General features: G+C 43.3%; 1 protein-coding gene across 7 annotated transcripts; it reads right to left on the reverse strand.

The window, feature by feature from the left end:
* Positions 1–21,597: 21,597 nt before the first annotated feature.
* ST3GAL5 (ST3 beta-galactoside alpha-2,3-sialyltransferase 5) lies at positions 21,598–46,254 on the reverse strand. Of its 7 annotated transcripts, none has more exons than XM_071556999.1 (7): positions 46,184–46,254; positions 34,845–34,966; positions 33,043–33,157; positions 29,929–30,272; positions 28,241–28,427; positions 25,509–25,667; positions 21,598–24,253 (listed from the first exon to the last, which is right to left on the reverse strand). In XM_071556999.1, the coding sequence occupies exons 2-7, from the start codon at positions 34,886–34,888 to the stop codon at positions 23,987–23,989; spliced, it is 1,116 nt and encodes a 371-aa protein (XP_071413100.1). In that variant the 5' UTR covers positions 34,889–34,966; positions 46,184–46,254; the 3' UTR covers positions 21,598–23,986. The 7 variants fall into 7 exon arrangements, with proteins under 7 accessions (XP_071413100.1, XP_071413094.1, XP_071413097.1 ...); XM_071556993.1 differs by having other exon boundaries at positions 34,855–34,966; positions 46,184–46,248; XM_071556996.1 differs by lacking the exon at positions 46,184–46,254 and adding an exon at positions 46,100–46,183 and having other exon boundaries at positions 34,855–34,966.
* Positions 46,255–60,948: the final 14,694 nt, after the last annotated feature.

Consider the following 60,948-nt stretch of genomic DNA (forward strand, 5'->3'; position numbering starts at 1 on the left):
GATATTTCTTAGAGCTGTTTGTGAGCACCTCACCTTAATTCTCCAATACCTTCTGAAATAAAGCAAATGCAGTTACTGCCTTTGTGTTGGGCTGCAGGCAGAGCTCAAATCAGCACATCACATGCAAAGTGGTTGCATCCAATACTCCTAGAACATGGCAGCAAACAATGGGTGCACATAACTAGGGTGGATTATCTTGTCCATGTATGGTCATATTTCCATTGATGTTTTAACCTTCCCTCAAAATGAGCAATTTTTATAATGGAAATTTTTTTGACCACAGGAAAACCATCAGACCTAAAATGCTTTATGGGGGCTTTAGTTTTCTCCTGGGGTTTCCGTTTTCTGCAGAGGCAGGAGGTGCAGTCAGACCACACTGAAAGAACAGTTTGCAACCAAAAAGGAGACACCAGGATGGACAACCAGGTGGCTGAAACAAACTGCATCAGGAAAAACAAATTACTGCTGTCACTCTCAGCTGCAGCATATTCAGTTCCGTTTTGACAGAGTCGAGAAGATTTCTGTTTTCATCAAAAGTGTCTGCAAAAGAAAAATCACTTTCAGGCCAGGACTCATTGTTTCCTTCCTTTTTGCTGAGTGATGACAGACCTCGCAGAAGCCCTAAGTGTAGGTAAAGTAGGAGAACCACATAAATATAAGCTAAAATGCAGCTTTACTTCCTTCCCATGGAATACCATCAGCCCTTGTAAATTCTGCAAAGTGAGCAGCCGGTTCAGAGGTGGAGGGGAACAATAAACAACTCAGGAAGTGATTGCTGGCATCGCTGAAGAAGGTCCTGGAAACCCCAAAAGCAAGGCCCCTGCAGTGCTGTGGTCTGTGTGATGAGTGTATGTGGTCCTCAGGGGGGCTGCAGGTAAGAGAGAAGATGAGAAAGCAAAGGGAGGTAGAATTGCAGCCAGGGGGTCACCTAATTCATCCATGGCAAAGCTGTGCTCTCCATCCCTTCACACTCTGTGTGTAGACACCAGAATAAGGCAGATGGGCAGCAACCTCTCACTTCCACAGTTTGTGCCTCTTTTTTCCATCCACGTAGTCCACAAAAGTTGGAGAGAGTAGGACAGGCTTTGGTACAATTTTTAAAACCATCCCAATGTAGAGAGTGTACCACCTCTTCAGCTGAGTGATGTGGTAGAAAGAGCCATCTCTGAGTGGAAAAGTTGTGGTTTGGGCTCATGTTTGCACCACTTCTTAAACTCCTTTGTTGGGACTGAACAGCCCACCCTGCCCTGACCCCCTCGGAATGCCATTGGTGCCAGGCACTGCCTGGCCCACTGAGATGTGTCCACACATCTCTGCTCCCTAGGTAGTCATCTGCTAAAAAAACCTCTTTTAGGCCACAGAATGAAAGCTGAGAGGAGACAGGGTTGCTGTCTATAAATACATTGGGGCAAGCATCAGGGAGGCAATTGAGCTATTGAAGCTAGAAGACAATGTTGGCACAGGAACAAACGGGCATGAAGAGGCCAGGAATAAATTAGGCAAAAGAGAGAGAAGACAACCCTCTGAGAAACTCTTGCCTGGAACAGACTTCCAATAAGGACTATATGGCATAAAATAGTTTTCAGTCAGATGGATCTGACTAAATTACTGAAGATGTGGGGTGGATGTTGGGGGGCCTGCATATCACTGCTGCCTGAAAAACAAAAGGTCACAGCACGCATTGAGGTAATCCTTCCTAGTTCCACATCCCACATTCCTATGAATGAGTAGGTACCACTATGCTGGACACACAGGATAATACAGAGATATAGCTAAAAATGGTAGATTTGAATTAAGCTGCCTCAATGTCATCCTAGAATCATAGAATAGTTTGGAAGGGGGATCTTGAAGATCATCCAGTTTCACCCCCCTGCCATCGGCAGGGACACCCTCCACTAGCCCAGGTTGCTCCAAGCCCCTTGGACACCTCCAGGGATGGGGCAGCCACAACTTCTTGGGGCAACCTGTTCCAGCACCTCACCACCCTCACAATATAGAATTTTTTCCACATATCTAATCTAACCTATGCTCTTTCAATTTGAACCCTTTCTCCCTTGTCCTGTAAATATGCCCTTGTAAATAGTCTTGCCACCTCTTTCCTGTAAGTTCCCTTCAGGTACTGGAAGACCACAATTAGGTTAACCCAAAGCTTTATTTTTCCAGGCTGAACAATCCCAATTCTCTCAGCCTTTCTTCATAGGAAAGGTGCTCCATCCCTCTGATCAACTTGGTGGCCTCTCTGGTCTCACTCCAACAGGTCCATGTCCTTTCTGTTCTGGGGACCCCAGAGCTGGAGGCAGCTCTGCAGGTGGGGTTTCAGGAAAGCAGAGTAGAGGGGGAGAATCTCCACCCTGACCTGCTGCCCACACTGCTCTGGATGCAGCCCAGGACACAGTTGGTTTCTGGGCTGTGAGCACTCACAGTCAGATCACGTCCAGTTTCTCATCCACCAACACCCCCAAGAGCAGGGCTGCTCTTGGTCTGTTCATCCCCTGGCCTGGATTGATACTGGGGATTAAAAAAATACATCTAGAAAGCCAATTCAGGGCAAACAGACAGGTGAAAGGTCTAATTACTAAACTTACAATTCACATACAGCTCTCAATTCCTCCATACATTTACATTCTATTTTGAGAAAGCTGTTGTCAAACATTGCACTCATTACATATATTTTAAAAAAAACAATCAATGGCTGTTCTCAAAGGCACAGAATCATTTTACAAAAAGACCCACAATATCTTCTATCCCATGATCTTCAAGTCTTTTTAGGATCTTTCTGACCATTGGAGACTGAAATGTGAGCAATTATATCAGAGTTAGGAGATGTTGGAGAAGGGACTGTTAGAGAGAAGCTGCTTTGTGTAACTCTCCTGATTCCGAGAGAGCCACAGAAGGCTCCTCCACATCTTCAAGTTCATCTAGAGGAAAGCAACTGAATTATATTCACTTTAACAACAGAGAGAAATGCACTCTTGCAGCTGTGCAATAATCCACCACGCGGTAGCCCATGTATGACAAGCTTAATATTTATTCCATGACCACTTTGCCTCAGATGCACTTCAGGAACATGCTCCCACTCCTCTCAAGGAAGATGAAGGCAGGGAACCTTTGAAAATCCTTTCCATTCTCCATTGCCCAAAGACATTCTCCTCTTCACTGCATGCCCTGAAGGAGCATATTGTGAGCCCAGGAGCTAACCCCACACTTGTGAATTGAGACCATCTTCCCATTCCAGCACACGGCTCTTGCACATTTTTGTTTCAGAATGAAATGGTGTTAAGGAGACCTTTGGGAAATGAAACAAAAATGGTGCTTTATTTATTTAATTTTTTTTGCCCTATCCATCACTGCTTCTCAAGACCTCAAGTCCCAGGACATCCTGCCTGACACAATCCAGAGCTGGCCCCTTCAGACTCTAAATGAAGTCACAGCTTCAGGGTTTCCATGCAGAAAGTTCACTGGAAGGGCCATGGGAGGGGTTTTATCCTTCCTAAGGAGGATAAGAAGTTGCAAGAGAAACCTGGATGCTGATTGCAAAGGTAAGAACTAAACTCTTTGAGGAGCAGGACAAACCTAGGAATAATTTTTCTTCTTGTGCCCATACTGATGGCATTTTAACAAAGTATAATTTAATGTAAGTTTGTTCACAGCAGTTCACAATAGTGACAAAAATAAATGAGCCATGACATTTCACTCTAAGAGCAGTAGGTGGAGAATTCATAGATGGGATATTGTGAAAACTATGAGTTCCCTCCAGCCCTCTCCTCTCTCCATATTCATCTGAAACACTCATCTTTTTCAGTTCCCTGTCCTTACTCACCAGGGAGCCACAAGAACATGAGATCCTTAAATATCGCTGTATGGGAACATCTTCTGTGTACCCAAAGAACATCCCTTCCTCCATACCCTCCCACAGAGGATAACAAACCCCAGATCTGCCTGAGTAACTGTGTCAAGGAGGGAAGGAGGTGATCCCTCCATGCTTTTCATACCCTGTAAGTGAAGCAGCGTAGGAGGAGCACACACTGCAGCTAAATGTGCTTCTATTTCTGGAGGTATTTCTCCTCTTTATGGTCATGTGTCACTTTGCTGTCACTGGGCAGGCACCTCAATAGTTGTATCTGCTGTGTCTTCAAGCAAAACTCTTTGAAGCCGTATGAAGACTCACAAGTCCCTCAATTTCAGCTTCAATTTCTTTGCTTTGTTTATCTTTCAGATGCAGTGAGAAAGTGGGACCCACCTTGAAACCCAGTGACTGCAAATTGGCCAATTCAGCCTCACTCCAGTCAGGCTGGAAATGCAACCTGGAAATCATCATCACCTTATAAAAGTGGTCACTTACTTTGAGGACCCAGTAAGTCAAGTTTTCTTCATACATGGAGCCTGGAGCAGCTTTCCTCCCAACTTTCCTATATGAAATTTTAGGCTTAACACCTTTTTTCTGCATAATTTGCTTTTGAGTGTTGAACTATTTTCCTGCTAAAGTGTGCCTCATGCTGAGATTTGAAAAGCAGAGATTTTTGGCTAAAAATGAATCACTGAGGTCAGAAAGTTTCTACAGACCTCATAAACTTCATAGTCCTAAGTGATTTAAGGCTACAACACTAGGTTTGCTTTTGGACTGAACCAGGAATCTGGTTGACCACTGTTCAGTTCCCTGTGGAGACTGTCACTTTCAGAGGTATTTTACAAATTGAGGTGTATTTCAAGATGGTGGCTCTGACAGAAGCATCTATTATGTTGCATGGACTGTTGAGACAAAGGTGGCTGCAGCAACAGAGTGCTGACTGCCATCCATACAATGAAGCAGTGCAAGAAGGGAGGAGAGATTCCTCCTTGGGCCCCTCTCCTCCATCTCTGGTTCTCAGCGTTGTAAGCCACTGCCTTCCCATGCCAAGCTCATATTGCTCTATTCCAGAGCACTGCAAGCTCATTTTTACAAATATTTCACTATTTACCTCTAAATCCCCCTCCTCTGCCAGCTGAAAGGTGAATTCCTTGCCTCCCACATTAGGATGCAGAGGGGCACCCGCCCCAGAGCAGCCACCTGGGAGCCAGGCAGCCACTCAGGATGCCAGGACTGTGGTTTCCAGCGCAACATAAATAACATCAAGGCTATCAACCTATTTCAGGACCGTTCCCTCATGCAGGGCTATCCAGCCAAACTATTCCAGGCTGCTACTGTACTGGCTGGTGGATACTGTGTGTGCCCAGCATACTGTACATTCCCTTGTAAGGGCTTGCCCCATTCCCTGCTATGCTCTGAGGTGTCATCTGGCCTTTTGCCCCACACCTGCTGACAGAAAGGTCCCCACAACACCCACTCTTGAAAACCCACTCCCAAGGATTTCCTGGGAGCTCCCTGGCAGGATACAATGGCTTTGAACGGAAGGAGGTGCTGCCAGGGCAGAGCTGAGATGCTGTATCATGACCCTGTGGTACAGGGACACGGTTCCCTGGTCATGCAGCATCCCATGCAGCTCACATGCTGCTCTTTAGAACACTGCTTTAAGCCCCCCCCTCCGCCCCCCCCCCCTTGTTGACTAGATCCTCTGTACTGAGCTAGGGCCTGAGACTAGGGTGTGGGAGGAGTGAGGGTCACATGGGAGCTGGGTCCAGCATGGGACCCCCAAATCAGGTCTACATCAGAGATCCTGGGGCTGGAGCTCCACTCAGGCTTTGTCATCACTAATGTCAGCAATTCATAACAGCAAACCAGAAGTTCTACAAGGTTGAAGGGGGCACCTTGTGAAATGGGATTCTGGGCCACACCGAGGTCTGCAGGGAGGAGCATTATTAATGATGCAGTCTTGGAAGACAAATAGGTACAAGCTGGTGGATAGTGGGCTTTACAAGAGTCAAAATATTTTGGATCATCTTAGCCAAGAGTGCAAAGGACAGGGAACTGGATTCATCCTATCCCTCTGTAATTTTAGTGAGATATCTCACTGCTCTGTGTTTTCTTTACAGCCTGTGAAGACATTTCAAACCTTAGCTCCAGGGCAACTCATTTCTGTTGATTTCAGAGAGCTTGGGCCAGATGTTACTTCAAAGTTAAGGACCTGAGCTAGTGAGTGAACTTAAGCTGAAACCTTCAGTTTGTCACCAAAGTGAATAGAGAGATCAGTGCTTGCCCCTCCCCTTCCTCTCATGAGGAAGTTGTAACTGCAATGAGGTCTCCCCTCAGTCTCCTCTTCTCCAGGCTGAATAGACCAAGGAAAGTCAGCTGCTTCCCCTCTAGACCCTTCACTGTCTCTGTGACACTCCTATTGCTTTATATCCTTGGCAAAAAACATCCAGAGATGAGCAATTCCCCAATGGAAGTTGGCTCTGAACTGCCCTTGGGTAACAGAGCAGTCTCCTCTGAAATCACACATTTCACCTCAGTAAAACAGAAGTGGTTTTCTTTTCTCACCTACCTTTTTGTCCTATTGAAAACATAGAAGACATGGTGTTTAAATAGTATTTAATCTGTCCTTCTCTTCCTCCCTATGCTCCCTTCAAAACTCCCTAGGTTACAAGCTCCTCTCTCCCTCTTGAGTTTTTCAAAGGAACATCTCCCTCAGTCTGCATCTACCAAAGACACTGGGCACGTGATAGACACATAGTAGGAACTTTCAGTGCCTAGTTCAAAATCCACATCCCTAAAATCTGTACAGCTGCTGTTTACTCCTGAAAATACGTGATGGGACCATGGCTCCCACCTGCAGGTGCCTACCTGCCTACAAGTGGCCACTGCCTTTCTCTGTGGCACTGTTTTTTTACTCCCATTTTAACTCTTTTCCTTACAATAAAATGTTTAAGTATCCAATTTAAAAATCACAATGATTATTACCATGCAAGGCACATCAAGCTAAAGAGGAGCCTGAGCAGAGAGAGAAGCACTCTAGAAATATCTAGTTTGCCTGTCCACAGCCACAGTCCTTGCAAAAGACTCAAGACACATTTTGGCCTTGCTCATTTTAGCATTGCTAATTTCTCATGCTTCTCAAAGACAGTCATGGGGCTTGCAAGTGCTTGGACTTTGCTCTGGAAATGGCACAGCAGCAGTGACAACTCATGTCCCAGGAGGCACTAAACACCTGCCAAGAGCCATGGAAGCAGATGGAGCCATGCACAGAGGTAACTTTGCAGCAGGAGTTGCTGCCTGCTGCTCCAGCAACCCACAGTCATCTTGCACACATATCTGTGGCACTGACAGTGTGAGTAACCAACAAAGCAGCATGAGATTTTGCTTCTGAGGAGCACCATTTACTACAGAACCTCCTTCCCATTTTCCATAGAATCATAGAATGTCTTGAGTTGAGGGACCTTGAAGGTCATTAAGTTCCAACCCTCCTACCAGAGGCAGGGATGCCACCCACTAAACCAGGTTGCTCAAAGCCCTGTTCAACCTGTCCTTGAACACTTCCAGGGATGGGTATCCACAACTTATCTGGGCAACCTGTCCCAATACCTCACTACTCCCATCCCTGGGTTATAGTTAAGCTTTGAAAACCAGCAGAAACTCCACAGCTTTTAAGAAGTGATGTGTCTCTTCTGTCTCTACAGTGTTGCTTCCAGACATGCACAATCTTTCGTCAAAAGCACTGCTTGACACTGAGGACCTTCAAAAGCTCACACAGCAATCCTGAGCCACCTCCCTGCCCCACTGCCTCACACTGAGAGGAAAACCACTTCACAAAATCCGGAAGCCGTTCCCTTGACCCATCAGATAAGTCTGCTGCAGGATCTAATTTCCCAGCAATGCTCCTGGCCAGCAGCTGAAGTAATTTCTGCAGTAGCCCAGCCTGATAAAACTGCTGCTAGATTCCTCCCTTTTTGGCTGAAGATTTAATTTGAGATCTAGTATCCCACTGTGCACTCCCCCAGACTTCCAAAACGTTCTTCTCTAAACAGCCTTCCTGTCTCGCGCTGCCAGGCTTTGCACATCTGGAGTCCAGACCTCATTGTCACTGACCCAGGACTCACCATAGTTCTCCTCCTCCAGCTCAAAATTAAACACATACAGTCATCCTGATCTGAGCACAACCCTTCTGCCAGGTGGTGTCAGCATCCCACAGCTCCAGATCCAATGGCTCACGTTCGCTTTTAAAACAAAGCAGCCCCAGCTCAAGGCACCCACGCTGAATTTCTAGGAACCTCACAAAACATCAGCTGTGTCCTTAGTAATCAATACAGGCTCTCCACCCACATCAGTCTGAGGATGAAATCAGGCAAAATCTGTTATTTGACTTCTTATTGCTCCTAGAGGTGAAAAACTCAGAAGGTATCCTGTGGAAATGGTCTATAATGGTACCCTACAGAAGCACTGGCAGTCACTGGTTAAGTCCTCAATGGTGAGAAGCCTCTGCAAGCAAACATGAGTGTAATTTCTGGCAATGCACCACTTTGGAGTCACAGAGCAGTTGGGATCAGCCCATGGAGGCCAGGCTGTTCCCAGCCCTGTAGGAAGTGCAAGAATCACCCTCTCCTCTCCTCTCCTCTCCTCTCCTCTCCTCTGCTTTATGTGTTTCAAAGAAAGGTTCCCAGCTTCATACCTGCCCTGTGTGGGGTGTATTCTGCCTGTATCTCACCCTGCCCAGAGCCATCACACAGACTTCTTGGAGCTGTAGTCCATTTCAATGGCACAAGACCACAGAAAGACAAAAAGAAAGATTGTATTATGTAACTGTTTTGCTCTAACATAAAAACCTTCCCCAGCTCCATATTCTACCTTGCAACCAGTTTTGAATTTGTCTGCAGCCTCTGGTGACCTTCAGGGCAGTAAACTTTTGCCTCACCAAAATGAAACCCTTCACTTGTGGAGCTTGGCCCCCTCAAGACATACAGCTTATTCCAGCAAATAAACTCACAAGGTGCGGTCTGTCCTGCTCTTGTTTGAGAAGAACACCCCCATCTTCTCCATCTTCTGCTCTGAATCACCAGGTGTAAGTCAACAGTAATGTTTTCCACCAGGAGGAGTCTGGAGGAAACACAGAGTGGACAGATGTTCTCCTTTCAGAAGACAATGAATGATATATATCCAAGTGCAATGGATGCTGTGAGAGGAGTGAGACTGCTATTAACAAAGGAGGAAAGGGTCAGAAACAGACACTGTCAGCTTGATGCTATCAAGCAAAACAGAAATACACAGAGAGATCTGAATCACTCCTTCAAAAACTCCTTCCTCCAGTATCACCTAACCTGACCTTTGCTGTATTAAAAATATTATCATTTTTGCTCAGTACTTGAATTCCAAAGTCTCATCCATTGCTGAGCACTGTGATGGGTGCCAGGACCATGTCCTGCACATGTGTCTCTCCTCTTTAACAAACACCCAGAGTAACTCAGTGCATCTGGTGTTGACAAGACGGGCTTTAACTTTGGAGAGCTCTTGGGTGCCAGAATGACAGCACTGAAGAATGAGATCTTCTGCTGCTGGAATGGGCACGTGTTCAACACTGACTCAGGACAGGAAAATGCCATTTACTAAACCTCCAATACTTGTTTCTCAACCAGCCAAAGCTCTTGGAGGTCTCTCTTCTAAATGCTAGCCAGGCCTGGAGCTGCATGTTTTTTGAGACCTCACAAGAGCAGGCACAGTATAAGGAGGACTCATAGAAAGACCCTCCTGGATTTTAAATAGATTAATATTGAAATCTTTATTTTAGCTCTCTGGCTTCAAATTTCATTGATCAGTGCGTTGATGCATAAAACAGTTTTGTTTGTGTGTATTGGTGTCATGAGTGCAACACTTGGAGCCACAGAGTTTGTGACCACAAAATCAAAAGGGATGAGGAGGTGACTAGTCAAAGAAGAAAAGATATTATTACACTTAAGCATATTTTAGGGTGGCGGTTTTCTCATGGCATCACCTCCCAAGGTCTCAGCCTGCTATCTGCTCTCAGTGTACTTGCTCAGGCAAAAATCTATGGTCAGAATTTGGGATTCCAGCTGTGTTCTCCCCCAACCCAGGCTGAAACTATGCCAAAATAAACTATGCCAAAAAGAGAAATCCTCCCTAAGACATATGCAAGGTTTAGCATCATGCAGGGACCTTTTCAACACGCTCCCCATCCTACCAAAGACTCACACCTAGCTCAGGGTTTATGGACTGGAGCCGCAGGCACTATCGCCAGCTGGGAAAACGGGAGATGGAGCGCTGCTCCTGCCGGTTCCTGCGCAGCCTGGCCTCCTCCCGCTAAGCAGTTTAGTAGGGGGCTTATGCTGCAGCTTGACAGGCCCGGGATCACAACTAAAGGGTCCCAGAGAAGAGCAGAGCAGCGCTTGGCGTAGGCTGTGCATCCATTCATTCATCCATCCGTCGGTCCGTCCGTCCGTCTGTCCGCCACTGCCCTCTGCCGGGGAGCGTAGCGGCCCCGGGACCCCGTGTGTCCGGCCTGGTTACACAGACGGGCTGCGATGCTGAGGATGCAGAAAGGAGCTTTCATCTGGAAAGTCCCAGCTTTCAGGCAGGCTTTGGCTCCCACCTGCACCACGCAGAGATGATGAAACCCAAACCGGAGCTGCAATGCCGATGCACCCACACACGAGAGCCCACTCAGATGATGTGGGCACCTATGGCGCCAATAAATCACAAACACACTCACCAGTCTAAAATTAATAATGACTTCCCTTGAACCACAGCATAAGCTTACTTAAACAGCATAACGAGTAAGAGCATGTGAGTGCTTTCCAGCGCTAACAGCACTGCCAGACACAGTTTCACACATATATGTCAGCGCTGTGATCACCAAAAGGGCACACAGAGATGGTGTGGGTGCACGTAGAAGGCATCCCGGTAACAAAAGTTGCCAGAGGGAGGCCAAGATAAATACAAGGGACTGCAAAAAAGGCAGAGCATCCCCCCAGTGCACAAGGAGGATGGCCGGTAAGACAATGAAAATTAGGTAAGGGGTATCAGAAGCAGAGGAACACATCACCATCATCACCTTTCCCCTTTTGAAGCCTGGGAATTAGCAAAAAAAATTCGTGAATAAATGAGGGGAAATGAAGGAGAAAAGAAAACAAGCAGATTGGTTCCGATTTGTTCTCTCAAGCCTGATCACCTTGACCTGGGTAAGTGGGAGCCACCGAGCCTGCAACCACCAGCACTCGCTGTCAGCACTCGCTGGCTGTGTGTTTTCAAAGCTAATGTAATGGAATCGCTGCACTGACGCTGTGGAAGAACTGACCATCAGCAAGAAGCCTGTGGTGAATGCAGCAAAGTTTAGTTCTGCGGTTCAAAACTGGCCTGATGTGCCTGTCTTTTAAATACTACCTTTGCAGCCATTCTTAATTCTATGGTGGATGGATGGATGGATGGATGGATGGATGGATGGATGGATGGATAGATGAATGGATGGACGGACTGATTCATATGCAACACAAGGCTCTGCTGGAGAAGGACTACAGCCTCAGCAGTGTTTCAATTCCATGTCACCTTTTTTAGGTACCAAAAAATACCTCCCCTCTCCCCAAGGCAAAGTAACCACCCCAGGACCTAGGGAGAGGATGACAGCTGGGAGCTGTACCCTTATCCACTGCCTGTGTTGTCTGCAGACCCCTCCTGTCCCCTTTGGTGGCTTTATTTGTACCAGAGACTGTGAGGACCACAATTAATGACAGGGGCCCAAAAGTACATGGTGTTCATCGGAGGCAGTTGTCAATCATGTGCCCTGTGGATCAAGGACCCTCAACCCCTGTACAGGTACCTTATTCTGCTCCTTGTTCATGACAGGTTTGGACCCTCACACTCCCCCTTTCTTAACCCTGTTATAACAAGTTTGGGAGAAGAGAATGAAAATTGCCCCCCAGATGAAATTAAAAAACACCCCAGCATCCATCCTGTCCTGGCTTCTCCTTCAGTCTGAAAGTTGGGACAAGCACAACATTTTCCTGCAGCATCTTGCTTGTGATCCTTCAGTTAATCTGTACACACTGCGAGTGGACAGCCACAGCAAAGGAAATGTGGATCAGAGCCATGTTTTCTCCAGCACACAGCAACAGGAAGGTACAAGAAGACATCAAGGAGGCAGATGTTTGGGAGTCTCTCAAACATGAGTGTCTCCTCCTAAGCTCTAAACACAAGAGAACATCTAAGGCCTGACAGCACTATTCAGATCTGTTCCAAAACTTGTTAGCATAGTCCCTTATGGGTCCAGACTAGTGTTGTGATCCATACAAATATCTGACCTCCCTTTGAATTTTGCTAAGAGCTTGGATTCAGCAATACTCCACAGCAACACATTCCAGAAAATGATTGCACTTTCCATGAGAAAACTGTGTGCAGATGCCCCTTGAATGAGGTGTGTGACATAAAAAATCCCCAATACAATCACATAAAACAGTGGGAGATTCTTACTTTGGAGAGCACAGCAATAGTTAGCTTATCTCAGAAAGGAAATCCTGGATGCTGAGGCCAGGTCCTCAGCCTGGATTTTTCCTAAGCTCTGCACTTCTCTAACCACATAGCCCAAGAAGCACTGTGATTGATAAAGAAGTGAAACCCTCTGCTTTTTAGCTCTTCATCCCTCCTTTTCATCTGGAAGGAGGATATTTCAGCCCTGAGCTCTGGGATCCAAAGGCCCCAGATTTGGGCAGCGATCAATGGAAAGTCTGTCTGAGGGTGTGAAGGAAAAGAAATGCATTCATACAGGGAATTCTGGCATCAGTAGAAGCAGCAAATGAGACAGAGAAAAAGGTTTCCCTTTCTTAGAGAGGAAAGCACTAGAACTATCCCAACAACTTTTATGTACTACAGTCTTGTAGCCAAACCTGGAATTTTCTGGCTGTTTTGAAGGACTTTATGAAATTCCCCCAATACATGCACTAAAGTAGCCCATTTCCTACACTACATTTCCCTTTTGATTTATGTCCATCAAGCTTTGTCTGCTGGGACAAAAACAGAGCCAATGGCAAGCAAAGTACTCCAAGGAGTGTGTGACTGTCCACAGGACTGCCTTTTTGGAAGGACTTTGGAGGAGCAGCAGCACAAGTTGGATAATCACAGCAGTGAGAGCATTAGACAGCCATTCCCTTCTGCTTCTCCTTCCATTCCCTTCCAGCTCAACCTAGTGATGAAGCTACATTGTCTTGACCCTAACACTATTCCCTGCTCCTTGTTACCAAAGAAGCCATCAGATCCATGGTTCCATCCAGTGAGGATGAAACTCCTGCCTGCAAAGACACCCTGTTGAAATGTCAAGCATCATCTTTTCTAGCAAAATGAAAAACCCCATGGTTGTGCTTCTGCAACCCTAAACTCACTCCTAAAATTGCACCTGCAAAAGCAAGAGTCAGAAGGCCTGTGAGCAGCAGGATTAAGCCTGGATTTCCACCAGGTATTGCAGCCAGAGCTGGCTGGCTGAAACAGGGTGGGAAATTACTTACCTTTTTACTCCCTTACCCAGGCACAGATTTTTAGATTATTTATGAACTTGTAATACCTTTAACAACTCTCCCCATATGTAAAGTTGATACAAAATAGGCCATGAGCTACTTGGGGGACCAGCAGGAAGAGGTGACACTGTGTAACTTTTATTTCTTAAGTAAACATAATGAAAATATATAAATAAATACTTGCCATTCAACATATGAACAATGACTTGTTCAAGACCAAAGTGAAAGCTAGATGCAGGCTCCAGCAAAGGCAATGTGCTGAGTGGCAGCTGCATCCCCTCTAACCTGCCCTACCTGCTCTGGGCATCTCTGCCTGCAGGCACATCAGCAAACTGCTCATATTGGAACTGGGACCCAACCCAAGGAGTCTCAACTCAACCCAGGCTCACAGAGATCACACAAAACCAAATTTCACCTGGTAAAAGATCAACCAGTTTAAAACTTCCCTGAGGGCTCTCCAAAGGTAGGTGGATGTATTCTATGGTTCTCCTATGGGAACCCACTGCTGGAACTGCAGATCCTCCTGGAGAGAAGTCTGTATGTGTAAGGTGGATGAGGGGCCTCAATACTCAGTTACCTCCTTGTTTCTGTATAAGAACTCACTTCCATGTCCTCCCTCTTCCCAAGCAACTGGTAACACAAGAGGGGACTGCAGGCTTGGTGTTTCAGCTGCTGGGGTAACCATGTGCCATGGACAGCACATTATGCCTCCCTGTGGTGTTCCTATTCCTTTCTTCCACACTGCCCTTTTATGAGATGATGAATTGAGCATCATTCAGATCTTGCCAAACAGCTAGTGCAGATGGGAAGAAAAGTCAGAGCCAGAATCAAACCTCTCCAGGTGTGTTTGCTTCATTTTTGCAGCAGTGTTCCTAGCACCACTGGTTGAGAAATTATGTGGTTTTGGCTTACACTTTTCATGGCAGCTTTACAGTGGAAAACATCTCTGACAAAGGATCGAAAGCTGCACATGAATGTATTTCATTTGGAGCTCTGCTCCAATTCACGTTGGTGATTGCCAGTTGCTGGGTCAAACATCAGGATCTCTTCAGATACATCAGGAAGTTGTTGTACTACTAGGTGTGATAATTTTATGGCAGCTCTGTCTTTTGTGAACTTCAGAGAGAAATGACAGCAGTCTGATCTGGGAAGCGCTGGAAGGAGAGCAGTGGTATTCTCCCTGTCTGGCCCACATAAGCTCAGGGTTACAAAGGATGAGACCTCCAAGCAATGTCAGCTGGAGCAAGGGCTGAAAAGATGTCATTGCATTGCCATAATCCACTGCAGACATCACCAGCAGCCAGCAAACCAGTCCAGAATGGGGGAGAACACTTCAGGGTCACATGTGCTAGATCAGGGACAGGCTACAACCCCTAATAAGAGTCAGAACAGGCTCATGGGACCAGCTAAGGGCAAGCACAGATGCCAAGAACAAGTAATAAAGGCTCACGCTTGCAAGTGTATCCCAAAACAAGAATAAGAGTGGTATGCATGCAATCCCTTTATAGTTCAGAATTGGGCTGAGGGTCAGAGATAAACAGAGCTTGGGGAAAAATGCTTGAGTTTTCCAGGCCAGTGACTGAACCAGTTATGTTTTAGTTCTATTTATCTCTTCACTGATACAGTGATCAGAAAACAAGAGTAGAGACAAAGCAAAAGTCCTTCAAACACAAGGAAGAGATTCTCCAAGGCCATCAGACATGGCAGCAGCAACTGCAGAGGATATCAGTGGACGAGTTCACACCTTGATGGGGCATCAGTCAGTGCAGCTCCCAGTTGTGCAGGTTTGTGCCCACAAAAAACCCACCCCTCACCTCACTTTGATGGCTTCCTATGCAGTGAGGGGTATGTTGTACACAGACTGAAACACATCTCCCCTGTGTCTCCCCACCTCACCTGCACTGCAGGTTTCACAGAGTGGCTCCTCCCATTGCCAGAGCACTGCAGGTGCGAGGAGCAGCTGAAGCAAAATGCCAGCTAAAAGGGCAAGGAGCCATGGAGCAAATCCTCCCTGGACAGGCTGCAGGCAAGATTTCACAGGGAAGCGTTTTACAGTGTCAGGGTCCATTACATCCTTTGGCTCCAAGAAGCTTCTCCAGGTTTCACACATTGTTTTCACAGGAGGAGAGAGAAACTAAATGGAAGTGCAGAGAGCAGGTTTCCTGTAATTTTTGAGCCTTCCCTTCACGAGGAACATCTGCACAATGAGGAACCTCTTGTGTTCCCAGATCTCCTCTCCTAAGATGACATTCCCAATCACTACTCAGTAAGAGAGGTAAGTTCCAGCCAGTGTCCAAACATGCAACCTCTGCAAGCTGATAAGGTGCTGTTTCTATTATTGTACATTTTAAATCAGTCTAGGGAATGCTCTAATTGTAGCCATGGTGGGGTCCAACTTGCAGCTCCTCCTGAAGCACAGACTTGCAATTCCCTCGCCTCTGCCTTCAGCATCAGCTTTAGCTACAGGGAAGAATCTATGCCAAGTTTTATGACTTTTTCTCTATAAAGAGAACTAAAAATGCTTCAAGAGCAAGGGCAAGTGACCACAACCCCAGCATCAGTGTCTAATATCGTGCATCAAGTCAAAAGGGCAAAAAGAGAAAGACTGGAAAGAACAATCCCTTCCTTCCTCTGGGGCAACTAAATCCATCCCCTCTTCACGGTGGGATGAGCTGCAGCTGAAACAGTCCTGGCTGGAGCTTATCCAATCCAGTCTTCAAACTTTCCAATGCTGGAAGATCTCCCAGCACAATTACGCCAATGCTTCTCTAATCTCATGTTAGAAAAATCTCCTTACTGAACCTAAACCACCCAGCATGTTATTTGTGTCCATTACATTTAGTCCTTTCCCCAGGATGATGCAGAGGGAAGAAGGGAATTACTCTCTTATTGATTCTCTGCATCATCTTCTCTGGACTAGATGGTCTCTGTTTGCTCAAGTATCCTTGCCAGCCATGTTTTCGGAGCTCTCAGGATTTTTGTTGCACTCCAAGTCTCTCTGGTGCCATAGAGGATTAAATCAGGCTGGATAGACCTCCATGCATTAATCCAGCTGCCTTGGAAATGGAGCAACCAACAACATATGTCGCAATTCTCCCTCTGGAGCTGGAGACTGCTCCCCTCCACAAACCTGTACAAGCCGTGGGATGAGAGTCCTCATCTTGAGCTCTGCTTCTGTGTTGACCAAGGAAAGCGGCTCATTCTCATATCGTTCACTTCAGGCCCACATTCCAGCACCCAGCCTACACGTGTCGCGTTTGTGGTTAAGGATTTTTCCTGTTTTGATCCTTCGAATGCGTGTGCATTGCAGCTGGAGAACCTCGGACGCAGTCTGTGCACATCCCGGCTCGGCAGCGCGACTCCCGCACAGCACTAGATGGGGCTGCGCGCCCGCTCCTCATTCCCAGTCCCCCTGCAGATGGGAAATGCCTCCCAGAGCTTCAGCTGGAAGCAGAGCCCAAGCTGCATTTACTAACAGCTGGGAGCCCTCCTTGGCGCTACTTTCATGGACATTTCACCGAATTTGTTTTTATATTTCAGCACCTTTTATTTTTGAGCCTCCAGGTCAGCTGTCAGGCTCGGGGACAGCTCTTTTGGTACCCAGGTATTTAAAATCATTGACATTTCTAATGCAGCTTGAGCTGTTTTAAGCAATGGCTGGGGGTGTCCCTTTGCAGCAGGAGGCTCTAGCCCAAGCCACCCCCAAGTGTGTCCCGAGGCTGCAGAGCTACAAATTCACACTCAGTTTCTTTCATCTGGGTAGGCATGTACATAGAAAACCTGTATGTAATAATATTTCTGAATTTTCCTTCCTCTGAGAGAAAGTCTCCATTGATGCTCTCAGAGCTTGACCAAAGTATGGGTACCTGAGAGCTGCTAAGGGACATGAGTGTCTGACTCCACACCTGTGACCCTTGCCTACCACAAATCAGCCTAAATGAGGCTTTCAAGGAGAGCCAGGAGCACAGGGTAGGTGCTAGATGGGTCATAGAGTAGACTTAGAAAATAAGCCTGATAAAACCAGACTGCAGAAGCAGTAACAGGCTTCAGACTCTCCTGATCATGCAGAGAAAAACCCTCTGTGTTTTTGAGCAAAGCCATGATCTGACCCAATTACCTGCCTCTGTAAATAGGAAAGGACTTGCTTAAAAATAACCCCAGACCTCTGTTCCAGCCATAAAACTGAAAATGCCACGGTGATCTTGATACTCAACTGCTAGAACAAAACAACCCTTCTTTCTTTTTAAATACTTTGCATTTTAAAAAGATATGATATGAACAACTATGGTAATCTGTACATTTCTTTCTTGGACAGAGTGGGACACAGGGGTCATAAACCTGCCCAGAACCCACATCCTGATCTTTCCCTATATGCACAGCAACACCAAGCCCTGAAAAACCACACCAGATGCTTTTCATGACCATCTGCTCTCCTCAGCCGAAAGGAGAAGTTTGCCAAAAATTTTTGTTGAGATATTTTGTGGTCATTTTTATTACAGCAGCATGAAAATCCCAGGCACACAGTGACATAGAGGTTTGATCCTGGCAGCTGTGGTCCTGCTGCAGGCATTCCTAAGGCTGCACTCACATATTCAAATGAAACGTGTATATTCTTGCTTTTTCCAGCACACCACCAAGGTTCTGATTCCACACCTCTCCAGACCTGCTTGTCCCAAACCTCTTCCCCACCATATCTCTTGTTTCCCCAGGTCCTTTTCTTGGGTTTCTCTGCTGCAGGCACTTAACTCTGTGTCAATACCTTCACACCACTTGGGCAAAAGCCATTTCCACCTGAAATTCTCCAGCTGGTCAGCTTTCAGAAGAGGCCAGAGAGACACCACAGCCCTGTGCAGCATCCAGGAGTACACAAAGTGGCAAATAAAAGAGTGAAACAGCACTAAAAATGCAAAACATATGGACAGTCAAAAATGAAAGAAGCAGAACTGAAAGGAATACAAAGCAAAAAAGACTAACAATCCAGCTCTTAGAGAATTCTTTGCAGTTTCTCTATCTGCTCCATCAGGTTCTCACATCTCCTCATCCTTAACTCTTTCTGAGGTGATGGGGAAGTAACTCCAGCTTGTGCACAATGTTTGTTGGCATTTTGGGTTTTTTTAAGCTGAGATCAAGTAGAAAAAGGTTGGAGAAAATGAGAAATTTGCAAGTAACCTTGTTTCTGCTTACCTCTGGAGTGGCTTACGTGGGTAAGACCCAAGCTGATGGCTCAAGACTTCTATCAGCTACAGAATGATTATTTTCTCTACACAGCAGGAAAGCAAAGATCACTGAGAAAGAAGCATGCAATGCTCAGCGCTGCAGCAGCTGACTGGGTTTCTAATTTTCCTTTGTCAGAGAGATGGGGGCGGAAAGGTTATTTTTCTGCAATTTGCCCACCACATCCCAGCTGAGCCTTGGCAGCCCCTTCCAAGAAGCAGCTCCAGTGCCTGACCACTGCCCAAGTCATGCCACGCAACTGGAAATACCTCCTTCCAAAGGCCAGGGCTCCACACTGCCCACGAGGGGGGGGCAGGAGTGGCTGCCCTGAACAAGAAGGCTTTGTTCTCCTCTTTGGCATATGTAGGAGCTCCGGAAGAAGTTGCTTTTGGCCCAAGCATGGGAGAGGGAGGCTGTGCAAACAAATGACCAGGCGGATGACCCCAAAGGGAGGTAAACTGCCTACATTCAGCCCTGCTCAACCCTCCAAGCATGAGCAGCTCTAATTCCAGCTCACAGGCTGGAAAATCCAAGTGTTAACAGGCATCGGAATTTCAATCAACAGTCAGTCACAGGTGTGCTTTTTTGTTAAACCACAAAGAGGTGATGCACAAGTGGCTGGACAAGAAGAAAAGAGTAAATCAGCTGGAACAAGCAGGCAGCTGAAGAGAATAACAAAATTTATGGGCCCAGCTTCTCCACTCCATCACCTGCAAACTCAGTCCTGTCAATTCCTGGCTTTGCACATCTATCTAAACCACAGGAGCAGTTGATTTACCCTCTTTCTTTGACCACCAGAGCAGCCAGTGATGTTGCCATGTCCTTGAGAGAGTCAGTCACATGTGACAGTGTGAACTCCTGCTTGTGAGGAACACATACCAGGTTCCCACCAAAAGCTCCCTTGATAACCTACCTTCAAGGTAGGCATTTTATTGTATTCTTTCTAATGAAGAGAGTCTTGTTGCTTTTAGCACATGGGTGGAGTAAGCTGTACATGAGAGGAGCAAGGAATACAGGCAGAACTTGAGCAAAAGGATTCCCTCATGGCAATGTACAGATCCATCACCATCACAGAGCTATGAGCCACTGCAGCTCCTTCCCAGAGAAGGGGGGGGAGGACTATGTATGTAAAAATGAAGGAAGATTTGCAGCTTAGATTTCAGCTGGGGACATGCCGAAATCCAACACTTGATACCCATTTGTAATTCACACCACCACATGGGTTGGTGCTTCAGGGTTTGTTTCAGGGAAGTTAAAATGGTCAAAGAAGCAGAGAATGCTGGAGATGGCTTATGGCAAGAAAAGCACTGTTTGTGTGCCTTGGAAACACACAAAAGGCTTTAGGCATGGTGAGACCAAGCCCTTCAGGGACTCAGTAAGTGGGTGGCTTGTGTTTCAACACCTCAGGAGACCTGCAACAAGGCTCATGCCAAATGCCTCAAAACTGTTTATTTGTCTACAAACATAACCCCAAGAACTTCAGGAACTTTCAGGTCAGGACCTGTGCTACTGCAAGTAAGTAAACACTTCCACAGTCAGGTGGCTGCAGAACCAAAGGGGTTGCATTTCACAGTGGAGCTCACCTGTTACCTCTTCACACACCTTCATCCCTTAATTCATATTTTAATTTGATCATATGTCACTTCACGCAATGGTTTCTTCAGCACTGCCTAACCCTTCAACAGCATTTTAAAATATCATCATATTCTTCAGTTTTCCTGGAGGTGGGAATTAACTCCAACAGGCAGGATTTTGCTGTTGGGCTTTTCATTTTTAAAACACAAGCAAGGTTGTTCTTTTCCAGAAAACAAAGAGCCTTCATTTTAGATGACAGAAACAAAAATCTTAGTTTGTCAGCAGGTATATCCCAGATTTATTTATTAACTAATAAAAGATCTATGTGGAATACCCACACCTTAAGTATGTTAGAACCTAGGAAAAGCAAGACCTTTCCCAGGTCACAGAAATTTCAGAGAGCAAAATCCAGGTGCTGGTAAGATGAAGGATTTGTATACAACCTTGCTGCTGGCACGATGGAGGGATGATGTTACAGCATTGCATCTGAACTGTCCTTAACAGGTGTGTGAGCTCTCCCTGCATCTGCCCTTGGCACAGGCAAAGGGGTCACACTCACAATACACATCTGCATCCTCTGGTGCACTCCTATTTCCTGCTGGAGCTCCAACTGCAGCAGGAGAGCTGAAGCTATCAGCACACAGCCACCCATTGGAGAGGCTGAACTGCTCTTCTGCTCATCAGCATCTCAACAGATCCTACAAGCTCAGCTCCCAGTTCTAATGCCAGCTGGTGACAGACTGCAACCACTCTGTCTGGCACAGCCCCACTCCACAGTCCAGCAGCTCTACATGGCTCCTCACGTAATTCCCTGCACAGAAACCATGAAAAAAATTCAGCATCAGAACAGGCCAGGCACATCCATGACTGTGATACCTCCTAAGCAGAGAGTTACAAAGAAGAATTCCAAGTGAAACACAATGGTTTTATCACAGGTCCCAAGCTCTTTGTTGACTTGTTAACCAAACACCATTAAGGGACATCTACAAGGGATGATGCAGACTCTTTGCATCATCAGATCTGTGACACAGCCACAGAGACACACAGTTTTGGTTCTTACCTCACCTCCAGCAAGGCTGAGGCACAGACCAGAGGCTGCAGTCTGTTTCCACCATTGAGGGAGACACATCCCTGAACTTAAAGTCACTGCTGTAACCCAGTCAGAAATACTTTCATCCACATTAACTTCAAAATCTGGGAAGCCTGTGATATGATCAGTGTTGAGATGGATTCTCTCTTCCAGGCACCAGACAGATAATTCCACTGACAGGTAATAAAAAGTATAAATGAACTTAGAAAGAGTTACCAGCTACTACATTCCCTTGAGTGCCTGGGATTACATCAAGACTTTCAACTGGACTTGTAAGACATGTAAAGTCCTTAATAAAGGAGAGAGAATAAATGGCAAACTGAGCGACAAATACATAAATAGAAAGTGGTTTCATCAGTTTATTGCTTTTGGCTGCCATTTCACAGAGGGCTGAGTCTCTGCAGGGATGTTCAATGCAGTACACACACCACGGAGAACAAGGTTCCATCACAAGCCATAAAACTGGTAGGAAAATAATCTAATCCTACATCAACATGATCTGAGAATCTGACAGTAAGTACAGCATCTACAAAAAGCCATTGGCGTTTACATTCATCAACCTGATTATTTTTAATTTGCTGAATAAAGCAATGGTGAGGGACCAAGCACTCAGTAACACATACTTTGGGTGTATTCAGGATATCCCCCCAGTGCACACGTTCTGAATCTTCCAAAATATCACTAATACTAAATTAAATTAGGATATTTTGCTTCCAGTTTAAATATCAGGAGAAAATAATTAGTGTATTTTAATATATTAACTAAAAGAATATTTGTATAAAACTCTTCACACATGAAATACTTTTAAATTAAACAATATACTATACTTACAAGAAAAACACAGACTAGAAATTTATTGCAAGTATAAAAATGAATGTTTTTCATGGAGGAGGAGGCTAGATTTATATGATTGTTTTGAACACAGACAGTGCCAAAGATAAGAATTTCTGATTTTCAAATTGGCTCACCACCCACAGCTGGCTTTCAAGGACATGCAGGTGCATGGGATTTATGAAAGATAAGGTCCACAACTTTCTCCAGAATTATGATTTATTACCTGAAGTCATTTTATTGTCTTTTAGAATAACAATTAGAACCAGCTCCCTGCTCCTGTGCTCTAACATTATCATTTATTGGACCTTCTTTCCAAGGGAAAAAAACCCAAAACACAACCACACTAAGCTTGCATTTCCCCATTAGTATTTTGAAACTTCAAAACTACAACTACATTCATATCTTTGCCTGTACCAGAAGAAAAAAGGTGGGAACATTCACATATGAAGAGTCCACGACTACAAACAAAGTTTCTATGCTGACCTTTGATCAATTTGCTAACGAGCTTTCATTTCCAAAGAAATCGTTTTTCACATACCATACATTGAGCAACACTAGTCAGTGCAAACAGTCATATCTACTGCTCTAGTAGTTACAAAATAAAATGAACATCAAAACTTGCTTACAGATCTGCACAGCCCAGTGCTATGGCTTTCCAGGGCACTGGTTTCCAGTCAAAAAAACATGTATCTATAGCTTTATTTATTATTTTTGCCTTTTTAAATATGCTGGTTTCAGCTGTTACATAGTTGTTACTAAATTATACTATTTTCTCAAAGTTATTTTCTTCTTAACTTATACACACCCATCCAACTGCTGACTTAAAAGTTCATAGGAGAAGACCAACAATCTACCTCTGTGTCAACACTAGAGTTCATAAGGGTTATCAGCATTGCAACCTATTAAGGTGATGATATCTATAATTAATTAAAGACCATAAAATTAACCAATGGAAATGTTAACCTAGTCATAGATTCTATTATTGCTGAGTAAGTCATACAAACTGATGTTTTATAGAACCAGCAATTCTCAAGTCACTCAAGAAAAAAAAAAAGAGTACTTTTGTATTAATGCCACTTCTTCAGTTTGGGTAGTTGAACTCTTGCTGCAAATCACCTCCTTAGAAACATCTAGCTGGGTGGTCAGGAATGGAAATGACAAATGAGACAGTTTGGGTTAAAGCCTCCTCCTGGCTAAATCCTCTTCCAGAGCGCCCTGGGCCCAAATGTGCCTCATGACAAAGCAGTATTTGAACCCAACACATTAATACATCAATGATTTTAATATCACTTATAAATGCCAAGATACTTAGTACCCACTTGTTGCCACAACAATTCCTTTTCCTTCAACTCAACTCCCACATTTGTCCTTCATACCAAAAAACCGTATTAGCATGAAACCAAAAACATATAAATATTTGAGGGGGAAACGCAGCACTCAAATTCAAGTAATGGAGGACTTGAGAAGCACATGCCTTTCTTTTCATGGCATGCAAGAAACGGAGTCAGACACCAAGAACTGGAACAACAAAGGCAGTAGGTTCAGTGGAAAATAACACTTGTACGCTCTTAGACATTTCAGGCCAGTGATGTGTGTTCCATGTACATCTGAAAATAAAAAATCTGCTTTTATTCAGACAAAACATTAAATACTTTATATGGATCTCTTTCATCTCCAAGTCATATTTACACAGCTATTCACAAAAATGTGCAAAGTAAAATCTGACAACAAAATTCATTTACAAGTCCAAAAATTGAACGTGACAGTAAAAAAGGCAGTAGGGATTCCACGTCCATTTTTTATACACTTTAAAGAGCTAAAGGTAGCAAAAGTGTTGATTCCAGGTGAACCTCTGGAAATTTAACAAAGCCTGTCCATGCTGCACGTCAGTCACCAGCTGTCTTTGCTGCAGAATTCACAATGTATCCCTCCAGTGAGGTCTTTGACAACTTTTTCTTTGACCAGTTTTTGCAGGAATTTTGTTTCGCTTGTCACATTGTGCATAGTTTGTCTGTTCATGGCAGCCATGCAGAGGTTGTTGTAATAGTGCAAAGGTGTGCTGGGCTGATCGAGGTCATACCCAAATCCTGCTAAGCTCACTTCATCACATAAATGTGTGGCCAGAACAACTGCTGTGACTCCAATTGTAGGTACGTTCTAAAAAGGGTAAAAAATGAAGTTTCCTCATTTCAAACTTATAGTCCTTTACCAGTTTTTATAAACATTTAAATATACTATGGGTGTGTGTATATATCTATATATATATCTATATCTGTCTATCTATACATATATATACACAAAGTTTAATGGTTTTGTCTATTCCCTCTCCTCATTTAAAACTGAAATCAAAACAATTAATTAAAACTAACAATCAATTCAACGACCAAGTAAAACTAAATACTCCAGGGCAAAACATCAATATAACTTGAGTATTTGCCTTTAATGAGGCTTTTGGCTGTCAACACTGAATTTTTTTCTATGAAGGCAAAATGCCCTCTTACTGTGTTGTTAAACTGCAAGTGAACCCTCACTCCAAACACTCAAACAACTCCTGACATGCAGTTAAACTTGACAATTCTTGAGGTACACTTATTGCAGTCTTAAGCAACAAGAGGCTCTCTAACAATACTCCTCAAAACATGACTTCTCACTGAACAACCTGTGAAGAAGGCAAATATACTATGACACAACTAAGGTACATAGCTTGGCAAGTTATGTTATTCTGATAAATAAATATAAGAAGATCCTTCAAAGATTGGTGCAATAACATTAAACGCCTTCACACAGAGTTCAAGAGAACGAGTGACATTTAATTTCTCAAGCTTGTAATTAAAATAACAAAAAATGCAGTGTATACTTAAGCCAGGCAGTTCATCACTCTGTACTGCTGCTGGAGCAAAGGACATGGAGGGAGGATATGCCCTGAGCACTCTGGCACACGTAGCAATTCCAACAGCTGGAAAGTTGCTTTAAACTGGCCTGGCTTCCAGACCCTCTCTGCTTTCCCTGCAGCTGGAGACACATCTGCCTACAGCTGGTGGCTGGTTTGGCTTAACAGGGCTGTTCTTAGCACACTTAACATATATCAAACGTGTGCTTTTGAATATTTCACACCAGTCACAAATATGTGTGAGTGAACACAGTCTACTGGAGTGAATTTGTGTCTCAGCATCTGAATGCCATTTCATGTCAGCATGCACAGAAATAATACCTCATCTAAAAAGGTGAGCTGAAATCTTACTTTGATTTTGCATGAGAAAATACAAGAGGCCTTTGAGAGCACATAAATACCCTATTACTTCAGGCCAGCTCTGAAACTGCACAAAGTAAAAAGCCAAAAAACCTTTTTCAGTTTCTCATTTTATTCACCTTGTATTTTACTGTTTCCTTCTGGTAAAAAGAAACTTCTTACCTTATCCCAACCCCAGAATTTTGATCGAGGCTCAGGAAACTGTAAAATGTCCAAAGCTGTCTCTTTGATAATGACTGGATTTAGAATCCGAAACTGCTTTGATGTAAAAGGGATTTTCTCAGCAACCTGCCTCCAAAAGAAGAGCCGCACCCACAGAGGCTGAGAGAAATAAAAAATATAGTTCAAATGGAAACTCTGAGACAGACACAGTAACAAACACATGATACAGAATTCACCAGTGACTCTGAAAAATTCAGGAAAAAGTTTATGGCTAAGCTGGTTCAGGAATACCAGTGCACAGCTCAAGTGACAAATCCAAAAGAGGAAAAACCTTCAATGTATTTGGAATTGCAGAGAGGACATCAGAGGGAAAAGTCGTTTATTCTGAGCATTTGACTGCACTTTGTGTCAATAAGTCAACATATCCACCAGCCCCACAGGTTCTCCAGGCCTTCCCCATCACAACTGGGCAGGCAGCAGCAGTTAAAAACATATGAAGGAAGCCACAGTTTTCCAGAAACATTAACCAGGCATTCTGAAGAAAGCACTGGATTTAAAACAATTGTGCTTAGGCTTTGAAGTGAAGAGCTGCTCTTTGACAGCCTCCATCTAGTGATAATGATAACCTTAGGAGAGGATTTACACAGAACTCAGAAAGCCAGATTCTGATCTCATGCCACTGCAGTCAATTAGATGTTCACTAATGGAATTAAAAATACTACATCACACTCATTTTTCAAGTCCAGAAAATGGGTAATGTTAAGGAAATGATAAAACTGATACAGCTGTGACACAGAACTATATTTTTTAATCAGGTTTTATGGAACAGAAGCTTAAACTGATCAAATACAGGTACCAATAATTCCTGTCTTTCCACCCATAATTTGAATCAGTTTACTACAGTAGTACCAATACCTGCAGAGAGAGCTGAGCCAAGTGAAAAGTGAATATTTAAAAGAAGCATGTTTGCTATTCACAGAATCACAAAGATGTCAAGGTTGGATATCAAGACGTCCAACTCCCCTGGCTCAAGCAGACACCTCAAGCCAGATGCTCAGGATATCTAGATGACTTTTGAGAAAGATATCCATGGATATTCAACTCCACAAGCTCCCTGGACAACCTGTGCCAGTGCTCAGTCATCCTCACAGTAAAACTGTTTCCTAATGTTCAGAGGAACCTTCCTGTGTTTCAGTTTGTTCCCATTGCCTCTTGTCCTATCACTGGGCACCAAGAAAAGAGCCTGGCTCCATCCTATTTTTACCTTCCCCTCTGACATTGATGTGCACTAATAGGTTCCACCTGAGCCTTTCCTTCTCTAGGCTAAGCAGTCCCAGCTCCATCAGTCACAGCAGAGATGCTCCAGTCCCTTAAGCATCTTTGTGGCTCTTCAGAGGACTCCCTCCAGAATGCCCATTCCCAGATCAGATGCTGGCTCTCTGCATTAGCAAAAACAGCAAAGCAAGGCAGAAGGTGGGAATGAGCTGATCTTCTCCTAAGCCACACAAAACAAGTACAGGTACTCTTTTCATAAAGTACACACTTCCATTGTGCAACTCACTAACAAGAGGATGCTGCAGGTGCCCAAAAACAATCACTCTTTCAATCGCCCCAAAATAAATTTTAATACAGGAAGCCAGCCTTGTACTAGTCATCCTTCAAATCCAAACCTTAAAACATGGAATAGCCAGATAGCTTGTAAAACAAGTATGTTAGGAATCCAACTCAAGTTACAAAGCTGCTGGTCATCAAAATTACTACACTGCTGCAGAGAAGGTCACAGACCAACACTGTCTTGTACACAGTAAAAAAAAACAAACAAAAATAAATAAATAAGATCAGGAAGCAGAAGTTCTTCACTTTGCACAAATTCAGAGATTCAGGAAAATCTCTCTATAAAACATCTCAGATAACTGAAAACAAGGCAATATCCCTGCACACACTCTCTGGACTAAAGTAGTAGTAGACAGTCATGGTCAACATTAAACAGACCTTCTATATGATCCCATATTGTAAAAATCACAGAATTAAGAAGGGAATTTGGAGTACCTAAACTAGCACATATCAAACTGTTAAAAAACTTAACAAGTTTTCTTTTAAATCCCTCTCAATAATTTAGAGCATTTGTTTTCAATCTGTGGTCAGAGAAATGTAGCTACCAGTTTTGCAACATGCAGAAATTATCTGCCTGCAAACTGAAAGAGGTGGAAGCCACCAGTCCAAAGTTAGTTTGCAAACAGGAAACCCTTTCTATCAGTTCCTCGGGAATCTCTGCACTTCTTTAAATATTCAGTGAGAAATAAGTAATTTGTCATTTTGGAACCACAGAAAAATGTTCAAATACATTTTAACTGCATGTATGCCTCTTGTAGGAGTAAAAGCTTTAGTTGTTAAAAAAAAAGGATTGGCATTCATTTCTATTCCGGGCTCTGCAGACTTGAACAAAGGACTTAAACCTAATGTGAAATGAATTCCACTTTAGTAAACACTCAGTATCTCATGTAGCTTGGTGCAAACCACCAATATCTGCAGAAAAAAAGAAGTATTACTGCCAGCATGGAGCTTCAACATGAATGCTGGCCCCACTGTAATCACGAGACAGAGATTAAAAAAAAACTCAAAAAGTTATTGTGCTGAGGATCTTTTACAGGAAGTAACATATGAATCAGCATCTTAAGCACTAGAAAACAACAAAAAAAAGGAAGGATACATAAGACTGTTGTATTACATACCAGTGTTTCATTTTTCACCATTGCTTGAAGCCAATTGAAATCCACACTTTTAAACAAAACAGCCACAAACAAACTTGCAGGAGGATATTCGTGTTCAGAAAGGGGAGCTCCTTCTGGGTAAGTCATCCGTATGGTCGTTTTGTTACCAACGTGATCTGTGTATCCTTGAACTGGTGCATCATTTAACCTAGGGGAAAAAACCTATAATGGAGATAAACTATATCTAATAAACACAGGTTATAATCTCATTAGAATATCAGACACTAATCAAACACCTGTTATTTGGCCCACAGATTTTTAACAGAACACAGTACAGTGCTTTCTCAGACCCTCCTTGCCTCACATACTCATCCTGCCCTTATCTCTGGGAGGAAGTCAATTCTATTTCTAGATTAAATGGCATAAGTGCAAAACTTTGAAAAGAGAAGCTTGAATAGGAAAGTAACTTAAAATAGTACTGCAGAATTTCTTGTCTATTGCCTTGTGTCAATTCAGAGGCTTAAAAGAGTAAGGGGAAGAAAACACACAGAAAGTTGCTTATATTATCCTTTTTCAGATATATATATACACACTCACATGAGTATTCCACACAGAAAAGCATTCATATTGTCCCTCTGATGCAATGGAATGCATCCTGTGAGTTTAAAGCATTCCAGTTCACCAAAACTTTCAGGTGCTGGCACATGGCTGACAAGAACAGCATCATCCCTCTCCCTCAGTTTTGCAGAACAGTGTAAGTCCTGCAAAATTTGTGGATCAACACCCTCACACTGCCAGCCCTAATTTCAGAGAACAACTAGCGCAAATTCTCTGCCCCTCCACATGCTAACAGGTTTGCCTACCTTTGTATTGATGCCTAAAGTTTCCTGCAAAATACACACTCAGAATGATCTCTAATACGTGAGCAATCCAGGAAGATCCATGTAACCCATATAATTCTAAAAATCTACAAAATATGCACCAAAATCCTTAGGCGTCAGTTTAAGAGCTACTGACTCAATGTAATCTTCCCTTTGTAAGAGGAGCAAGCCATAGTTTACAGAACAAGTCGGGAAAACGCTTGTATCAAATTTATTTGTGACTTTACATCATTAAAAACAAGGAAGAGAGTTCAAAGATCAGTGTTTAGAAGGCACAAATACAGAGCACATAAGCCCCATGTTAGCAAGTGTGGGCAATTACAGAAGGCATATGCCGACCTTGCAAAGATCAGGGAAGACAAGTGTGTGATAAGGTGTATAAGCAAATAATATACTGAAACACCTAATAAATTTTATTGTGTTTGAACTAGGTTTATAGAAAATCCTTTCAAATAAGGATCCCAACTAGCCAAGGGGAAAAAAGCAGACGTGAGTTCTCTGAAAGCTTGAACATATTAATTGATAAAACCAGGATTGTCTATTTGTCTATGATTTCACTGATTTCTATCTCATTTCTGCCCATAGGTTGGGGTTTTTTTGGTATCTGAAGTCCCCAGATAATGACACATTTCCTGTCTTGTGAACATGACAATTAATTTTGCTCCTAAGTCTTCAAATTCCATCAAGTTACAAGTAAAGTTATCAAAAGCACTTTCAGAAATAGTCTTACAAGTTGCATAAATGTTGGAGATACTCTCCTCTTAGAAAAAAAGTTGGCTCATATAGTAATGCTGAAGTAGTTGGAATCCTCAGATGGAAAATATGTACCTTATAACAACATCAAACTGATTCAGTAAGTGACCCAGCTCTGATCCATGAAGAATTCCACCACTGCCAACAACAACACAACGCTTACAGTGTTTTGACTTCACATCTTCTGGTAAATCATGCTCAGGTAGGAGTTCAAGAAGATTTTTAAGCTTATCAAAAAACTTGTGAAATCCAAATGGAGGCTCGTATTTAAATAAAGCTTCTTCTTCATTTATATTTTTCCTTACAAAGGGAGGTATGTCCACGCTATACTTCTCTGCAAATAACCTGCTCATTTCTCTCTTGGCATAGGAAGGTCGGCACTGTTCCTGCAGTGCGGCACTGGTGTATTGCTGTGCTCTCTACAACAAAACACAGATTATTTCAGTCAGCAAAGCCAGCTGCAGGAATGTACAAAAGCCTCTCAATGCAACCCAACAGCTGTATAACAAACGCGGGGTTTTTTTAAATAAAGTTTAAACGTGAAAGTACAACACATTTTAAAGCATTTACTGAAAGGCAGATACCTGCCTCTCCACACAACCACTTAAATATAGATATGAGGTTTCCTAAAGACTAAACCAAGCTGATACAACTGCTAAGTGCAAGCGAGCTGTTTAAGAACACTTGTCCTGTTATTTACAGCAACAAATAAGATCTCGGCATAGATTTTCTACCTGTCTAACTCAGCAGCAGGTGGAATTCTACTCTGCTGTTCAACTGCATGACCTGAGCTCTGCCTGTGGTGGGATTCTACCAGAGACACATCCATTGGGTAAAAGTGCTGTGAAACAGCAGCCTGGACTTGCTTAGTAATCAGAATGGAGCAACACTTCTTTCATAAGTATTGCTAAGGTGATATTGCAAAGGACTAAAACAGGACTTTAAAAGGAATGCAAGGGGGGAGGGCTGTTTCAGGTCTTCTCTCAAAGGCTAGTTACCAAAATAAAAGACTACAGTTCCATATTGCATAAGAAGATTAAAGTGTCAGATGGAACTACATATTGGTCCAATTCACAATAAAAACAAAACACTACTCAGTACATTTTTAGCATCTGTAATGGCAAGCCAGTATCTGATGTAAGGAAGAAGAGAAACAGAAAAGGTATTACTTTTACCAGTTAAAATAAAACCTTATCATGTTCCCTTCCCCAATAAACTCTGCTGTTTTTCCTTCACTGTAATTAAAAAAAAAAAAGGAGCAAACATAGGATCTAAAAATTTCAAATTTATTGCCAATGCAATTCTCTTGTACTGTTAAGGAACAGGAAGTGTTTAACTGGGTGCTCAAGGGGAGAAGTTGTGCTGCCTTTTTTTTCCTTCTTTTTTATTAACCAAGATTGATCTACAGAACTGCCTCTACCATCCAGAACTTTTCTGCAAGTTTGGGCATAAACACCACACTGGGCAAAGCACAACTGAGCAACTTCATGCTGCAGTTTGGGAAGAGCCAGCGTATCTTTGGAAGAGCCTCAATTTTTAAGGCTGACAGTTCCACACCCTATTAGTAACATCAATGCAAATCATGTGACAACTGCCCCAAACAGTTTGCAATTAGCTAATACATAACTAGACCAGAGCAATGCTCTTTGCTCTTCCTGCACCTAACACAAACAAAATGAACCATGAGACAGCAATAAGCACAGCCCATGCAGTCTTCAGGTGTTTGTTCTTCAGAATCAAGAATATGCTATTGAAAAAATAAATAACTCAAATGAGAAGAAAAGGGCTCAGAAGGGAAAAAATATGCACTGAATATAATGGGAGGTGGGCAAGATACACAAGCAGTAATGTTAAGACTGCCTGTGCTGGTTTAAAGGCGAACCAGCAGGGGAAATGAACTCACCACAAGAGAGATTATAAGTCAGAGCTAAAATTTAATAATAATATTACAATAAATACACTGACACAAAAGGGAAATTGCTTTCAACTCACAAAAACCCAGCAGTATAACCCAGTGTCCTGGGGCACAAACCCAAGGGGGTTTGTTTGCCCTTGTGCTGAGACCCCTGTGGCTCCCCCAAGTCCAGAGCAAAAGGAAGTGAAAAAAAACCTGGTGGTGCAGGCGAGGGCTGTGGTCTGGGTAAGACCAGTGATCTCCTCCTGTCGAGGTCCTGCTGCTCCTCTGGATCCGACAAGAAGTTCCTAAAGTCTTCTTACCCACCACTTATGTACCCTCAGGGAGCACCCAGTCCCTCCCCCTGGGCAGGGACTCACACAATGGGTGATTAACTCTGGAGCCAGGGGGTATTGTTGAACTGTTGATGGCCCATTAGCAGCTCCGCCCCCCTCAGGCTGAGTGTGAAGGTGATAATGACTCCCTGGGCAGCTGCTGCTAATGGCCCATTGTTCTTGGGGAATGAATAGAGGGGGTAGAATACACAGCTTTGATCACCCCCACACAGTGACAACTGGTCCCTCCTGCTCAACTAGGACACTGCCTTAAATCAAGGCTTCTGCTCTAAGCTGTGTCTTAGCACTGAGACATTCCAAGACAGAGGTGTAACAGCTCTAATCCAGGTAGGTTCTGTTATGAAGTGCAAACAGATTAAGTAGCAAAGGCTTTAGTATTGTCTGCTTAAAAGCTACATGCAAAACTGTATATGAAGTAAGTAGTTGCTACCTTAAATGAATAAATTAAGTAATAGCTGCACCCTCCTGCATATTTGCCTTATGATTCCAAAAACATCTAAGCCACTACAAGTCAAAACAGACCAGGGAGCTGGCTTAGGTAAAAAAAAAACAAAAAAAAAAACCACATTTGGTTGAATGTGTTGGGTTTGGGTTGTTGTGGCTTGGTTTTTTTTAATATGTTACTTTTCATTTGCATAAATTTTCTGATCACCAGTGTCACCTGCACTGACACAATAGTAGGATGACATGGCCATTTCTTAAAGTCACAGTTATCTCATTTTAGCCCTAAAAATCCAGTTTCTCCATCAACTTCTGTTGTCACTCCCCAGGAACAAAAACCAGAAGTTCCATGGCATGAAATGAAGCAAAATATATTTTCCCTCAAAGGATAATTTTAGCATTCTAGTTCTTTGCTGTACAGCCCTATAACTCTATATTATCAATTAATAAACTTTTTTTTTTTAATCCAAGTGAAAGTAAAAGGTAAAATATACCAACCCTTACGCGATCGAGGTCCACATATGTCATTTTTGTTCTGTCACATTCTTCAGGGCCAAAATGTAATTTGAGGATATAAAGGAAGCACCCTCCAACCACAAATAGTACAAGAATTCTAAAAACAAACAGGAGGGTGAGGGGTAGGAGAGAGGAACAAAAAATAACCTTTTTTTCCAGCGTTCAATCAACTATTAAAACAGTATTTTAAAGCAAATTGGTAACAGTTGAAGAACTTCAGATGAACACTTGCATTTGAATCAAACAAAAAAACCCCTATTGCTTTGTTCACTTCAAATCTTTCACAACTCTTCAGAGCTATCTGCAGGAAAATAAAAACATTACCTAGATGCTTTGACAGGAACATGTTGCCTCATATACTTGCAATGTGTCTCTGATGAGTCAAACACCTCCCCTCACATAAGGAAACCAAGAGTTAGTTTTGTTTCCTTCTTTAAGGACAGTCTATCTAGTATTATGTACTTTGTTGCAAGCTTGAAAAAAAGGGATGGAACTTCAAATTGCAAGATTTTGGGCCAATAGCAACTACAGAAACAAAACTTTCAACTCACTGTCAGGCCAGAAAGCGGAATTTAGATGCTCAGGTTTATATTGAGAAGCCTAACTTGGTTATTTACATCCCCAAAACATGCAGAAGAAAGAAAATAAACCCAACAAACTTTAAAATTGAATACCGTAGACTATCTGTATTTTTGATCTTCTGATTTCTCATTCCTAAGGAACACTACTCACTGTTGATGTCAAAATAGTCACTTGACTCATTTCATGTCTAAACCAATCTGTAAAAAAACTGCACCATTATTTGGTTAGAGCTTTGGTCGATGCTCAAGTATATAGTTTGAACTTCGTAATTGATTTTCACTTCCCATGGTCTCCTAAGGACTGGACATTTGTTTAAACACCTTTACAAAATATACAGCTTACTAAGTGTCCAGTACTTCTTGAAACTCTTTCACACTAAGTTAATACTTAATTAGTTAATACTTTTCAATATATTTTTTTAAAAAAAAAACTTGTACCATATGAACAAATAGATGCAATCCTGTCACTTAGTTTTCAGTCCAGGCTACAAACAAGATAAACACTGGAAAAGCAGCACTGTTCTCACATCTCATTTAAATAAATTACATTTTGCACTTACAGGTCATCTGAAACCTTCCTTAGCATGTTAGGCTGCAAGCCATGGAAATCAGAAATCAGGGAATTCACAGCAGATGAATGAGGCTGGTTTTCATCCACAGAAGTTTATCAAGCATCCCCAGATTCAGCTGGGGCTGCACTATTCAGGTGCTCAAAAACAACTGTGGATACAACAGCTTGGGTTTGGGGCTCTTAAGCTTTAAGACTTAAAAATTCATGTGGCACCCACAGTAGTGAATTTCTTCGGTCTCAGACATGGTTCTGGATGTACATGAGCACACACTTAATAACTGTAATTTGATGTCAAGTTATAAACAATGGAGTAAGATTTTTGATGCAGCGTTTCAGAAGAAACACCTCCCCAAAATACCCACTCAATATCCAGGAGCCTTCAAAGCTTTGAGATGCTTTTACTTTTCTGGATATGAAAAAAAAGACTGGAAATACCTGTGAGCAAAGTAATAGGATCTCACTTTGGCTTGGGAAAACAGGTACTACAATGAGTGAGCTCAGGCTCTTGCAAGTGTTTTCAATGCCCAAGCCTCCATCCAGTGCCTGTGGCAATCTCATGTCTTGATTTCTTCATCCTTTTTGTAATTGGGAACAAAAACTGACCTCTGTGTTGCTGTGACAATGACACTTACTTGCAAGTACCTTTTAAAAACCAGCTCGGTCTTCTCATCTTCATGTGCAGCCACCTTACACCATTGCACAGGAGGTGAACAGTCGCTTTTCAGCTTCACAGAGTTTTTGTCACTCAGCATTGCTGGAAAAAAAAGAAAAAAATTATAACATTTGCTGAATTGAAAAAAGTTCACAGGACTTCCACAACTTTGTTTCCCAAGGACTGTGGTTCTTAGTTATGGTGTCAGGAATACTGAATATTTTCTGATCAAGAACACACTCATTTCAGCAGCATCACCAAAACCCAATTCTAAAATGCTACCTGAAGTCTAATAGTTGCAATTACATCAGTTACTGTCAAACATTTTGGTTTGATCTGGTCAAACACACTCCAGACATGGAAAAAAAATAATCTATACTATGCTCAGGGTATTTAGGATCCCTGAATAAAAATCAAATCCCTGCACTACAGTACTCTGGAGGCTCCAAGGATGCTCCCAGCATGCAGAACCTGTACAAGCCATCCTCAAAACTGGAGTCCATGTTTCAAACCAATTCCCTGGTTTTCCCAAGGTTAAGTAAACCTGTCTCATCATCATTGCTCTGAATCCACCACTGAGCTCTTTAGCAGCCCAAACATCACAGCCAGCAACTTCAGCAGCAAGCACCAAAGGGGGAGTGGAGGAAATTTTGCCTGGCATAGGGCAGGAGCAGGAAGCTGCCAGCACTAGTGTATTTTCTGTGCACAGCAGCAGCTCTCCTTCAAGAAACACTGAGAAGTGCACAGTCCTCCCTCACAGATGGGCAGATCACTAACCATTAGCTAATAAGAAGCAATCTCACTGCTTATCTTGTGTAAGTTCCCATGAATGTCTACCAGCACGCTCCACTTATGATTTTGGAAAATAAAATGCAGGCTGGAACATCAGCTTCTCGCAGGCTGCTGCCATTAACCAAAGATGTGAGCAAACAAGGAAACACTGTGCTATCTCTGAGTCTGCTGGTTTTCCCCTGAAAGAAGAAGGGATGTGAGTAAGGGTTTTTCCTGCCCACCCTTGGCATCACTCCCTTTGATTAGCCAACCACAGAAGGGTGCAGCCTGCTCCTCCATAGTGAAGGATTTCAGCCCTACTCCTTCCCTTTGATCTCAGTGCTTGTCCCTCTCTGCTACAAAGTTTACTCCTTCAGTTCTCCTGCCAAGAGCTCTCTCACAAGAACTATTAAAAAATTCAAGGCTAAGGGAAGGCTTTTATCTAGGGATCACAGTTCACAGAATATTCCAAGCTGGAAAGGGACCCACAAGGATCATCAAGTCCAGCTTCTAAGTGAATGGCCCACAGAGGGATCAAACCCACAACAACCCTGGTGTTATTAGCACCATGCTCTAACCAGCTAAGCTAATCTCAGGGATGATCTCCTACACACTCTTTTCCACCTCTTTTTATTTCACATAGTGATATGACCCATTTGAACCATCCTCTACCGCCACCTCAAAACACTCTGTTTGGACAAAAAACTGATGTTCTTAAACACCAGGATGAGGGGCTGAGGAGGCAGAACTGTCCCCTCCAGATCTCAAATCCAAGCCACTGAAATTTCAAGAGTATCTAATTCAGAACTCAGTCTCTCTGCACAGTCATGCATCATTTCTCAGTAACAAATCTGATATACACGGTAAAAGGTCAAATACCACAAACAACTGTGAGACAGGGTGGGACAAGGAGTTATAAAGATCAACAACAGCATCTGAAGTCCTTCAAAGAGCAAACAACAGTCAGGTGATGCTTTTAGGGTAACATGCAAGTGATAATAACCCACAAAACAGAGGAAGACAAAAAAAAGCCTAATTGTTTTTGCCACAAGGAAACTTCACCCACCGCTTACCGCAAACTCAGGTAACTTGGTTATTATGGCACTACTAAGATTCTCTAATTACTCACCTAGCCGTATTTACTAATTGTACAGACTCTGAGCTCTCACACCTATTTGCAGGCCTTTAGCACAAGCCTGCATCCCTTTAAATAGAATCTCCTTTCAGCAGATAAGAAGGCACTGTACAAACCCAAGTCAACAGCATTATGCCTGTCTTGGAACAGATGAAACTGAAGCCTAAGAGGTAAGTGACACTCCACAGTCCCCCAGAACTCTAGCAGTTAAGCTGGAAATCAAATACAGCTCCTATCTCATACACAACCTGTCAAGGATACAAGTCAGCAGGTCACAGGGAACCTACTAAGCCTTAAAAGCTCCTCATTTTCCCAGAGCACCACCTCCTCTTTACTGGCTGCATCTATACCACTGAATAAAAGGAGTGTTGAGCAAAACTGGATGTTGACACCACCATCCCAGTCACCCACATCACGAGCCCAGTTTGCTCTCAGCTAAGATTTGCAGCAAACCAATCAAGTCCACACAGGTAAACAAAATTCATTACAAGGCATCAACAAAATTCATTACAAGGACCATACCCTGGTTTTAGTTATGGATCACCAAGTTGAACTGCTCTAACCTTGAGATTTTCAGTGCCAATCCAGCAGGATTTGTACAATCACCTTTAATTCCAGGTATGACACACACTGCTCCTGCCATACACAGACAAGTTAACTCTGCAGCCCTCACCTGGTACCTTCATACTGTGGGACCCGGTGCCTTCATACTAACACACCTTGAGATGTCAGGTATCCACAGGGATCACGTCAGCATGCACAGGGAGCAGCCCCAGCTCATGGAGCAATCACACTAAACAAACACTGATCAGAGGATGAGAGCTGTGCAGGAGAGCATGAACAAGGCCTGCAGACCACGTGGAAACTCCAAGATCACTCCACGTCCTACAGAGAGTACACTCCATCAGATCACTTCAGAAGAGACTGTCAAAGACCAGCACAAACAAGCAGCACTCAGCACTGTTTGGGAAAGGGAAGGGGATCTCCCACTGACACGGATGGCTTTACAGCAGGGACAGCACAAAACAGGGCAGCAATTACATCTGTCAGTTCCACACATCTCCATAAACACAGCTGGGGGGAAGTATAAAGTGGAACCTTTCTTTTTTAAAAATGAAAAGGCAGGAAGCAAGCTTCATCCATTAGAGAACAATGTGGGTAATAACTCCCTCTCGGGTAAACATAAAGAGATAACTTGATCACAGTCTATAGGAACCTACGTCTAATATCTAATATTCAGGAAAAGAAAACAACAAAACACATAAGGGTTTCCTTTCCTTTCACAAGATAAACTTAACCCAAACACTCCTCCTCCTCCCCTCCTTGTCTCGGCTTCCCTTATTTTTGCCAGAGGTTACATGGAGCCTGTCACAACCCCTTTGGTGAGGTGACAAGCAGTGCAGGAGCTGGAGTCAGGTGCAAAATGTTTTCTATATGCAGCCCCTCTGTGATTTTCACTGGGTTTCTTGTGCTCTTCTGTGCCTCTTACCAGCTTACCTGCTCTAGCATAGGTATCCCACAAGTCCCCCAGGGTGTTCCTCCTCCAAGACTCTCCCTCTCAAGTCTCTTTATCAAAGCATGATACCCTCAGATCCTTCCCATGCTTTCAAACTCAATCATCCTTTCAATGGAAACAATGCATCATAAGGAAATAAATTTTGCAAATAACCCCTACCTGTTTACATAACACACATTAAACAATTTTATTTTTTAAAACCAATAGTGGATCAAGCTTCATCCCAATAATAACTCCGGGGTGGGGGGGGGGGGGAAATGGTAATAAAACAACAAAAGACCTGAAGCTTAGGAGAGTTAGTTGGGCACCCCATTATACTCAAAGGACCCTGCAGTCACAAGTGTTGTACAGTCAAACTTGCCTTAGGACTGCAACTAGAGCTATTTTTATCCATTCAAAACAGAGTATTTCTTAAACACACACACACACACACACACACACACTAAATAAAAAATAAAAAAATCAGTAACATATTATCTTTTGGCTTAAATAGTTTGTTACTAAAATACCGAATCAATTTGGAAAATTGCAGCAAGCAAAACATCAGAAATTGCAATATAGTGAAGGACTGCCTCACTTTCAGAGGATCACAGAATGGTTTGGGTTGGAAGGAACCTTAAAGATCATCCAGTTCCAACTCCCTGCCATGGGCAGGGACACCTTCCACTAGACCAGGCTGCTCAAAGCCCCATCCAACCTCACTTTGAACACTTCTAGGGATGGGGCAAACACAGCTTATCTGGCCAACCTGTGTCAGTGCTTCTCTACCCACACAATAAAGAATTTCTTCCTAAGATCCAACCTAAACCTGCCCTCTGTCAGTTTGAAGCCATTCCCACTTGTCCTGTCACCACATGACCTTGTAAAAAATTCTTCTCCAGGCTCTCTTGTAGCCTGAAGGTGCTGTAAGGTCTCCCTGGAGCCTTCTCTTCTCCAGGTGAACAACTCCAGCTTTCTCAACTTGTGTCTAGAGCAGAAGGGCTCCAGCCCCTCTAAACATCTCCATGACCTCTGGACTCACTCCAGCAGATCCACATCCTTCCTGTGCTCAGGACCCCAGAGCTGGATGCAGCACTGCAGGTGGGATGTCAGCAGAGCAGAGCAGCAAATACCCCTTCCCTCAACCTGCTGCCCATGCTGCTTTTGATACAGCCCAGAACACAGCTGGTTTCTGGGCTGCCAGAGGCAAAGCCAGCTCATGTCAAGCCTCTCATCCACCAGCATTCCCAAGTCCTTCTCCTCAGCCCTGCTCTCCATCCATTCTATGCTCAGCCTGTATTTGTGCTTGGGATGGTCCTGAACAAGGTCCAGGACCTTGCTGAACTTCATGAGGTTAACTGTTCAATGACTTTTGCAGAAGTTAATCCACATTTTAAACGCAGATTTAACAGATCAGGAAAACTAACATAACAACTTGCCTAGATGTTGAATTTGGAAACAAAATCTATACAAGGAAAGTAAAAAGCCTTTTATCTGACTGGCCCATTCATCCATAATGGCAAAATACACAGGAAAGGTGGGGACAGAAGAGGAACAGACAAGTTATTCCAAAGGAACAGCTTCTGAATGAGAAATCTCTTTCTATCACACAATAAACATTGAAATATCTTCTTACAGGACTTTTGTTCAATGGCACATGACAAAAATCATTTAAAACCACAAGCATGAGGAAAAATTCCAGAGATATTACTGATTTGAGGGAGACTTATCAGGAACACGTTAAAGCATGAGAGACTTTTGTGTTATGATCTCTAGCAGTGTATTCAGTGCTGGATATTTATCTTCACATAATCTTCTGATCACCATCCTACCAATTCCTATCCCAAGAAATAAAGAGACAGAAGCCAGGGAGCTGTTGCAGATTAGGGACTGACAGCTTCTCATCAAAGGAAAAAAGTGGAGCTAAAGTTAAAAATCAGACACTTCTGTCAATTATTTCTTCATCTACAACTATGTAAGTCCTACAGTTAAGTTGGTATTTTAACATATTTAGATATTTGATAAACTTTTCTTGAATATTATTTGCTTAGTCCCTATTACTATTGAATGAAAAAAGCATTGGACAAGACATCTGTTTCCAATGAAGTCAGTTGGTTTGATTAGTTCAAGAATACATCCTTGATGGCAGAAAAAAGTTTAGCCTTTAATATAGTTATAAGCACTTACAATGGGACATTATGCACTCATGTAATCAATGTGTCTTAGAAACTGAATTTTGAATGGAAAGGCTTTTTAACTAGATGATAAAAAGTAAAAGCTTGTGTCATCTATACAATCTGAAGTTCATTTGGTCAAGATCTTCCTTCTCAAAAAATACTAATGTATTAGTGAACCCTGTATGTGTGGACACAAACGGCAAAACGTGAACTGAGGAGCAAATAAGAATTTCAGAGCAGTCGACAGACACTCTGAAAGGAACGAACAGGGTGGCAGGTGAAAATTGTTTTGCCTACAGCCGTGAATAACAGCAAGCAACAGCAGTGCCCTAGAGGCATCATAATTTTTTTTCCTTGCCTTATGACACTCTACTTGTGTTTTGTTCTAATTCTTTCATGGCTCATTCCTACACCCTCTCCCCAACATCAACCACCAACTCATGAAATCATTAACAACCTTACATAATTGTGTCTATTTGCCCAGTCTTTTCCTTCAGGAAGGAAACACATAACTAGGCTGCAATGTGCTTTTAACCTTGGGTCATTCAGATAGAACACAGAAAAAAACTGCTCCAGCTCAAATCCAGTTCAGTTATCACTTAATTACAGATACGCAGAGTGAAACACCATCACTTCCTTTCAGCAGCATTCACAACAAGCTTGTTGAACATTAATAGTGCCTGCTAAAATAATGTTATAGGTAAAGAACTCTTAATGAGGTTCTAAATGACAGTTCAATGGTCAAATCAGGGACACCCTCTTAATTTCATTTCTGCCTTGATATCCTCTTCTCGAGTCAAGCTTTCCTGACTTTTCTGTGAAACCTCTTTCAGGTGCTCTAAAGTGAGGAACAGCAAAAAAACGTGATACATAAACACAAGAAATATCAACAAGATGTGCTTCAACACTTAACAGGGCTGCTGATGCTTTGTGATGGTGAAAAACAGTATTTGGATTTGGAATTTTTCTGTTTCCCAAATGACTCACAGAAAGAGTGTCCCAGCCAAGCAGGAAGAAACAGATGAGTTAAAGCATTGCTGTTGTGAATGGTGTGGTATTGAAAAGATAAGTTTACTTCTTACAAAGGAGGCTTCTTAACCCCCTTTGTCCCTTTTTCTTTTGGAGCAAATCCCAGTTTTCCCTTTCATGCTACTTGTGTAAGAAACAGTGTCCTGCCTGCTCTGGATGTTCAGAACCTGATGGCAGCCACTCCTCAGCATCTGCTGAAGCCAAACATGCACAGTGAATGAACTGCCACGCAACAGCAGGCAGCTGCTCCTCAGAAACCTATAAACAAAACAAACCAAAACACTAACAAACAAACAAAAAAGAAAGCCTTGACAAAACAGATGCAAACACTCGCAGGCACATGAACGCAAATTCTGCATGCACATGTATGTGTTTATATATGAACAGAAAATCCTGGATTGTGTGGCACAGTGCTCTCACAAAAACGGGGAACAAATCAAAAATCAAATGTTCATGTTGCAGAAACCACACCGGGTCTGACCTCCCTGCCAGCTCTGTGCCATCACTATGCAGCACCATCAGCAAGCTGCATGTCTGATCTCTTTTACAAGCTGCTGGAACAGCTGATAAAAAGTTTGAAAATAGGTGGGGTTTTTTTATGTCTTGCTGTCCCAGTTGAACAGGAGGGACCAGTTGACACTGTGTGGGGGTGATCAAAGCTGTGTATTCTACCCCCTCTATTCATTCCCCAAGGACAATGGGCCATTAGCAGCAGCTGCCCAGGGAGTCATTATCACCTTCACACCCAGCCTGAGGGGGCAGAGCTGCCAATGGGCCATCAACAGTTCAATACCCCCTGGCTCCAGAGTTAATCACCCATTGTGTGAGTCCCTGCCCAGGGGGAGGGACTGGGTGCTCCCTGAGGGTACATAAGTGGTGGGTAAGAAGACTTTGGTAACTTCTCGTCAGATCCAGAGGAGCAGCAGGACCTCGACAGGAGGAGATCACCACTCTCAACCAGACCACAGCCCTCGCCTGCACCAACAGGTTTTTCTTTTCCTTTTGCTCTGGACTTGGGGGAGCCACAGGGGTCTCAGCACAAGGGCAAACAAACCCCCTTGGGTTTGTGCCCCAGGACACTGGGTTATACTGCTGGGTTTTTGTGAGTTGAAAGCAATTTCCCTTTTGTGTCAGTGTTTTTATTGTAATATTATTATTAAATTTTATCTCTGACTTATAATCTCTCTTGTGGTGAGTTCATTTCCCCTGCTGGTTCGCCTTTAAACCAGCACACTTGCACAGTTTATTACCAGTGTCAAAGAAATATAAAACATGCAAATGCAATCCATGAAGAAGCACAAACAGATCTGTTTCCTTTTCAGTGATTTTTTTAAGCTCTGTAGCAGCACCTTGTGCATTTTGTTGCATCTGTGATGCGTAATGAGGCTCAGTGTTAATCACTGCATTTTTTCAGAGCTGGTTTAAACTGCATTAAAGAACCCACCATGGCATTCACACCTTCAGTTTTACTGCTATAATGCAAGAAAGAGTTCCACATTCAAAATCTCTTCTGTCATATCCAGTTTTCATGTAGCCTGTGTGGCAGAAATCAGACCAAGAGGTGTCACACACATCAAGGCACACATTCAGGTGCAGACTGCTCAGAAAGGTCTTATTTTAATGTCTCCATCACTGCTCCTCAGAAACCCCTCCCACGCACATCTCACGTGCTCCTTTCACATCCTCCTCCCCAAGCCCACAGACCCACATGTGAGGAAACACTGCACCACTTCAGAACTTTGAGGAAAAGCCACACCAGCCAGGATGGGAGGGAAAGAGCACATTGTCCCAGCACATCACCCACCACCAGGTGGGCAAGCTCATTGCACACAAGCAGAAGGTATTTCTGAGCCCCTGCAAGGAAGCCAAAACAAATTGTGTCTTTCCCCTTATGTGGGAAGTTTGAGGAATAAATCTTTCCTGAAAGAAATGGTTGGAAAAGACAGGGCTTGGAATTAATCTTTACTGGGCTAAGGAAACATGCCAGCAGACCTACACTGCCCAGATGATTCATATTAGATCTAAAATTATGCCACAAAATAGCACCGAACAACTGGTAATTATGGAACCATGTTAACAGTACAGGAGCATTTTTACCACAGTACCATCTAACAACGCTCCAAGAGATCATGGTAAAGTCACACTTCAGCCCATAGAAGCAAAAGAGGAGATGCCAAAAGTCTCCCATAAAGAGAAGGCTAAAAAGGAAACTGCAGTACAGCAAAGAACATTGCTGGAATCAATTTTAATGCTTAACTTCTGAATTCAAGACTTCAGGACCTAACAGGTTGCAGAGGATGCTGATGGGATGGGTGAATGAAGAGTTTCTCAAGGAGAACAGAGAGCTTGGCTTGTCCAGCTTTGCAAAACAGGTCGAGACTTTGTGCCTGGATACACCAAACATGTAAACAAAGCTAAAAGCACACAATTCAAACAAAAGCACAATGTTAGCACACAGGGAAAAGGGGACATAAATAAGTAGGGACTATGAGCAAAAGATTCCTGAGCAGCAAAGCAATGGCCTTCCCATAGGGGTAATGGAAAATAACAAACTACACAAGTTTTAAGGAAGTCCTTAATAATTTAAGAATGACCTTATGAGAGATAGTTGCCTGTAACAGGGAAGACTCCTCTGTGATCCAGAAGCCCTGTGTCTGAATTAGAGTTGTGTGGTTTTGAAGCACTGGATGCACCTACTGCAGATTCTTTAAAATCTGATGTATTTGAGCAGGATTTGTTCAGGCTCACTTGTAGTTTGAAAGCTATGCCATGACAAGTTTGAAGCACTGTCTGGGGCTTATTCAGTACATTAGTCTTCATCAAAACTCAAGAGCCACTTATGTGTTCCAGGCTCTGTCATCTAAACAAAACAACCTGCCCTCCAAATACTCCAACTCCAAAGCAGCCTCATTGTTTCACATCCATCACTTAAACTGATGGACGTAAAGCAAACAAATCTGAACATTTTTAGCCTGTTCTTCTCAGTAAAAGGAAGTTTCTGTGATCACACTTTGTCCTCCTACATCCTGCCCCTAACTGGCTATGAATCATTTGGCCAATTTAATGAAACTCTTCTGAAGATAGGATGCTAAATGCTAAGAAATTCGAGGAAACCAGAGGTGGGATAAACTCATTTCTCATCAGCCCAGAGGAAGCAGATAATGCACCAAAATGCTTTCACGCACTAACTCTCCAGCTGGATCTTGACCTTTTAAAGGAATTCCCTGAGTTTGGCTTAGCAGAGGCTTGGGAGACAGCTCAAGGTTTCCTGCTCTGTGATCCTGAAGGGAGATAGTAACCTTGCTGCAGCATAACAGATGGAGTAACAGTGTGCAGGGAAAACACCCCTTCTAAACTGCATCTGGGCAGTCCCATCAAAAGCTGCGTTTAAAAACATGAACCCACTTTAGAAACATAAAGCATTCTCTACAAGTTTTCTTTTGAATTAAAAAAAACAAACATTCAAATCCAAGAGAATAGAACAAAATCCTCCCTTTGATTCAGCGCTGGGAACATGTGGCATAACTCCACCAAAGACATGTTCAACGAGACTTTTATGTTTCCAGGTTTATATACTTAGTTACAACTGATAACCCCTCCCCAAAGTTAAGCAGTAATTTTAGGTGACTTGTAACAGATCTAGTGGGTTGCTCCTATCTCTGCAGCCCTTTATTTCCTTTTAACTAAACAATGTTCCAGCTTCAAGCCTCAACCTAGGCAGGTTTTCTGATTTATTTCTTAGAGATTATCATCTAATTTAAACAAGGTTTTGGTTTATTTCTTACAGTTCATCTTACAGTTACAGGGTTAAATTCCTCTTTGTCTAAAGCTATGCATGGTTAAGATAACTGACAAATTTGGCTACAAGATAAAATCAAAAATTAATATAAAATACAAAGTTAGTACAGGTCTGACTAAAAATTAGTAAAGACCATATGATTTTATGGAGAAGGGATAAAATCCTTTTTATTGAGGCGTCCCTGAATCACTTTAGAAAAAATTAAAACATGCACCTTCATCTACCCTTTTTCTCAGAACAAGGCAAAGCCAGCCATTTTCCACAGGGAGAGCTGTTTACATCCAGTAATTTCATGATTCATTTCCTATTCAGTTCCCTAACTAAAGAGAGCTGCAAAATAAACATCCCTCCTGCATCACATCAGCCTTCTATTTCGATCTCACCTGCTGGAATAGAAAAAATAAATACGAAACAAAGCTCAGGAAAAAAAAAAAAAAACAACCAAAAAAAAAAAAAACAACACCTTTTCCGTGAGTAGCGCTGAAGAAAATAAAAAGATTTTGGCAGCAACAGCGGAAGTCGTATCTGTTTTGCATTCACATCACTCCAAGCATGAAAAGACAAAATCACCCACAAAAAACCGCTTACTGCATCCCGCAGATGGGCAGAAGCCTATAAATGTAACTCCAGAGGCACAACCGAAGACAGCCGCGGCTACATCCTCTCCTTCCCTCAAGGCAAACACTGCTCCCATCGCCCATCTGCCCATCATCAGCCCAACCTCCCCATCGGGCGCCTCTGCGGGCGCATCCCGCAGCCTCCATCCGCACCCTCCATCCCGCCCTCCATCCCGCACCCGCAGGCCCCGCGCCGCCGCGCCGGCCCCCACCAGGCTGGCCGTGCTGTTTTCCCGGTGTTTCCCCGCAGTTTTCCCGGTGTGTTCCCCGCCCCCGGCGCCCCCGCCCCGCGGTACCTCCGGTGCGGTGCCTGGGCATGGGCGCGGCGGCGCCGCCGCGGGTAGCGGAGCGCTCGGGGGGCGGGGCGGGGCGGGGCGGGGCGGCACGTGGCGGCTCGCGGCCAATGGGAGTCGAGTGCGGCGCGTCGCAGCCAATGGGAGCTGAGCGCGGCGGCGCGCGGGGCGGGGCGGTGGCGATGAGAGGAGGCCGAGCCAGACCCGCTCTGCGGCGGGTGCCGGTGCTGGTCCCACGGGCGTGGGTTACACACCGTTCTCTCCTCAGTAAATCGCGGGGTTGGGTTTCGGGTTCCTTCCCACACGCACACAGAGCTAAAGGATGCTTCCCGCTGTCGCCCTCCTCGTCCCCGCCGCCCCATCTGCTCACTGCCTGTGCCCTCACATGAAGCGCAGAGAAGAGGCCGGTCCCCACAAAATCACCGCCCTGTGCCCTCATACGAAGGGCGCAGAAGAGGCCGGTCCCCACAAAATCACCGCCCTGTGCCCTCATACGAAGGGCGAAGAAGAGGCCGGTCCCCACAAAATCACCGCCCTGTGCCCTCATACGAAGGGCGCAGAAGAGGCCGGTCCCCACAAAATCACCGCCCTGTGCCCTCATACGAAGGGCGCAGAAGAGGCCGGTCCCCGCAAAATCACCGCCCTGTGCCCTCATACGAAGGGCGAAGAAGAGGCCGGTCCCCACAAAATCACCGCCCTGTGCCCTCATACGAAGGGCGAAGAAGAGGCCGGTCCCAGCAAAATCACCGCATTTTAGCTGTTTTTACCGTGCCCTTTGCTTCCAGGAGTTTGGGTGCGTGAGGGCTTTCAGGCCTCTCCGCAGCTGTTTTAGGGAAATTCGCCTTTCCTGACCAGATGTGCCACAGAATGTGTAAAAAAATGTCTGATTTAGTGGTAGGCTCGTGTAAGCAGCTGCTTGGCTTGAAAGACAGAGAAAGTGAGCTTGTGAACCCACCTGACAAAGGTCATGGAAGTCACAAGATAAACCATAAAATAACGAGCTGGAAAAGCCCTGGAGCAGAGTGAGGAAGGCTGGGCACAGGATGGGAGACAGAGCTGATAGAGCAAGAACACGGATTCAGCCACTACAGACTGGGCTACCTTGGAAATTTTTACTATTTTTTAAAAAATGTCTACCTTTTTGCTATGGTATCTACAAACTGCTCTGTAATCCAAGTGATTGAAGCAAAACAATCAGAGATTCCAAAGGTCAGCAGGTGCTAATGTTAGTGCTGGTATCACAGTGCGTAGTGGACTGCAGAGGTTATGTCAGGACAGACCAGAGATAAAACTATCCCTGTGGTGTCATTCCCAGGTAAAACAGGGTGGTGTGACAGAGGTCCACATCACTTTCCTACCAGAAGAACTGCTGCAAAAGGAGATCTGAAAACAACCATGATTTTCCAACCAGTATATATGTTCTCTTACTATAAGGGACAGATGAACACATGTCCTGAATCAGGATGGTTTTTAGATGCTTTCAAATTTTATACAAGATAACCATGGATGTGGTTTTTTATCCATATATCGGTCATTTCTTTCTAAGCTGCATCTCTTGTTCTCTGCAGCAGAAGAAATGTTGCTTCTGTGTTCTTTTGGCTATTTGGTGTTTCAAATTGCACCCAGGACAGATTCTTGGTACTTTTTGTACAATTCAAGAGAAAATATATACAAATCAGAAAACAAAATATTCCTTGCCCCATTCTTCCAGCCATTGGCATAACCGAGGACAGAAGATTTATTTAGAATTAGCTCTTAATGATAGTCCTCCTCCTTAACTGCGAGCAACTGTTCATTAGTTTGGACTTTCAGATGAAGCCAGAAGATGTAAATAAAGACCTCGACTGTACAACCAGGCAACGTGACAAGGTCTGTCTCACGGACTTCGTCTGGGTGACAACCAGGCTTTGCAAGCAGCCTTGAAGAGCAGCTGCAATAAAGATGCATTATATTAATTTATTTTTTTTAAATGCAGGAGTGATCTCAGTGGATCAGAAATAAAACCTTAATAAATCTAAGATAAAAAACCATCATTGTAAGAGATAATCTGGCATTTCTGGGACGAGGAGGGGGGAAGGAAAGAAATAGCAGAAAGCATTTCAGAACATGCTCATTCATTTCCAGGAGAGTGAAGTGACGGGAATAGGTTCCAATCAGTTGTCAACTGCTGTATTTGCTGCTGAAAGTATGTTACTATGGCAGCTTTGACAATGAGTGTAATGCTTCGTGGCAGACAATATGTTTGAATTTGGGAGCTGGCAGAGGTGTGGACTCTGCTCCTGCTCCTGCCACATGGTGTGGGCTCTGAAACATGTCCTGCTCCTCTGTGATGGTCTGTGGTTTGGGCACGGGAGGTACACATGGCAGTGTGCAGGGACCTCACGCCCCTGGGCAGTGCTGGAAGGGTAGGAAGGCAAAGAAGCAGCATCTCATCAGTGTATGAGAACAGTTCCCACCATCTCTGAGCATTATGGATATGAACTTGGTGCTTCTTGGGGGTTGGTCTCTTCTCCCAGGCACTCAGCAATAGGACAAGGGGGCATGGACTTAAGCTCTGCCAGGGGAAATTTAAGTTGGATATCAGAAAAAAATTCTTTCCAGAGAAAGTAATCAGGCACTGGAATGACCTGCCCAGAGAGGTGGTGGATTCCCCATCCCTGGAGGTTTTTAAACTGAGTTTGGACGTGGCACTGAGTGCCATGATCTGGTAAATGGACTGGAGTCAGACCAAGGGTTGGACTTGATGATCTGGGAGGTCTTTTCTAACCCAATTGATTATGAATCTATGATTCTATGTTCCTTCTGTAGGTAAACTGGGCCCCTGGATGCCTTTCAGTTTTTGTCATTGGATAGGAGCACTGCTGACTCAGACACCTGAGAGACCTCAGTTCTGAGTGTAATTAGATTCATACCAGAATAACATTTTCAGTTGCAATCATCAATTTAGCAATTTTCAAGGGTTTGAATCATGAACTGTGCTGCTTCCCATGTTCCAGCAGTCCTGCTCTGATGGGTGGAGAAAGATAAGTCATTGCTTTAAAAGGATGTTCCATTTATGTAAATGGCTCATCCGTGGCACAGCTCTAATGGTTTTATTAAGCTGTGTTAGGCTTTAATGTTTATTCTGGTTGTTGAATGCATTACAGAATAGTGACACTGCTGTTGTACTACAGAATAATTTCTTAGGCATTCCTGCTGTAGTTCACAGACAAACATTTTCTCAACAGAGTGCTCTTGTAACTATGTGTTTGTTGCTAAAAATACATGCTGTTTTCCATAGTAGTTAAAAATAAAAGAGGTTTCTACTGTGATTACACATAAATTTTATACCTTCAATAATGTTTATGACGGCTTTAGTCACCTGTCTAAGGTGGAACCTGCCCAATTTGCATGGAGGTCAAAGGCAAAACCACATGCATATTTGTCATTTTTACGTCCAATCCTGCTCTCCTACCTGAAAGGTGACTTATTCTGTTACTGGCAATGAAAAATGCTTTGTGCCAGCAGAAAGAAGTTGAAATACCTTCTAGAAACAGTTAAGGACAAAGTAATGGAGATAAGACCCCACTGTAGAAACCCACACAGCCCAGCTATGCTAACAGAGGACAAGTACTGGAATAATTGTACAGTAATGAATATACCCCCTGGCCATGAACGGCACATGAATCCATGACCTGCCCATCTTGTAAACTGAGGTAGAAGCCACAACAGTATTAATCTCAGTGGGAAGAGAGCCACATGTTTTGAAAGCTGATAGGAAAAGTGAACAGTCAATTTTTATATGTATTGTATTGCTGAGATGTAAAATACAAAGGCAGAGTGAGGCGTGTCAGTGGATCAGTGATGTTGTATTTTAAAGAAAGCTTAGAGGATCTTCCAATTAGCAGTTAATTCTGCCAATAAGTAAGACAAGGTCTCAGTGAATTGAAGTCCTAGAAATAAATAGGAAAAATGCAGTACTAGGACTGCATCACCAGCCCAGCTAACAAAGCAGGGAACTAAAAATCTGACTGGAAACACAACCATAAGTAACTCAAATTAAGTTGGGTAAATGTCATAGGAGGAGGAAGTTTTAATATCTAATTGCACTAAATTGCAAACCTGTCCATGACTGCTAGTTGGGAAGCCAGAAGAAGAAAAGCAATCCCTGATTTGGTCCTAAAAAGTGTCATAATATTATTGACAAAGAACCACTCTGTACTAATAACTGTGGCATCCTTGCATTCAACACTCTTGTAACACCACGAAAAAGAAAATCAGTAGTATTCTGCTTTCTTTTCAAAAAAGAGAAGAAAAGAGAGGCAATATAAAACCAGATACACCTTCCATTAAAAGGGGCCTAAAAGAAGGGACTGTAACCTCTGATGGATTGAATACAAAATCATGATAAAGGGCCAGAAGGAGGTTTCAGGGTCAGCTTTCAAAAGATATAAAAAATAATAGCAAGGTTTTCCTGGAATAAATCTGAGAGCCTGCTGGAGTTTGACTGCTCTGTAAGGCAAATAGATGGTTTAATATATAGAAGAAACATCTGGAGAAGAATAAAGCAAGGTTTATTTTTGCATTTGTGAATGGGAGGGATGAATGTGAGTAATTCCCATTCTGGGAAGCTTCTTTAAGGGGAATAATTGGGAAACCACATCTCAGAATAAAGTGCAAGTATGAAAGAAGAAGGAACACATTAACAAAGTGAGCAGCAGCCAACTGCTGAGACCAGAGGATGTTCAACCAGGAGTTTTCAAACAGCTCAGAGACAAAGTGGTTCAGGTATGAACAGCTGTCCCTAATTTCTCCCTTAAAGCTACCCATACATCAGGAGAGTCTGGAGAGTTGCTTATGTGACACCAGATTTTTTTAAAGGATTTCAGAGAAGGTTGTGGAGTCTGCAGACCTGGTAGCCCATGTCCTTGCTAAACAAATAAGTAGAAGTTATGCTAAAGATCAGAAAATATTTAGTGGACACAAAGAGAAAATGACACATTAGGGGAAGTCATTAAAGCTTTTTTAAAGCAAGTTAGTGTCACAGAAAAGCTTTCTTTGAAGAAGTCAACAAGCTCATGAAGATTCAATTAACCATCTATGGTGATTTCCAAAAGAAATTAGTATCAATTCCTCCTAAAAGAAAGTTAAAAAAAAAATAGGCTGCTAATGGTTGTGAAATGTGAACAAACAACTATAGGAATGGGGTGAATGGTGACTTACAAAACATGATGATGAAAATCAGTTATTCAGGATAGGGCTAACTGAGGAAAACTGGGAATGGTTTTATGTTACTAGTAGAGTCAGTGGGAAAATGGCAGGTGGAATTAAAATCAGATAAATATGAAAGGATAACATGACAAGAAGACAATCCTGACTTTACGTTTATACTGAGAAACTCTGAGTTGACCTTTACCACTGAGGAAAAAGGCCTTGAGGTTATGAGAGGTGATTCTGGAAAAAACGTCAACTCAGGGCTCAACAGTGGTCAAAATGGAAAGTAAAAACTGTTAAGACTATTGTTAAAATTCAGTAAGAGAGAAATAGAGAAGAAGAGGAAAAGTATAAATCCCTGTTGCACCTGCATCTTTAAGTGCATGTGCAGTTCTAGTATCCCTATGTCAAAAATAATAGAACTAGAAGAGATTAAAAAAATAATAGAATTATCAGAAATTGTAGGAAGGATTCCAGATGGGTTATGATCAACTCCGTTGGGTCTCTTCAGTCTGCAGTGGAGGGGGAATAATATCACAGTCTATGTAGAATCTTCAGCGGTCCAAATAAGGACCAAGAATCAAGACTGTTCACTAACTTATCAGACACAAGACCTGAGGTACAGCAGATGAAAGCAGATCTTGCAAGGCTCAAAAATATTAAGATGAGATAATGCTTCATACAGTCCATAGTTTAACTAGAAGATGTTTTTGCTTCAGGATAGAGGGAATACCAAAACTTTGCATAGTCTTACATAGCAAATAAAGAATCATCAAAGACTCTTGATCTAACTCAGCAAGTTCCTGACTTGTAAGTCAGTGGAGCTGAGAAGGTATTTTGGGGCAGTACAGAACATGTTTGCCCTGGTCTGTTTTCCCACTCACATTCTATCAACCCCTGTCAGAAACTGCTGGGGTAGGTGGAGCTTTCAACCAACACAGTATCAGTTTTTATATACTTATTATTTTTACCTCCCAACCCCTGATTATCCAGCTGTTATAATCTCCACAAACCATTTCAGGTGATTAATTGTGTAAGATTTCTGCATCTCTTTGTTGGCTTTGCCTTAATGTCTTTACTGTTTTATGTACCTTAGTACCTGTTTAAGCCCACATGCATTTTCAGCACTGCCTGCTATATTGAAAAGAAAATCTCATTAAAATCTTCAATGTATTCTTCCCAGTAACTTTAAAAACAAATTAGTGCTTGTAGGTGTAGTGCCTTTCTCACTGCAGGGGAATGCAAGGGATCAGTGCAATCCTACATACAATTTAGGTGGAAGGAACAATGTTACACATGGTGTGCTGCTCTGGAGAAAAGTAATGCATTGTGTGGTGGAGAAGTCACTGTTCAAAAGGGTGGATGCAAAGCAATTTGTTTTTCTTCAACCATCTAAGTTGGCTTTGTGAATTAATGGGAAACAGGATAGAAATATTCATACTTCCCATTTTAACTGGTGCAGACAGGCTTAGGACTGTCTGAGTAAAGAAGGATCAGTACAAATACATAATTTATAATGATGATGGACCAGGTATCATTTGTGTTCTTCTGAGTTTCTTTTTCCTAGAAGAAAATATTTTCATGCAGTTCACAGTGTTTTGAGTTTATTAATAATTGTACAGAGCCTTAACAGCAGAGATTGTAATATATAACTAATACATTTTCAGAGAAAAATATATTAATGTTTCTCTAAATGCTCAATTAAGCAATTACCTAATGCCACAAGGCATTAGTAACAGAGAAAAAGTATAACCTTAAATCATTTTATGAGATTGTAGATGTCTCAGAGTTTTTCTAAGAAATCTAAGAGAAGAGCACATGGAACGAAGCAGTCTGAGAGGAGAAAAGCATCCAGCTCACTGTGACAAACAGACTTGGAAGGTTGTCACAGCTCTTCCTCTGTGGCTTAGCTGGCCAGGAGATGTACCTTGGCCACAAGACTGTTTCTGGTCTGCCCCTTCTCAGGAATATTAAATACTATCACATCAGCCTGAACCAAAAGGAAGACTTTGCTGGCTTCTTTCTCATCCTTCATTCTCCCTTGCCCCAGCCCTTCCTGGAAATGTCCAGATTAAAATAGAAACTGAATCAATCTGAAACATCAAGCAAAAGGAACAGTCTGTAGTCTTGTTTAGCAAGCTTTCTTTGGAACTTAAGTGAATTTTCTGGGTTTATTCTAGAACATTACTAATTCCTGTAGAGTTCCTATAGCAGTTATCTTGAAAATCCAGTAAAACTCACTGATATGATTTGTCATTTTGTTCCTGAATTTTGTTTAGGCAAATTAGTAGATTTCTTCATAATAAGTATATAAGCACTTACCACCTGCTGGATTAAATTTCAACACTGTGGTTTAGATCAACCTGTTTACTTAGCATATCCACTGTAACCTTTGGTATATCTGAAGTAGGGACTTATAAAAAGGATTGTTGAAAGGTAAGTGTGTACGCACCACAGACCACACACTTTTTTGTGCATTATTTATCACTTAAATAAACTTTCAAGGCACCTTGTCTACAATTTGTAGATAAACTACTCTGCAGATAAATTACATACATTAGAATGATATGGTAATTTGGGTTAGAATGGATTTCAGAAAGTCTCATCTCCAATCTTCTCCTCAAAGTAGGATCGGCTTCAAGGTCAGAACAAGTTGCTCAAGATGTTATCCAGTCAGGGCTTGAAAATCTTGAAGGATGGAGTTTGCACAACCTCCCTGGGCAAACTGCTCCACTGCTTGAGTGTTGCCCAGAGAGAATTTTTTCTGTATATCTGATCAGAACCTCTTGTGTTTCAGCTGATGCCTGTTGTCTCTTCATCCTCCCACCATGGACCCCAGTGAGGAGCCTGGCTCTTTCTTCTCGATAATCTGGTGCTGGAGAGATGCCGTCCAATCTCCTAGGAATCTCTGCTTCAGGCTGGACAAGTTTCCAGTCTCCTCAGTCTCTCCTTACGGTACATGTGTTGTAGTCCCCAACCATCCTGGTGACCCCTCCAGATGTCTCATTTAAAGCTCTAGGGAGAGGAATAGTCAATGTACTGCCTATGATCTTGTTAATACAGCCAAGGCCCAGGCTGCTTTTTGGACTTCTTTAGTTCCAAAGCACACTGCTGGCTCATGTACAGCTTGCTGTCTACCATGTTCTCACGTCCTTATCAGCAGAGCTGCTCACCACCCAGCCATTCCCCATCTTGTATATTTGCCAGGTGTTCTTCCTTCCCAGTGTGCTGGTTTAAAGGTAAACCAGCAGGAGAAACGAACCCAACATGAAAGAGATTATAAGTCAGGGTTACAATTTAATAACAATATTACAATAAATGCAATGACACAAAGAGAAGTCGGTTCTAACCCACAAAACCCAGAAGTATAACCCAGCATCCTGGGGCACAAACACAATGGTGTTTTTTGGCCTCTGTGCTGAGACCCACATGGTTCCCCCAAGTCCAAAGTAAAAGGAAGTGAAAAAACTGTTGGTGTAGATGATGGTCACAGTCTGGTCAAGAGTGGTGGTCTCCTCCTGTCAAGGTTCTGCTCCTCCTCTGGATACAACGAGTAGTACCAGAAGTCCCAAACCCCCAAGATTATATGGCCTCTGGTTCAGGTGGGAGCACCCCGTACTTCCCCCAGGTAGGGAGTTCCACAATGGGTGATATAACTCTGTGAGTCACGGGGTATTTTTGGAATCGTTGATGGCATGACCCCTCAGGCTGGATATGAAGGTGCTGATGCCTCCCTGGAGGGGAGTCATCACAGCTCCTATCCCACAGGCTTCTTTCATATTCAGCTTACATCCTGAGGGGTCGGGTGTGCCCTGAGCAGCTGCTGCAAATGGTCCATTGTTAACAGCTTCTGAGAGATTATATAGAGGGTGTAGAATACAGAGCTTTGGTCACACCCACACAGTGGTCCTGGTTGCTTAACCAGGACACCCAGTCCAGGGATTTTGATCTGTCCTTGTTGAATTTCATAAGATTTCTGTCATCGCTTTCCTCCAGCCTTGCCGTCAAGCATGTGGTCTGGTCCTCCCAACCTGGTGTCAGCTGCAGGCTTGGTGGGAGTGCACTCTATCACCTCTTCCAGATCATGGATAAAGATGTTAAACCGACCAGGTCCCATATAGACCCCTGCACTGCTGCACAGCCTGGAGGAGTATTCACTGCCCCCTGAGCTGGATCATCCAGCCAGGTTTTTAACCGTCTCAGTGCCCACCCCTCCAGACCATAACATTCTAACCTGGATGCAAGAATATTGTTGGAGACACTGTTGAAAGCTTGCTAAATTCAAAGTGGCTTCTGCTTTTCTTGCCTCATCCCCAAATCCAGTCATTTTTATCATAGAAGGAAATCAAGTTCATCAGTCACAGTTTACGCTTGTTAAATCCAAACGTCTTTCTCATCACCTTCTCCTTCAGGTGGACGGAGGGACAGGAGTACAGGGGCCACTCTTTTTCCAAAGTAAGACTGCACCACCTGTTTTCTGTCTGAACACTGGGCCTTTTTTGAAAATGTGTTTGGCATTTGCCCTTTTTCAGTAGTTGGGGTCTTCCACCAACTTCCATGACCATTCAGAGGTGACAGAGAGTGCCTTACAAGGACAACAGCCAGTTCTCAACACCACAGACGCAGCCCATCAGGTTCCATGCACACTCATGTCAAATTCTCTCAAGCAATCCCTTGGCTTGACCCTCATCCTGTCCTGTGTAGGTTTAAATGAGATACATTTGTATCTTGCAGCTAAGTCAAGCCAAGCCTCTGTTCATTCTTGCCCATGACCAGACACACAAAATACAGCTAATTTAGGGTTCTAACTTTGCAATGCAAAACCAGTGTCTTCAGTGATTCAGCCTGTTGTGAACTGATAAAAAGCACCACCCTGGTGAGGAAACCACACTGTAATCCTCACAGCAGCTTTTCTTGAGGTAAACCAGATGCACAGGGATTAGAACAGTGAAATGGAAGAGTCTAGAGAGGTTGTGACTGAGGGAAACTCCCTGTCTGTTCCTCTCTGCAGCTTCCCAGAGCAGCACTGCTACTTGGGCTCTATTCCAGATGAGCCAGAGAGCCACGACAAAATGTACTTCCTTAGTGGGAGCACCAGAAGGGCAACTTGCTGTATGGCTGAGCTGTCACAGACAGTGAAAGGATAAAAAGGAGAACGGCACTAAGGCTACAGGTGCCTGGCACAAACACTGGCAGACTGATGTAGCTGTTGTAGAAGAGGAAAGTGCTTATTAGCTCTGCTGCAGGGCTGGAAGGACTTCTTTTTAGACAGTGGTAAGATCTGGGAAACTGAGCAGAAGTCCTAAATTAACTTGATCTGGGCATAACATATAAAATGCACAACTGAGCAGCAGTGCTACAACTGCTGAACTGCAGTCACTTCTCCAGATCTCAGGAGCTGCCATGAGATCAAAGTCTGTGGCTTTGCTGTGGGAAGAGGGAAATTTTTGCTTATGTGAGACCTTGAAGGGTGACCATTGACCTCCAGCCAAGCAGACACACCCAAGTATGTCTGTTTCTGTTGACATGTGTTGCGTTTTCTCTGCTTTCTGTAAGCCCAAAGGACTAATGAGGAGGAAAGTGCTGATTTAGCATAGCCTGACAGATGCAAGAGCAGTTAGCAGAACCCATCAATACTTTTCTCCACTGTAGAAAGCGTGAAGAGCATCTTTTGACAATATGTGCCACAGACAGACGGGTTCTGCTTTGTGTTATGTTGTGAATAAATAGTGCCTGGTCGTGTCAAGAGTTTATGCAGGGTTTTCAGGATCTGCTGAGGATGTGTCACTGAAGAGTTTCTTTTACTTCTCTGAACAGCATAACAAATTACATAAAGCATGCTCTCTGCAACACATCGTTTTACTGTGCCATAATAGGAATCAGAGGAGGAGAAAACAAAAAGCTTGAAAAAGAACAGGCAGGATGGAGGCTGTGTCAGGGACAGATCAAAATAGTCCTATTTTCATACTGTGGAGACAAGAGGCTGCTCACTGGTGCCCAGAGGGGAAGGACAAGCTCTGAATGTGTGGCATAATTGGTGCTGCACTGGGCAGTATTGACATATCTCATACACCAAGCATAGAAACCCTATAACTGATCCTTCTTCTCCAGAAACAAGGCTATTTTCTCAAAGATTTGCCCCAATAAATGTCTCTGTTATCTGGGACCCACCACATGTGATGTCTATTTGCTTCTCTCTGTCATCACATGGTCAGATGTGTAATCATGCATGATCAGAGCGTCTGCTGTGCAGGTCCAAACCATCTTCATTTCTTTCATTTCCCCCATTCTCAGGATCAGGTTTACTTTAGAGGGCTACTCATCAAAACAAACCATTCCAAGTCATTGTTAAATCAGATTATTTTAGTTCAACAGCTCAGGGAAAAAGTGCTTCCTTCCACTTTTTCTCTGTAAATCTGGGAAGATATTACATCAAGGACCAGAGAGTGCCCATGTCTTGCCATAATCATACAGAAGCAGGAGGCAGGATGAGCATTTGAAGTTGAGGGCTCAGCAGTGCTTTCAGGACCCCCATTCGGAGGGTAAACTCACCTGCCAGTCTCTCTGCTGCAGTGAGACCACCAGCACTTGCTGTGTGTGGAGCATGTCTTATTCTGACAGCTGAAATAAAGCTGTTCTTTCTAGAAATGTACAAATGTTAAATCACACTCACTCACTAATAGCACTGGAGTTGTGCCAGAGAACAGAAGAGGCGCCTGGGCCAGGATAAATCAGCTCTGAAGACAGAGAGGAGCGTTATTTGGCAGCTAGGCTGGTGAGCCAGTTCAAAACAGAGTGCCCTGAGCCAACACATGCCCGTTCTACCCTTCTCACTGCTGCCAAGTGACTTGCTTAAGATGTGGCATTTCAGACTGAGAAGCAGAATTAGTGTGGTTTTGATGCTGTAGTAGATTTACAGAGAATTCTTCCTGCAAAAGCATGTAACCTGAAAACCCAGTGGCAGAATTGCTTGGAGGCATCTTTGGACCTTCTCCATGCTTTGGATGCTTGGTGTGTTGTGCATGTCTTTACTTTGACTTAAATTTGCATTGTCTATTCTTTCTATTTTTGTTTACCTTTCGTTTATATTTTTGTTGGGGAAAAGAAAGCATCTTTGGAGTGTGTGTTGTTCCTGAACACTGTTTCTGCTACAAGGTCTGTTGCTGAGAGACAGTGGCTAAAGGCCATGAGCTCCTGGGTCTTTAGATACTGCTGCAGTGAATCAACAGTACAAGTACAGCTCTGTGGCCAGACCAAAAGGACATACTGCAGGTTTAGTCTTTGCTTTCTAGAGGTGTGCTGATGAGAAACTACCAAAATAATTTGTGGGAAGCATGCTGTGTTTTCAAACAGAAGCAGAAACGTATTTTGTTATTTTTACATTGTTTGTTATAAAAAAAAACAAAAAACAAAAAACCTATCATTCACCTTGCTAGAGTATTATATTTAAGCTTTGCATAGTAACAAGTGATCTCCATGAGGTGACAGCTGTGGAACAGTAGTTCTACAGGAACATGGTGAACACCTTAGGGTGGACTGTGGTACTCTGGGAGCATCTGACTGTGGCAGCAGTTCACATTGCTTTGCTGAGAGCTCTCTGCCTTGCAGACAGAAAAGAAGGTTACAGAGCCTCTTGTAATGTATCACAAGGCTTCCCATTCCTGCCCTGCATTGCAGCACCAAGTCTGCGAGAGGGACCAGGGCTTTTTCTGGCTTTTCCTTTCCCCTCAGCAGTGCTGCAGCACCATGTCCTCCACCAGCATTGCTCTTTCCCTGCCATATTCCCTTTTTGCCCATTATCCCTTCTCTCCAAACAGCAATTCCATCTCTCAGGTGCTGCCTGCAGTGCACGCTTCATGGCAATCCGAGCTGAGCCAAGATCTTTCCTTCTCTGGGATGCAACCTGAGGTCAACCCAAGCCATTTTTATTTTGAGCTGACTTAACTGGCCAGGAGTCTGCGTGCTGAGAATGATAGCAGAAAGCCAGATTTTTCCAAAACCTGTGGGAAATATTAGTGTGGAAGAGAGACTAGTTGTTTAAATGCCCCTTTACAGACTTTTTTCTAGAGACCAGTGAGCCCTTTCTTAGCCATAAAGTCAGTTTTTATAAAGAATTACCTTTTTAGGTCTTGAGCAGTGTTTAAAACTTGGAGCAGAGCAGCCAGTGCTGCAGAGCCAAGGCAAGGTGACATCTCTGTGGTAGTGCTGCTGCTCCTCCAGCATGACAGGTGCTGGAGCAGCTGAATGACACTGTGGTTCTGCCCTGAAAGTGGTTCCAATTCATTTGTCTGGACGTTTTCTGGCACTGCCAAAACCAAGGCAAAAGACAGCAAGCTTTGCCAGTAGGACTTCAGGGATGTCTGTCTGGCCTTTGGTGTTTTAACCCCTTGTCAGATTATGACTGGTTTAATTAGGGGCTTGAACTTTTCTGTTTGCATGTGGTTTTCTTTCACAGAGGCATCCTATCCAGCAAAAGCCACAAATATGTTAGAATAAACATCCTCAATCATTATGCTTTATTTCCCTCCCCAGAATGGAAATGCACTTCTATCACTATTAAATACTTACTGCTCTGAAGTTTACTATTTTAAAAGCATTAGAGAGAAAGTAAAGCATTAACGGGTGCAAGGATGAAGTGACTTCACTTACTACCCTAATTTTCTGTTCCGTAATGAACTGCAAGCACTAAGGACACTCACTACTGCTATGGCAATAGGGGCCAGGCTCAATCTTTATATGAAAACATGTTTTCTGTGGCTTTTATTTTGAGTGGGACAATTCTCCCAGAGCACTTGCTGGAGTAACGTCTCCCAGCAGTAACTGCACTTGCTGTGGTCATATTGACAAATGTGTTTACCATAGCCACTAATGAAGGATACTATAAAACTAATTTCAAATGTCCCCATTGATTTTAGGAGATATTTGGTACAATCACTTATAATTGTGGGGCTCCTACTTATAGGCCTTCTCACCCTGCTGCAGACTCTGCTGCATGAAAGAGCATAAATCCTACCTTTAACATGCCTAATTCTCTGCTGTCCAAGGAAGCCCAGAGCATCTGGCTCAAATATCCACATGGCTGTGAGAAGCCTGGAGGCTGGGTCAGATGAACCTCAGGGGAAGCAGCATCAAATGTCAGATAAACAACGTCAGGTAAGCAGATACACAGACCTTGCCTTAAGCAAGGTTGAAAAGTATTAAAAGACTAGAGTGGAAAACAAAAAAAAACCCAACCTCATCGAATTAGTTACTGCAGCCTCTGATGGATGATAGCGGGGATCTGCAGAATTGGAGATGAAAAAATGGGATGTTTCAGATGGCTCTCGCACAAGTGTGGTGGTGAATCACTTCATCGCCGCTTTTCTTCGACAGCAAATGTCTTTGCAAATGACACGGTTTGATATTCCTCATGTGTAGGGATGAAGGTGAGATGAAGAGATTTTTGTCTTGAAATCCTAGAAATCTCAGGCCACAGCAGCTTCTGTGTTCCCACCTGTGTTCCCAGACAGGCTGGGTAAAGATGGGGGCTGTAGGTACAGGTCTTGTTTTACCACCTGAGAGCAACAACTTCCTTT

Source organism: Pithys albifrons, chromosome 5 (assembly GCF_047495875.1).
Source record: "Pithys albifrons albifrons isolate INPA30051 chromosome 5, PitAlb_v1, whole genome shotgun sequence".
NCBI classification, from domain to species: Eukaryota; Metazoa; Chordata; class Aves; order Passeriformes; family Thamnophilidae; genus Pithys; species Pithys albifrons.

What these genes read in the sequence shown, in the direction of transcription:
- ST3GAL5 (XM_071556992.1), bottom strand. Translation starts at nt 45,964, where the DNA reads ATGGGAGCAGTGTTTGCCTTGAGGGAAGGAGAGGATGTAGCCGCGGCT. An exon ending in CAGTTTGATGTTGTTATAAG is followed by an intron (nt 28,428 to 29,928) that starts GTACATATTTTC and finishes TTTTTCCCCTAG; the next exon opens with GTTAAATGATGCACCAGTTC. An exon ending in AATTCTGGGGTTGGGATAAG is followed by an intron (nt 24,254 to 25,508) that starts GTAAGAAGTTTC and finishes TACCCTTTTTAG; the next exon opens with AACGTACCTACAATTGGAGT.